The sequence below is a fragment of the Liolophura sinensis genome, chromosome 3 (genome assembly GCF_032854445.1).
Source record: "Liolophura sinensis isolate JHLJ2023 chromosome 3, CUHK_Ljap_v2, whole genome shotgun sequence".
In the NCBI taxonomy this organism is placed as follows: Eukaryota; Metazoa; Mollusca; class Polyplacophora; order Chitonida; family Chitonidae; genus Liolophura; species Liolophura sinensis.
This window is the reverse complement of record NC_088297.1, coordinates 6,057,523-6,129,611: the sequence shown is the minus strand read 5'-3', so window position 1 is coordinate 6,129,611 and position 72,089 is coordinate 6,057,523. Positions and strand designations below refer to the sequence as shown.

Sequence of the window (72,089 nt, the reverse complement as noted above, 5' to 3'; positions counted from 1 at the left end):
CTTAATGTACATGTACACATAGATGTACATGAAGGACAATACATGTCCATGTACGAAACACAGCCAACTTAATGTACCTGTACACATGGAGGTACATGAAGGAAAATACATGTCCAAGTATGAACAACAGCCAGCATAATGTTCATGTACACAAGGAGGTACACGAAGGACAATACATGTCCATGTATGAACAACAGCCAGCTTAACGTACATGTACACATGGCGGTACATGAAGGACAATACATGTCCAAGTATGAACAACAGCCAGCATAATGTTCATGTACACATGGATGTACAGGAAGGACAATACACGTTCAAGTATGAACAAGCTTTAATAGCGGCCGACACTGACATGTAGCATTCATACAGGTGCCAATAAACACAGCCCGACCCACAACCCCCGACCCAACAGGCAGGACACTTCATTGTTATCATCTACACATTTACACATAGATATAATACTACCCATGACTCACCCATTGTCCAAGTCAACTACATGCATAAATGACAGATAGAACAATACCTTTGAAATAAACACTGGTCCAAGGCCAGCAGTTAAAATAAGCACTGGGTCTGCATGACAAGTGATTTGTGTGGTGCACTAACTTCTACTACACACGGTTTACAGGTAGATGTATGGTGCACTAACTATCAGCTAGAAATATGGCTTCTACTACACACGATTTACAGGTAGATGTATGGTGCACTAACTATCAGCTGGAAATATGGCTTCTACTACACACAGTTTACAGGTAGATGTATGGTGCAGTAACTATCAACTAGAAATATGGCTTCTACTACACACGGTTTACAGGTAGATGTATGGTGAACTATCAGCTAGAAATATGGCTTCTACTACACACAGTTTACAGGTAGATGTATGGTGCACTAACTATCAGCTAGAAATATGGCTTCTACTACACACGCTTTACAGGTAGATGTATGGTGCACTAACTATCAGCTAGAAATATGGCTTCTACTACACACGGTTTACAGGTAGATGTATGGTGCACTAACTATCAACTAGAAATATGGCTTCTACTACACACGGTTTACAGGTAGATGTATGGTGAACTATCAGCTAGAAATATGGCTTCTACTACACACGGTTTACAGGTAGATGTATGGTGAACTATCAGCTAGAAATATGGCTTCTACTACACACAGTTTACAGGTAGATGTATGGTGCACTAACTATCAGCTAGAAATATGGCTTCTACTACACACAGTTTACAGGTAGATGTATGGTGCACTAACTATCAGCTAGAAATATGGCTTCTACTACACACGGTTTACAGGTAGATGTATGGTGCACTATCAGCTAGAAATATGGCTTCTACTACACACAGTTTACAGGTAGATGTATGGTGCACTAACTATCAGCTAGAAATATGGCTTCTACTACACACGCTTTACAGGTAGATGTATGGTGCACTAACTATCAGCTAGAAATATGGCTTCTACTACACACGGTTTACAGGTAGATGTATGGTGCACTATCAGCTAGAAATATGGCTTCTACTACACACGGTTTACAGGTAGATGTATGGTGCACTAACTATCAACTAGAAATATGGCTTCTACTACACACAGTTTACAGGTGGATGTATGGTGAACTAACTATCAGCTAGAAATATGGCTTCTACTACACACGCTTTACAGGTAGATGTATGGTGCACTATCAGCTAGAAATATGGCTTCTACTACACACAGTTTACAGGTAGATGTATGGTGCACTAACTATCAGCTAGAAATATGGCTTCTACTACACACAGTTTACAGGTAGATGTATGGTGAACTAACTATCAACTAGAAATATGGCTTCTACTACACACAGTTTACAGGTAGATGTATGGTGAACTATCAGCTGGAAATATGGCTTCTACTACACACGGTTTACAGGTAGATGTATGGTGAACTATCAGCTGGAAATATGGCTTCTACTACACACGGTTTACAGGTAGATGTATGGTGCACTAACTATCAGCTAGAAATATGGCTTCTACTACACACGGTTTACAGGTAGATGTATGGTGAACTAACTATCAACTAGAAATATGGCTTCTACTACACACGGTTTACAGGTAGATGTATGGTGAACTAACTATCAGCTAGAAATATGGCTTCTACTACACACGGTTTACAGGTAGATGTATGGTGAACTATCAGCTAGAAATATGGCTTCTACTACACACGGTTTACAGGTAGATGTATGGTGAACTATCAGCTAGAAATATGGCTTCTACTACACACAGTTTACAGGTAGATGTATGGTGCACTAACTATCAGCTAGAAATATGGCTTCTACTACACACAGTTTACACGTAGATGTATGGTGCACTAACTATCAGCTAGAAATATGGCTTCTACTACACACGGTTTACAGGTAGATGTATGGTGCACTATCAGCTAGAAATATGGCTTCTACTACACACAGTTTACAGGTAGATGTATGGTGCACTAACTATCAGCTAGAAATATGGCTTCTACTACACACGCTTTACAGGTAGATGTATGGTGCACTAACTATCAGCTAGAAATATGGCTTCTACTACACACAGTTTACAGGTAGATGTATGGTGCACTAACTATCAGCTAGAAATATGGCTTCTACTACACACGCTTTACAGGTAGATGTATGGTGCACTATCAACTAGAAATATGGCTTCTACTACACACGGTTTACAGGTAGATGTATGGTGCACTAACTATCAACTAGAAATATGGCTTCTACTACACACGGTTTACAGGTGGATGAATCCATGTAAGGATCAAAATGTTTGATATTTTCTGCTGTTCACAGTGATGACCTTGACAACAATTGAGGTCATCCAATATCATTTGAAATTGTGAAATGTATTAGATTCCATTTCAAAAATGTTGTAACAAAACATGGTTGTGGATAAATAACAATCAACAATCATTTATATGTCTGAAATTATTCAAAATGATGACCATTTGAGGTCATCATTTCTATTTTGAACCCTTAAAAACAAGTTAATGACCAAACCCTTTGACCCTGATACATGTATCTGCATTTATGCGAAAATAACTTGTAGCTTAATCACGCCTTTGTTTGTTTAACAGAAACACTGACAATGTGGAGGAGGACCCCTTTGTAATTCTTCAACCTTTCTCTACGTTTTGCAAGGTGTTTATTGAAGCATATTCTGAAGTAGATTGACAAAATCAAAAATACTTTTTGTAAAGTCCTGACAATGTAGTTTTGTCTCCAAAATCAAATCATATATGTGCATAAATTACCCTGAAAGTTGCTCTGAAGGTTGAGCAATTATGGTAGATCTGACAGGACAGTGGTCATGCTGGCTAGTAACACTTCACCAAGTTCCTGACGAATTCCAAATTCTCCATGTCTACACGTGTGTTTGTGATTTGAATTTGTGTCATTTGTCCGAATTTTATTTACGCTATATACACACAAACAAATTATTCCACGCACATCAAAGTGTACTGTATACAGGTGTAGTAAACAACGTGACGGGATCCAGAAAACAAAATGTAAAAATGTCCCCAAATGAAGGTGTTAAGAAGAAATCAAACGTCCTGTAAACAGCTGTAATCCATGACGTACGTGCATGTATACAGCCACCCTTCAAGACAATGGAGAACCCATTACAATCTCTCCCTTTACACAATACACTGACAGACAAACATAAATCCAGAACATACAATCTGTACACATAGATCTATAAAAATTCCATAACAATGACAGAGCCGCGAAACACGTGAAGGCAAGTTTCCAACAACACAAGGGCAGAAACCGATACGCAGATCTTAGGACGCAGTTATGACTAGTGTGCTGCGCAGCATAGTGCAAGAATGTGCGATGCTATCGGGTATAGATGTCGATTCCTGCATCCCGCCTGGCAATAATTGCGTTATCTTACAAGATCCGGGAAAGCAAAATAAACACTGGCGTTCCCTACCTGCAGAATCAAAGCCAGTGCTGGCCCACATTCAAACAAAAGGCTGGCCAGCATGTCAATAACTGACAGTGCTCACACACAGGCTTTGGCGCTCTGTGCCTTACAATGGCCTGAAATTGATCTCCTTGTGTGAGCTTGATGAATACATGCAATTAAACACTGAGACAAGGTACACCGAGACAAGGTACGCCGAAACAAGGTATACTGAGACAAGGTACATGTACACTGAAACAAGGTATACTGAGACAAGGTACATGTACACTGAAACAAGGTACACTGAGACAAGGTACATGTACACTGAAACAAGGTACACTGAGACAAGGTACATGAACACTGAAACAAGGTACACTGAGACAAGGTACATGAACACTGAGACAAGATACAACGAGACAAGGTACATGTACACTGAGACAAGGTATACTGAGACAAGGTACATGTACACTGAGATGTGTCTCATTCAGACAAGTCTTTAAACTGGGAAACTGGTTACATGTACATGCCAAAGGCCATTTAACTGCCACATGTACAAGCACTATTACAGTATTGGTGTCCAGTCAGATTTAACATGAACAGGCATACTTCCAAAGGCCATTTAACTGTCACATGTACAAGCACTATTACAGTATTGGTGTCAAGTCAGATTTAACATGAACATGCATACTTTCAAAGGCCATTTAACTGCCACATGTACAAGCACTATTACAGTATTGGTGTCAAGTCAGATTTAACATGAACAGGCATACTAAAGAATTAAGCAATTAAAACAAGCTTGTTCAATTTAGCAAGTTCAATTTATTTCTTTATTTATTTATTTGTTTTATGGCATACTTAAGAATGCATGTATTTCACTTATACAACAGCCGCCAGCTTTATGGTCAGAGGAAACTGAGAAGAACATGTTGGAAACTTAGCCAAGGATCTCGGCTGTGATCTATTAATATGGGATTCGGCGTAGAATACAACTGAGGAGGCATCCAGGTGAAAATAGTGGTATTTAAGGACAGCTTGGAGCGGAGAGACTCTGCCAACAAAATTTGGTGCAAAATGAACCAATACATGCAATAACTGGGCAAAACTCCAATAAACTATGTTAGCAAGACGTCCTCTGCTCCTCTGCCAATTTTTTCCACATTCTGTACACTCAATAACCAGTAAATCCAAGATAATTCACAGTTGTGACTAAGGCTAACCTGCCGTGATGTCACTATGTTTTGATCAGCTGGCTGTCAGTTTTGACAGACAGAAAGCCATGTGACTGCAGAAACGTGAATGTGCAATCGACTGAAGGGTATGGAGCAGAATATCTGACCCCACAGTTCGTGCGAACTGTCAAATTATGTTTGCAGTAAACAAGGGGGGTTATCTTTGGCATCCGTTCCATTCAATTTCACGGAAAGGTCAACCGCTACTGCGCATGCGTGTCTCACCCGCCCAGATTTTCTGAACATGGCAGTGCATGGCAACCTACTAAATATGAGCCTATTTCTGACTAAAAATTTACAGGAGAATGGTGATATAAACGCAAATAGCGATCGTGGCAAAATGTGTGTAAATATATCAGCTTTCAGAATTGCTGTGCTTCATGTGTACTCGAATCTAACACGCATTCATCGGAATTAAATGAGGAGGTAGCTCTTTGTAAGCGTCATACTGGAATTTGGTCAACATAGCTCTTAGGCGTAGTGTGGCCAGTGGTCCCTACTAATCAGTATATGTAAGCCACCCTCAGATCGAGGTCTCATCCGCAGGTTGCTGGCAGATCTTCCCATGTATGACCACAGAGAGAGAGAGCTGGACTTGAACTCACAGCGATCGCATTAGTGAGAAGCTCCTGGGTCACTGCGCTGTGCTGGCATGCTAACCAACTTGGCCCAGCCTCCTACCCCCCCCCCCCCCCCCATGAAGTTGAAAGAAACTGAAATATGTTATCAGACATACCCAGTACCAGTTGTTCAAAAGTGTGTTTAAAAGTTAAGCCAGGCTTAAATCTTAATACCAGTCATGACGTAATACAAGATAAATGGCACTTAAGTCCAGATTAAAGTTAACATCAGACTTAAATGATATTGCACTTTTGAACACCTGGGCCCAGTACAGCAAATATAGTTTTAATTATGAACACTTTTTATTCACAGCTGTGAGTTATTTCAGAATTACAGATGCATACACGACAACAGGCTTACAAGATTAGTAACAGAAGATACTCTGAAGCCCGTGCATGTGAGTGAAGTTTGTGAACAACCATGTCCTGATAATCTACAGGATCTATTACCCAGATTTCTCCTTGTGGACAGGGCAAGAAAGTGGGCGTCCAAATGACAAAACACGACAACGTCACATTCCATCCATGGCATTATTAAACCCTACCGTTTCACACAATAAAACTAAAGCAGAAAGATTAGAAGTAGACGACATGTGAGAAAAACATGACAATGGTGTCGTGTCTTTGCTGGTCGTAATAGATTTCCATGAATTCACTCAATATTCTGGTTGCCATGGCAACTGGTCAATGTTCATTGTTGCAAACCAAATTGGTTCTATGGCAAACCCTATGGCTTATTAAACAAAGAGAAAAAGAGGGGATGAAAACAAAAAAAGACTGATCACACAAGTTTAAAAGGCTGCAAATAAATATCAAGAAAAGTTCAAAGCTGGAAGAAGTAAAGAGAGAGGGAATAAAAACGTGAAAAACAAACAAAAAAAAGAAAAAAAGCATGATAATTATGCTTCCAAACTGTACAGTCTCAAGGACTTCCAGAAAATCAATCCATAACAGGCACTGTGGTGTGTGACTTTTTTTTTTTCTCTGAGCTTAATTCGGCGAACACATAAGTGAGCCCAACGACTGTGGGTGAGCAGACAGTTTGGCTGACACTTGACATTTCCAACTTGGCAGTCTTATCACTGCAAAAGATGCTCCATTTGTGAACAAGTTAATCATTTCTTCTCTGTAGACATCAGACTGATCGAAGCCTTGCATCAACTGTGGACCGAGGGTCAGACTGAGGCTAGTCTGTGCTAAATGTATGCTTCCCTGCAAAGGTATCAAATGCCGTCTGTTCCACCTGTCCTGTTACTCACATATTCACAATCCGTGCCCAGTAACACGCACAATGGCCACACAATATATGTAGGATTATATAATCTACAGTACTTACATTCACATGTACATGCTGTATGTAAAATTTAACTAATATATATATATATATATATATATATATATACACAGTGTATATACATAAAACAACAACTGACCCATAGCTTAATTTTCCAGACAAAGATGGGGGTGGGGTTAGACAAACATTTTTTAAGGATAGCCTGACTTGTAACATGTTCTGCAGTTCTGCATATTTTCTCAGAGTATGACAGGTCTAATGTATTGACAGGTATGTATATGTACAGTGAACTTCCTGGTTTCATTTTATAAATGAGCCACAGGTTATACTTATAGGACAGACCATTTAACCATTCCCAACTGACATTAGCCATTATGTCCATAGCCTTAGGGACAACTGGCACGAAAGGAAGGAAGGAATGACTGGGTTTTGATGTAAAATTGTCAACATTTCAGCCATATCACAGGGAAACTGCCAACAAGCCCTAATTACATGTACAAGAATCTTGGTGGACCCTGGACATGTTGGATGCAATCATCAGATCTACACATGTACGGTACACCAGAGCGCATGATCGCGTGTACCACTGCATGCATTCACAATGCCCCAATTTGGCACATGTTCAAGTCTACATTTACATGTAGTATACGTAGCAAGCATACACGTTTACATGTATGTACTTTCACTTTCTTTATCAATTATGTTTCCCAATCCTGTACATAATAAAACTCTTTACAAAGCAGCTGTGTCATGTGTGTACAGTGAACGTAACACACACACTACAAACATTATCGCATACATGTACGAACAAATGAAGTGGAAAGCTGTTCACTGAAGATGCTCTCTGGCCGTATGTGATAAGGTCTGCCAACAACCTGCAGATAGGTCACACGTTTCCCCCAGGCTCTGTCTGATTTCCTCCCACCATAATGCTAGCCTTTGTCATATAAGTGAAATATTTGTACCACACCAATCAAATAAATCAAATAAATCACTTGAGAAGCTTTATGTGAGTATGAGAATATAGTTACTGCTGCTCTAGTATACATGTATATGTACACATACAGTTCTTCATCCTACAGAGTAGACTGTGCTCAACAACAGCACAACACAATATAGGTGAATATAGTCAAGAGCATAAAAATCAACTTCAAAAATGAATCTCAATGTAACAGGGTCAAACTGTTTGTTCATTACTCTGAGGACCTCAAAATATCAACCATTTCAACCCCTGTGTACATGTATACAAGTATGTATAGTTTAAAAGGGGTTCTGTACAAGATATAAACTTACTTACATGCATGTGTGTGCACAAGTACATTTCTGCTGTTGTTGTTGTACCTTTCAGAGCAAACTGTTACCATTTCCACACAGCTTCAGCTTGTGAGAACGTACAGTGTAAGTTGTACTGGAGTTTCATTCACACTACAGAGTGCATACCGCTACCACAATACTGTTATGTACAGGGACATATCCAATGTACTCTATAGCCTCTGAATGGCAGCATACCAGTGGGGCATTGGGGTGTGACTGATAGGCTTACAGGGTACAGACAGGCAAAAAATCCATAGTGACCCACAGAAAGGAAGGGCGGGGGAGGAAAGGCTTCAGTACTAGACAAAACCACGTTAATACTGACCCTGCACCCATGCCGGATAGCCACTGGAGTAGATCTCTCCACAAGTTTATCTACTTTAAAAATAAACCAAGGAAACAAATCGCATACATGTGCATGTACATGAACTATTTTTTAGTTTATAAACTAACAATGCAAACCACTGCCCCCCATCTATACGTCTGTTTGCATTTGAGCATGTTCTCTGTCAATGGTCAGGTACAAAGCCTTGACTTCTGCTCACCTGCCACACGCTGCAAGTATGTACAGGTACAGCACATGCAGTGCCACTAACTGCACACTTAATACACAAATTTACGCATCTGCAAAAGAAGGAATTTAACCTTTTCATCATGGCCATGTGTACACAGCTAAAGTGGACTTATGCGGTGGCTGCCATTTCTAAAAACTCTGCCAATGCTTGTTTCTACACGTAGAGTGGAAACACACTATACACACACTAAAGACACTATACACACTATAATCCCCAAAACATCCATATCTTGTATGTCATAAAGTATTTACATACATGTATACAAACGCAGAACTAATGGGTGGAGATACTCATGTGTCCAGCTTATGTCTGAGAGCTATGTCTCCATAGACAGCCATTGCTATCAGATATCATATAAAGTGTATCATAACACTGTAATGCCCATGCACATGTACACACTGCAGCAGCATGGCACAAGTACAGTACAAACCTGCAACAACTCAACCTCGTACAAACTGCCCATGTACATCTGTCACCATCTTTTACATGGGCATCCAATCAATTCAAAATGCATTCTGAAGTCTGATCATACTGTACACTGAGTGTGTCCTGGACATGTACCTATCTATATAAATCTCTTAACAAGCTCTAGTAGCAGGGAACAAAATCTACCTGTACAGTCTTAGCCACCGACCTCCAACGAGTTTTCCCCCCCAAGGTGCTCCTGTCTGACACAGAGGCTCCAGCAGCACCTAGGCGACACAGTGACCTTGGGTGAACCCCAAAAATAGCCCCGTCTCTTTGATGCTGTCCTTGAAGTTGACAGTGGTCACAGACCAGTGCTGTGAGCTTAGCCAGTCAGCCTACCTGGCACATCAATGAAGACAGCATATCAACCACAACATTTATGCATGAACCTCTCACTCCACAGTGTTAGTTGTAGTGGCCGTCCAGAACACGCCAGCTATTTAGTTAAACACATGATCCACCAGGCTCTGCCAGTCTACCCTTCACATTTAACACAGACCAGGGAGCTAGCTTAAATCTGGAGCTGCGTACTCAAAGCAGAGAGTTCATTCAGGAAGACTCCAGAGAGAGAAAGAGCTCTGCAGGGGTGATCTAGTTTTACCTGAGATTTGACCCAGTTCTACATAACACAAAAGGGGAGCTCTTCGGGCCCTGTCAATGCGTGGCTTTCTTTTAATGCTCTGCTTGGGGCCAAAGATTGCTGAGGCGTTTTTAAGAATGAAATTTTCTCCACCAATGCATGCCCCTGTCAACCCATTACGTAAAGTGATATTTTTTGTATCTGCACTTAGGTATATACATATACATACACACAGGGTGCATCTAAGCATGCATGAATGAATGTCCATGCCTGGCATACCGCCTACTTAACACCTCCTCCAGCCCCCAAGGCCTAGCAAAACACTACATTCATAAAACTCTAAGGTTAATGGATTTGAACTGGGTGTGTACTGCACACTGTACAAAGACCTGATTACAACACAAAAACATCCCAGACCTTTGTTATTTGACTTTTTTGCACCTGCAGCATTAATTTTATAACATTTAACCATCAACCTCTGACATCAATTTCCATCTCAAGTCCTACATCAGAGTGTAGAATGTAGCATTCACTTAACACAGCACATGGAAGGAATTTCATTACCCACGTGGGGGTGCTACTCAAGATCGCGGACAACCGGGCAAGTCAATCGTATCAGCCAACAGCAAGCAGACGATGAGGTGAAAGATAACCTGAGAGGGTTTAACGGAAACGAACAACAACAGATAATACTCAGGGAAGTACAGATGATAATAACCAGAAACTGCAGTGTGTAAGACAACAGAACAATGTGCACAGCATATATAATTTGTGAAAATCGACACAACCTAGTTTTGAACTTATTTAGCCGTTAAGCATATTAACTCCCATGTTATTTTCATAATGTCTTCACCACCTTGTGTGGATGAGTTGGTGTGAGTAAACGTGTTGGCGTGACAAAGTACAAATGCCTAGATGTCGACAATCTCAAATTGTCCATACTAACCAGAGAAATCTAAATCATGGGCCAAGCATCAAAACATAATCACCGAGATTTATCTTTTTGATTAATAAAAAAAAGGACATTCTGTAGAGCTGCTCTGCAACCGTCAACAAATGATTTGAACTTGATTTTGCCACGCAAGAGTTAATAATAGATCTTACCTCCCGAGATCCAGATTACCTACACATTGGCAAATACTCTGTCTGGTTTCTTTTTATTTTCTGTTGTTTTTTTTTTTGGCTAAAGTCAAGAAACTGTCCGTGATGATGGGAAGAAGTTCACCTTAAACTGAAAGGCCTACATGTCCTTTAGCTTTGTTTAAAGTGAACATAAAGTCAGCCACTACATGTACATGTACACAGATAAAAGGATACAGGACACAGTTATCACAGAAAAATTTGTAAAAAAATCCTATAAAGTTTTTAAAGCCGAGAAGATGAAGTTCAGCGTTGGGGATATGGCACTGACGGACAAGTCACTCCGAGTAGCCATGCTGTAAGAGCCCTCACAAACTTGGCTCATCACTAGTGTTGAAAGAGTCATATGATAAATGGCTGTTAGGATAAAAAAACCTATTAGCTTTCGACTGTTAGTGTGGTTTCTTATTGGGGAAAGACAGATATCGATGCAATAAATGGGATTTTGCAGTTAGTTTAAGTGTTAAACTAATGCATTTTGGACCATGTATTTATAAACCGAGAACGGCTGCCCGTGTCACAAAGCGTATGAATTGGGCAGCAGACTGCAATAATTTGTCAGGGTGAGCTGGCAAAAAAAACTCCTAGACAGAGTCACTGCCTGAAGAAAAATATTGACGTTGCATTATTTTGCTTTAGCTAAGTTAGATTTATTATGAAAATATCTTCCTAAAATCTGTATCAAAAAGCGTTCCTAATCAGAGGGTCCTGCTATGTTCTGTAAATTCCCTGATGTCTGTGCAGCCAGCGAGGCCTATTGCTTACACCCATACAGGTCGAAGAGGAGGACGATAAGGACCGCTGAAAGACGGCAGTCGTGCCGACAAAGATCATCCTGACCGGGCGCCAAACTTAAACAAACATCACCCCTTTGAAAACTTAACAAAACTGCTACCCTATGGTTGCTTATCTGGCATTGTATTTTATTTTCTCATTGTGACACTGTTTAATACCCATGTTATTGGGGAGCTCCTAGGTTTTGTGACATCACTCCAAGCAGTTATAACGTGGTGTCACCAACTGAGTGGCTAGGTACTGACGATCACTTGCTATTTATTTTGTTGATAGGAGGTGCAGAGTTTATTAAAATATTTTTAGAGCAATTCTGGAAAACTACTTTATTAAGTACTTCAGATTTGGTGGCTGACTTTATGTTTACTTTAGATTAAAGACAAATCATTACAACATGAGCATGTGTATGCATGTATTCAGCATTTCCGTCAGGCTTGCAGTTGAATACCACGTTTCACGTTCAAACTTCTTGTTGTTAAAGGTTAAAACAGTTCTCCTGTATCACGTATTCATTCATCGAAATAAGATCTGTGAAAAATGTCAGGCAACCTTTGTTAACATTAATTTGCCGATCAGTTATCTCGCTGCGTTCCAGAGGCACAACAGACACCAATTTCCTTCAGAACAAGCGTCTCAATTTTCTCCATCATTTGTCTAGTGTAAATAATTTATGGTGCAACTTATTTCAGATGCCCATGGCATGTTATAGTAAACAACAGCCTAACACTTTTTGACAGGTCACATCATACAATAGGGAGTTTTTTAACCTTTAGCAATAAAAGGAGTGCTAACTGTAAACTCCCCTATTAAACTTGCCCCTACTATTATTAGTATCACTAGTATAATTTTGAAGAAAATTCAAGTTAAATTTACGATTTCGCATCACATGAACTGTATCCTGTGCTTACTGAATGGTTGGTAGATCACCTTTAATTTCAAATTTCTTTAGTTTGAAACATAAGAAAAAGATGTAAAATTCTGCCCCAAAAATGCATTTTTAGAGTTCAATAAAATATTACAGTATGTGATAAAAATGATGTTTTCCCAGTAAGATATCATCCTACCTTCCAAACTTTCCATTGCGCAATGAGCCTTTCTCATAAGAACAGAGAATCAAATACTGAATGAGCTGGACTGTGTATTGCGCAATACTCTTGGATCTGAACTCTCAAACTACTTACCGAATACTGGATTTAATTCATGTTTCTCTCCTCGTACAAAGTACTAGGTGAGCTGGACTGTGTATTGCGCAATACTCTTGGATCTGAACTCTCAAACTACTTACCGAATACTGGATTTAATTCATGTTTCTCTCCTCATACAAAGTACTAGGTGAACTGGACTGCATATTGCGCAACGTTCTTGGATTTGAACTTCCAATCTACTTACAAGGTAGTGGATTTAGTTCAAGTTACTCTAGTCAGTCAAGTACTGAATGTGCAACAGCCCTGGATTCTGCTTCCCAGCTTCATTGATTTATGAGCCTCACAGTTTACTTCAAGATTCTCTAGACATTCAAACTACTGGGTGAACTGGACAGTGTATTGCGCAATTGTTAGAATAAATTTCAAGCTTCTCCAGTCAACAAAGAACTGCCCTCTGCCTTTAGTTTTGTCCAAACAGCACTTGATAAACTTTAATACATGTACACTGCCAAGGTATACTGTACAATGTTCAGTAAGATGACAGCGTCATTTGAAGCCAAACCATCACCCTAGAGTCAACATGTCCCTGTCATACAGCTTTTATTTATTTATTTGATTGGTGTTTTACGCCGTTCTCAAGAATATTTCACTTATACGACGGCGGCCAGCATTATGGTGGAGGAAACCGGGCATAGCCCGGGGAAACCCACGACCAACCGCAGGTTGCTGACAGACCTTCCCACGTACGGCCGGAGAGGAAGTCAGCATGAGCTGGACATGAACTCACAGCGACCGCATTTGTGAGAGACTCCTGGGTAATTACGCTGCGCTAGCGCGCTAACCAACTGAGCCATGGAGGCCCCCCATACAGCTTTTAAATTCTAACCACACCTGTACAGGTATATATACTTAGTCAACAAGCAGAGCTTCACCAGGGAATACCTATGATATCAAAGCCAGTCAGCTTAGTCTGAGTGATGAATGGGCACTTGGGTGACATGAATGAATTATGGGCGTGGAAACACTGCGCTGAGAAAGGCGCTGACAGCCAATTCAACCCGGTCCACAAGTACTTGAATGTCTAAACACACGGATTAATATAAGCTGGGAATGCGATCAGCAGGTCATTGGTCTGTATAATCATGAGCTCAAAGTACATGTTGGTTAATCTACATTGTACCTGAAGGGATTACTTACAATGTTCTGGTAGTTCACTGTTCTCGCAGCCCAAGGATACTGCCTTTGCCATTTCTCACAACGTCCAGTTATACATGTGCACGTAAGCCTTTTATTCCGCTGGTGTCTAATGCTGTCCTCACGAATACTTAACTGCAGTTTCATTTGGAAACCACTTCTTAAATTAAAATAATTAATTAATTAATAAATTAGGGACAAGACAAAGTCTGGATGAGGCTAGAAATTAAACCATGAAGATACATGTACATACAGTATATGTGCCTCCTGCCCAAAAATATGCCCTCATCCAATAAAATAATGCTGCTCTATGCGACACACATATTTTTTCTATTATTTTTTTTTTTTCATCTTAATTAGAAGAATATCTCCACAGACTCTTCGGAAGAGCATTGAACTCAACCTGATGGAGGTGTGCATAAAGACATTCTCACAGTTTCTGCTTCAAATTTCATGAAAAACAAACACACGCAGTACCTGTAATACTAAATTAAACCCTGCTTACATGTACACATGCAATACGCTGCCTGGCAGAAGCTAGCTCACCACGGACTCCTCAACTGGTCATTATTTATTCATAAGCAATAAGTACAAAATATATGTATCTCCAGAAAGCCACTATTTAATCATTCATCAAAGCTCTTAACCAACCGTTTGATTTTCCTCCACAACACACATACATGTACGATTTTTTTTTTTTTTTTTTTTGATTGGTGTTTTACGCCGTACTCAAGAATATTTCACTTATACGACGGCGGCCAGCATTATGGTGGGTGGAAACCGAGCAGAGCCTGGGGGAAACCCACGACCATCCGCAGGTTGCTGACAGACCTTCTCACGTACGGCCGCCAGCATGAGCTGGACTTGAACTCATAGCGACCGCATTGGTGAGACACTCCTGGGTCATTACGCTGCGCTAGCGCTTTAACCGACTGAGCCACGGAGGCCCCCTGTACATGTATGATGTGCAGTTATACTTAATACAGTACATGTACATGTATGATGTGCAGTTATACTTAATACAGTACATGTACATGTATGATGTGCAGATATACTTAATATAGTACATGTACATGTATGATGTGCAGTTATACTTAATACAGTACATGTACATGTACGATGTGCAGATATACTTAATACAGTACATGTACATGTATGATGTGCAGTTATACTTAATACAGTACATGTATATGTCAAAAAGTTCGGACCATGACCAAGACGCAGGCTACTGTATCATGTCTATCAAAGCACCATATTTTTCTCTGCTTTTTTCTTTCTTTTGGGAGTTAGTGAGGGAAGATTTGTGTCACATTGTAACTGTGTACAAACAGGATAGGCGGTCGATCACATGAATGGACACAAACAAATCTCAAAAATCAAAACTGAATGATTAAATGATAATGATACAGACGTGAATAAATTTTACAAAACATTCTGCTGTGTTGTGGACCTGCTGAAAAGGTTTGAAAACTTCACAACAGTGAGCGACCACACTTCGAACTGAATCTGTCTGCTCGGTGCACTTTGTCAAAACAAAGGCAATTGGTCAGTCTAACTTCTTTCAGCCAATCAAATCTTTCGTTACACGCAGAACCATGTTTAAAGCCACCTTTTGTCCACCCCTGTTCTAATGTAAACTTTTGGTATTGATTTTGAAAAAGTTTTACAGTCTTTTTTTATCACACTTCAAGCCTTCACAGTCTTCAAGTTCAGTCACATGGACGATGGCAGGGCGACATTTTGCCACTTTTTCCCGCTTCTCTGCGGATGTACACTCGTCCCAAGCTACATGTAGATAGTAAGTAGTACGGTGACAAGAAAAAAAAAACTGTCCCCATGACTACCCTTTTTTCTGTTTCTGAGTGACAAAATCACGTCCGATTTTTTTTTTGTTTTTTTTTTGTAGCAGTAATTTATTTGTTTGGCAATGAATGCATGGTTCTTGCAAGACTGTTTTACTCATAATATTTTATTTTTCACTCTTACTGCGCCATTAGAATTTTTTTTTGTTTTTGTTTTACATGAAGCGAGAACATGAAACGGCGACTTTACTTTAAATCATACTAAAAAAAAAAGAATAAAAATCGACTAAATCTTCTCTATCTTAAGCAAATCTGCATTAAAACAGCATTCATTTTAGTTGGATTAATCCCCCCTCTTGTACTTTTATACATGTACGTCAGGCCACTTCATGTACATGTATATTCTATATTAAATACATAAATACCAAAGCTTTCACATACCCTTTAACTTAAACTGAGGAAGTACGCCTACATACACATGTATATATGTGCACAAACAACAAGGCGTTGAGTGGCATCTGTAGTTTTGTGAACAACACGACCCTAATAACCAAGGTAATGTGTTGGTACAAAACTTGAGCATGCACACATATAAACCGATCCCCCATGCTGAGCAGTACACCCACCATCCACTTCACCCCACTTACATTTCCTTTTCCTGTATCCATGGCAACTCGTGAGCCTGCAAATGCAAGCCTGTGTTAATAAGGTGAGTGTTCAAAACACTGCAGGTGTGCATGTGTGTTATTCAGTTGGTATTCCCAGATTAAACACAGACAGTTCACTACTTCAAGGCTTCAGCGGCCACAACAACAACAACGTGGGCGAATGAGGTCACAACTTTTACCGTGTTTACTTCGCTAACAGGTCAACGATCAAGACCTAACCCATCCCTCCTGTTTTTGTTTTCTAGCCATACAACAAACCTAATAATACCCTCAAATGTGTCAAACATAACAAGCTGACCACATGAACAGTCATGTGTAAAACAGCGAAGAACCTGATCAAACAAGTGTAGAGAATTATATATATATATATACACATACACCCTCAAAACATACATGTACTCCTCTGTTTGTGGGTTGTCCACAAAACACATAATCGTTACAGAAGTCAAATCCTATTGCACCTCTTCTATACTGTTTATACCTGTACATGTTGACTGTTATAAAAGAAGGGCTAATCTGCCATAACTGTAACATCATGCAATACATGTAAATCAACATGCCTGTCATCTCAGATGCAGGTCCTTCATTATGTACATGTTGGAAAAAAAAGAAAAAAAAAAAAAAATGGCTGTGAAAAAGTTGATGGACCGACAAAAAATTTACTGAACAAGCACACTGCATGGGAATACAGTTAGCATTGTTGTATATGCTCTTCTAATTTGACTTGACAACATTTTTGCAATTTTTTCAAGATAAATATATCTGCATGTAAAAGTACGTATATGTTAGGAATCGAACGTGTCAGGTGCATTGCCTTGGACTTCATCAAGTGGATCAAAGTAACTGTGTTGCGACAGAAACTGCTCACCGCTGTTAATTAACGGCATCATTAAGAGTTAATTCTTGCCTGTGAACAGCCACTCAAATCTTTACCTACACGGTTATGTCTCTGCCCAGCCAGATAACATTGTCAACTCGACCTCCAGGCATGTGCTTGACAGCGATAACAGCCGATTAGCTCAATTCCTCCATATTCACGACAAATGAAATAATTAAACAGGACAGCAAAAGTTCATTAGTCTGCGGAGTCAAGTTGGTGTCAGACTAGTGAGGAGATAATTACAGCAACTCTCAGATCAATGGTTTGTGGAGGCCCTTTACATAAGGCGAAAGACTTGTGTAATCTGCTACATAGGGTGAAGGATGTGTAATCTGCTACATAGGGTGAAGGATGTGTAATCTGCTACATAGGGTGAAGGATGTGTAATCCTGTACATGAGGTGAAGGACTTGTGTAATCCTGTACATAAAAGGAAGGACTTGTGTAATCCTGTACATAAGCTGAAGGGTTCCTGTACTAATCCAAGGCGCGAAATGATGGGTTTGACCTGTCACATGCGACAGCTACAGATTTTTGTTTCCTGTCTCTCAGGAATTTTATCTGTGCCCGCCTCATTAAAAGACGTCTCAATATAGCGGATATAACACGACCCAAATCTTGTCCAATAAAAATCTGTGGTGTACTTTTATGTGAGAAGTGTTAGATTTCGAATGACAAAAACTAAAACTGCAAACGAACAAGGATTTTCACCAAGAAATATATAATACCGCTATGTAAATAGACTCCGCAACATCACTGGCTTCATTTTCTACTGTTAGACTGGGACCTATGGGTTATTTGATATTTTACGTTTAAGATGATGAATATTACATCAGAGTAAGTAAAAAAACAACGATTTTTCTATGAATAATGGAAGAAGGTGTAATTGGTTACATTTCCTTTTGAGCAAGTCTGATTCCAAATGCAAGTGTTATGTTGTTGTTGCAGTATTAATTCTGTGGGACTGTGGCTTAGTCAGTAATACAGAACAGATTTTGCTCACTCTGACAGGCAGGCCTCACAAAAGGATTGCTACCTGTACACTTTTTCAGTAAATGCTGATAGCTTTAATCAGATTATTGAGGTAAAATTTGTTTGTGACAGGTAAGAAATCCAGTTTAAAACAACACATATCATGCCATTAGGAGCTATAAGTCAGGTACTGAAATAATCAGAGAATTAACATGCATTTTTAATGATAGAAAATGCCGTTTAAACATTAATATCAGAACTGTATTTTGCAGCAATGTGCTCATTACCGGAAGAGACTCATCAGGAGAGATAACTAATGTAGCTTTAACATGCATGTCAGTTATTGCCCATGATACAGACATTGTTTTGTGGCTTCTGAACCAATAAAATAAAAATTAATGATGATTAATAATTAATAATTAATAAAAATCAAGGTAGTAAATGACGGAAAGAAGAAAGAAGCCACTCTCAAATGCTTCGGTTAGTTCATCTGAACTCTGACATGTCAACATGTCAGTTTACAATAAATAGCCTAAAACACCAATCAAATAAATAAATAAATACATACATGTACATACTAGCGACATATTCCACCTGTAGTTTCACACGTCACTTTGTGGTCAGTAAATAACAAATCAACACAGCTCTATCTGACACTAGCTGAACAATACCTTCTAGCCCACAAAATCTTCCTACGTTTTCAAACAGCATCTAAAGTAAAATATATATCTTACTGGTCCAGTTTTGTTGAGGATTTAGGGTATATGCATATACTGTAATTCTTCGACCTTTTGCTCTTTCATATGCGAAAAAGTTACAAAATTAGGGCATATACAAGTGTGTTAAACAGTGACACATTAACACCCATCACATAATATAATTACGCATATATTCTAAACATGGTTTCTGGCTTAAAGCGTCACTGATGACAGAAAATTATACCTCGGTCATTAACCACTGAACTTATCCTGAAAATCACATAAGCAGCTTTGCACAAGGTGCTTGTTTTTTCACTAAAGCTGCGAAGTACACAGTATGTGAAAATTAAATCCTCAATTAGGTGTGGAGGAAACATGGAAAACCCCTCAAAATATACACGTGGATGTACATGTACTACAAAGCGAGAAATGACCTGAACTGTGGCTTGTGAACATATACATGTAGATACATGTAGATGTGAACTCCTGGCCTCATGGGTGAAAGGCTACAGTGGCAAGCCTCTAAATCCCCAAATGCATGTACTGTACATAACGTTTAGGCCTAACCTCTGAAATATTGTTTAAAATGCTTGCCTGTCATGACCTGTCAGGGAAAGATCAAAATAGCTGAGACTGATTACTGCACTTTGTGTACACATAGCTAGCACATCACAACTCTGCATGTATTACGAGGCCATCCTTAAAGGATTCTCTGTGGAGCATAACATGACACTACAAAAAAAAAAGCAGGATTGTTTGGTAGCTTATTCTTTTTTTTCTCATTACTTCTTCTGTTTAGCAAACCTGGTAATGAAAAACATAGGCATTCTACAAAAACTTAATGTGGAGAGAGAAATACTGTGACAAAAAAAAAACAAGACATTACTATCGAAGTCCCAAAAATATTTCAGAGTAGGTCAATCTTGTGGTAAGTCAGCCAGGTTGCGCCCAACGAACCCACTTTTAATGTGGCCTTACATGTACATGGATGGCGATTTTCATGCGCATGTACGCCAGTGCACGTTTCCATGTTGACATTCCATCTCCAGGCCAAAGAGCACTGGATTCCTTGTTTCTCATCCAAATATTTTAGAATGTTGCTGAGGGCCATGAAACAATTTTCATTTTTCATGATCATTATCTGGGCTAACAAATAAATCTCCAAGGAATGAGTTCCCTTTTTTACATAGTGAATGGGCTGGGATCTTAAAAATTAACTTTCAGTGATCAGATTGTCAAAAGGAATGTATAAAATGAGTTTCATCCTCGTAGGTGATTGTGACAGATAAAATCAATTTTGGGGTACTTTCCACCCCATCCCTTGAGCACTGTGCACAGCTGTCGCACCTAACAATCGCCATTTTGGCATTTTCACACATTCTGTAAGTTCAATGTGTCAAACCATTCATACGCGACATGACCAATAAACCTCTGCTAGCTCCAGGGCTACATGCAGTGTTGCGGTGTGGTGGGTTAAGATAAAATGGCATGCTGATGGTGACGGGAAAACTAAGAATCTAGTGTGACAGGCCTTATTAACAGCTCCAATTTGTCAGGCTGCCGGTCACAAATGCTTCACATTATACCCTTTACACCAGAATGTGCAGGTGTATGCCTAAGTACATCACATACCCCCAGGGCTGGCTGACACAGACTGTGTGTCTATTACATAACCCTCCGGCTAAAACCAGAGTTTACACAAGTAAACACATATATACATAATGTAAGGGTAAAACCTGATCAGAAAAACCATCTTGTACCTTAGAAACAGCTCAAGAGAATGTAGACTGTTCTGTTTCCTCCCCACACTCCCTCTGCAGACATCAACGCAGGAGTAAACATTTTTTTTTTCAATTCAACAATAACATTTAAAGGGAAACACTAATATCATGATCTGTAAAACTCTAGCTAGCACATGCCAGTGCATTTGTATGAAGAGTATTATATGTAAGAACTTTCCCACACTAATTTTGACAAACCTCTATAATATGATAGAGCTTTAAAGCATGGAGTCTGGAAGTTGGCCTGCAGTTAACATATTTTGCAATATCACTATTATTTTACTGACAAGTACGTATATAACATATTTACAAAATGAACTTCTGTGACCATAACACAAACCAATTTAAATGTTTAAAATTTTGTGCAAAATTGTTTTACACAAAATAACCAGTTGAACAAAATAAGAAATAAATGCCAGGATTCCAGAATGTGGTGTTTTTTTAGAATGGCCGAATGCTGATAAGAATAACTGATTTTAACGTCACAACCAATCCAATGTCAAAACAGAGTTGTGGTCCCTACCCCCTGTACACGTATGTAGACAGTGAAGGCCGAGATCTTATGAGGATCAACAGGAAATAAACATGTACATTCACTTCCTTGTTTAAAATGAGTCTCAGGAAGTTTATCACACCTAAGCTGCCCATGTAAAAGTTTTCCAGCCCTACAACAAATATCCGGTCGTCACGGTAGGTCATTTGTGATGCACAACTACAAAAGTAACAACAGGTGTACTGGACTGAGTGGACACCAAGGGTGTACTGGCAGACTCCAAGTGGCAGTTCTGTGCATTTATATGTACCTTCAATATAGCAGATTTAACGGGCAAGTTGTAAACCTTGACACCATAAAGTGTGAATGTCGTTTTCATTTACTTACCTTTACCTTTAAAATTAACGCATAATGAAAGACGTCAACGAGCCATTCTTTTCAATAAAGGTCAAACTTCAAATTGAATTGAAGAGAAAAATTTTGAACAGTTTCATTATTATTTAATACTTCTTTCACTCTGAACACAGTAACTACATACAACCGGAGATGACGGCAGCATGAAATGGACATGAACTCACCGATATCGTATTAGTGAAAGGATCTTGGGGCCTTGTGCTACATTAGCACGTTAACCACTAGGTCACGGAGATCCCTCCAGAAATTCACAGTAAATTCAGGTGTCCTTACTCTACATTCAGGTGTCAAGTGAGAAGATAACAGAAAACTGTTACCTGGATATACCTGTACAGGCCTTGTGTGTACGTTTGCTATAACCTGTCACATCGCAACATATATTCACACATACCCAGAGTTACAACTTCTACTGTGCTCCACTTCTGAACGGCTCTCCAACGGCCAAAGTTCAGTTATATCACATACGTATAGTTGCCGTTCAATGGAGTCATCAGTTCAGTAATTAACCTGACCCAGAACTAGAGCACTGTGAATCCTTTTCGGCCTCTAAAGCACTTGTTTCAGTGCTAATTATGCACACAGATATTACGCAAATGGTGCCAAAAATGATTTGTTTATGTCACAAAAGGTGAAAGCTTCACAAAAGAGTGCAGACCATTGTTCTACCTCCCACCCCTCAAGCCCTTCCCAGGATTCTCCCATAATGTTTCAATCCATGGGTTCCAGTGGACAGTTCAAACTCCTATTCATGCTCTGTGTTACAACGGATTAAAATGCAGAGCTTGGTGGAAGAAACTGAACATGGTGGAGAAACAAGCAAAAAATGACACAGCATATTTCAAAAATGTTCAATAATGCAACCCTACAACCATGAACAACGTGAACCTACCCCCCCCAACAACATCACCACCATCCTTCCATAGAGCTGGTAGTCTCAGATAAGGTAAAACATCTTATGGACTGACAGACTGGATCACAAACCTTGTCTGCCATCATCCCTAAACACAGTAGCGTATGAGAGCTGAGTGAGAGATTTCGTGTATCATATCTGGCGTCCATAGGCAGAAAGCTACACCAGATCACAAGCTTGTCATGTATTGTCACAGCTTTCTGGATTATTCCCAAACTGTCATCACTGATGAAACAGTGTAGAGATCTTGACAACCTCATCACTATACAGATGAGTGTACCTTTTTTCCCCGTGAATTAGGAATGACTTTTTTCGATTCCCAGCTGCGAAAACAAATTATTGTTGGTTGGAAAAAATGCACAGATCTTAGTCTAAGATGTCAGATACGGAAAACAGCCAAGTTCGCCTGTGTACATTTATTCAGCATCAGACAAAATACTCCGCTTTTCATTGGATAACAATGGTCACATGATAGACGTGGTGTATATTCCAGTATGTGTCTGCTGACTAGGTTACTTCCTTTTGTTCAGTTGGAAAAACAATAATTATTTATTTATTTGATTGGTGTTTTGCGCTGTACTCAAGAGTATTTCACTTATACCACGGCAGCCAGCATTATGGTGGGTGGAAACCGGGCAGAGCCCAGGGGAAAGCCACGACCATCCACATGTTGCTGACAGACCTTCCCACGTACGGCTGGAGAGGAAGCCAGCATGAGGTGGGCTTGAACTCACAGCGACCGCATTGGTGAGGAAAAACAATGATTAACGCTTCGAATCGCCAGTACATCAGTCTTCTGTGCTGAATTGATGGATCTTGCTGATGTCTCGCCCAATAGGAGGGTTACTGACACCCTATATTTCTGAGCGAGTGAGTAAGTGCTTGGGGTTTAACGTCGTACTTAACAATTTCTCAGTCATATGACGATGAAGGAATCCTTAGGGTGTATGTAATGCGCCTCTTTATTGCAGGATGGATTTCCGCCGCCATGCCCGAGCCATTATACTGATACAGGTCAACCAGCTGTTGCACCATCCCATTCATGCTGGACACCAAGCAAGGAAGTTACAACTCCCTCTTTTGAAGTCTTAGGTGTGACTCGACCCAGGATTGATCCTGGATCTACCACTCCCGAAGCGGACGCTCTACCAACTGTGCTATCCGGTACCATATATTTCTGTACCCTATCACTGAGTAACCATGTAATTACTAATATTAGGCTACCAGTTGCCAGTACTAATGCACCTAATGTCAGACCAGTTCAGGGAGGTGCCACATCTCAAATCATAGACATGTATAGCCAGAGGTTCATTGAAGTCGTCTGGACGAGCCGATATTCGGTCTGTCGTTATATTTATTCAATATGAGGTTGTTTTTTGAAAGAAACATGCCAAATTGTCCACAAACTCAATTTGAACATATCCAAAGTTCCAAGTTATCTCCCTTTTATGGAAATCTTCATGACTGTGTTGATTTTGAACTTGGTAAGCGGGGGTGGGGGGGGTGGGGGGGGGGGGTTACAAAATCGAACATGAGACATAGTAAGCTTCTTTGGTCTCTGCCAAATCGGTCCTAATGAATAATTTGATCTACTTTGGCTTCAGATCTTTCTGTTTTTGACATTAACGTTGAGCGAGTGATTGCATGTGTGTGCATGCCGTCTGACTAGGTTCTTCCCCCTGACATCAGGTGGTGCTAATATCTTCAGCTCCTTTCAAGGTAAACACACAGTTTGCCTCCAGGTTTCATTTTCGGGAGTCTGGAAGTTTGATAAACGAAATTAAACCCTTCTTTGTCAGATATGAACCTTTAGTAGCAACAATGTGTTTTAGGCCTAGGATACAATTTATACTTTGTTTCTTTTCTTTAATGTTTTTGTTTATGGGAGGGGAAAACTGTGACTACCATCTAATTGGATCAGGCATTGTAACATCTTGCTATTTCTAGCTTGGGCCATGCATACCATAAATGTACACTGCTGGTCAAATGTACAGTTGCATGTTAAAGTGTAACATGAGTGGAGAAAAGTCAAGTCCAGTTTGTGGTGCAAACACTGGCAAGTGTACCAAATGTCAGACATGGACATTAGTCAAGTACAGTTACATGAATAAAGCATGACACTGTACATGTTCAGTTGCTGGTGCAATTGCACCTAAAGTCAGAAGTAAACTGGTCTATACCAGCATTACATACCTACATGTAGTTTCTAATACAATATGGACTACACCAACGCTCAGTTCATGAGACAACAACAAAGATTTTTGGTAAAAAAAAAACAACAGTATTTGGTAATCAAATCACCTTTTCCATGTTCACCAAGAATAGGTCAGATTATCGTGTTTCAGTAAATATCAGACTCGTACAGGTTCTGTTTAAGGAGTCAAAAAGATTCCTAATTTTGAGTTATAAATTATAAATTTTATGAGCTATTACAATTTACATCCAGCTGACAGTGCAACTGCACCTGGCACCATGGCCATAAAATTATTATGATGTATTAATTTACCCTGTTACTTGTTCACCTATTTCTTGTTAAGATGCAACTAGCGTCAGGAGTTGACCACATCCAGATTTTGTTCAGCTAACCATCATCGATATTTGACCACCTAATTTACTTCTAGTGTGACATATTAGACTTGTTCAAACTTAATGTGAGAATAATTTCACCAGTACAGAATGAAAATTAAGATGTATGGATGCACAGCACAGGTATTACGTTTACCATTAACGATTAACCGTAGCAATGTAACACCTCCATAATCCACTGAATAACACAGATTTGTACTCAAGTGTGACATGCTCATAATCCTCTGAGAATAATTTCACCAGTACAGAATGAAAATTAAGATGTATGGATGCACAGCACAGGTATTACGTTTACCATTAACTATTAACCGTAGCAATGTAACACCTCCATAATCCACTGAATAACACAGATTTGTACTCAAGTGTGACATGCTCATAATCCTCTGAGAATAATTTCACCAGTACAGAATGAAAATTAAGATGTATGGATGCACAGCACAGGTATTACGTTTACCATTAACTATTAACCGTAGCAATGAAACACCTCCATAATCCACTGAATAACAGAGATTTGTACTCAAGTGTGACATACTCATAATCCTCTGTCTATTAACAATATTCTTCACGGCAGACTGAAAGAGTGCACATACACCGATGCGTATGTTTGAGCAATGTTATTCCAATCCAAGCTGGAAGGTCAAAAAGCACAGTGGCAGTCAACAACGAGGGTCACTGATAATTCCACTTCCATGAATAATCTATATGAATCAGGTATTGGGTTAACCTATTAAAGCTGTAGGTTACTACAGAGCAGTGATGCGTGTCATGCTGTGTGTTTTCATGGGTGCACAAATGTAGACAGATATGTAGATAGCACTGTATGTAAGATTCAATTACGATTTACCATGAAAGACTGGTCCTGAAAAATTCCAGGCTGAAATGCATCCGTTGACTGTTCAGAAACCCATGAGTTGAAGCCGAGTTTACTTATGAAACTGTTGTTCAGCCATTAGTTCAATGCACCTAATTTCATCACCCTCAATATTACACACTCGACTGCCAGACGCCCCATAAAATGAATGTCTGTGTTGTTTGTCTGAAGTACTGCTCCTAAAAATGTGAAACCGTTTAACAGATAGGCTAACATCGTAGCAGGCGCTGTTTTTCTATGACAGCTTGTTTGCTTTGACATATATGTGCACGCGAAAGCAAACATGCTGTCAAGCTAGCCAAGTGCTAGCAATACAACAGTACTAGTATGTGCATATAAATGATGGGATGAATCAGGAACCCAAACATTTGCTGGCAATATATATATATATATATATATGCTCTTACTATAACAAAAAACAAAAAAAAAACAAGCAAGTTTCTATGATATTACAGTTGACGAAATTTCAAAGCAGCACAATTTAGAGCAGAATTCTGAGCAGTTTAGTGATTTTTACTTCAAATACCGAAGACAATTTGAAGGAGTTCTATTTAGGAGAGAAATTTGATTTACATCAACTGTAATCATTTTCGTACATCGCGAAATCGCAAATTTTGAAAAAATGTTTAGAGGGCTCGGAGTACAAAGTAAGACGGCCACGTCAACTGAAATATGATACTAACAAAACAAGGATGTGAAACACACACACAAAAAAGCAAAAATTAATCACTGATTGACAAAACTTAACAAAACACGATGCTGTCTGTTTGCTTGCTAAAATTTCATGCCACTCGGTAAAACTAAGTTCTAAGTTGCATCCTTTCCGATGCTTTGTTGGGCTATGTTATTCACTACAGTTTGGAGACGTTCAACTCATCTGCACACATGCTGAATGGATGAATTTTGCTTCAAGATCTTCGCTAAAGCCCACGCATTTTGAAATCGGGTTTCTTGTCTTCGTGTTGTTTGTTGTAAAACATGCTCACTTCAAGCCATGTCATTTGTACAGTTCTAGACGTACACAAAATGTTCATAAAGACTCACAGAATTCACTGGATTTGACGCGTTAAATTGCATACTAAATCTCCCGACCTTAAAACAAGACACTCACCTGGCTATCCCTGCACATTGATTGGAAAAATTGTTCAAAGTTGGCTATTCGTACGAATTTTTCCTTCGGCGTATGGAACACAAGAATCGTTCGAGAGAAGCCAATGACAATATGGCCGCCTGACTTGTGACGTCACAAAATAGGAATGTAGGATTCCGCAAGCACGTGGTTGGTGATCTCGTTGGCCGAAAATAGAATTGGACTCACAAATGACGCATCCTTGTTTGTACTCCAAATAAACAGGTATTTCAAATAAACAAAATAGAGATGAGCATTGTGTCCAATGTTTTGCACTTAAAAGATTAAAAAAATATATGTAATTAAAAAAAAAAACACCGTCAGGAACTGCCAATAGCATAATCCATATTCAGTGACATTCAACACCATAAAACAGCGATTTTTACTTACCGTATACAGTGTCGCAAACATATATAATAATACATAAATAATATACAATAATATATTGTATATATGGTATATATATAACTTTTTATTTTTTCGTGTAACGCTTTGCAACATGCCTGGGATTGTAGCTGTTTTACAGGAAAATAAATGCATTAATTCAGAATCTAGTACAATTTATTTATTTGATTGGGCGTTTTACGCCGTTCTCGACAATATTTCATTTACACGACGGCGGCCAGCATTATGGTGAGACGAAATCGGGTAATTAGTGCAATTAGATCAGTATTATCAACATTCTCGTGGCCAGCTTGAAATAAGAAGTATTTTCTTCTGTTCCTCTCTCCGCTATATAGTGGACAAAGATTTTTTTTTCTTTGGACTTTATATATACAAGACCAGATCAAAAGATCAAATAAAACAGCAATAGGCCTATTTTTAATGATTAGCAATGAAACTAATATTCATGTCTCCCTTTTGTGTTCTTCAAATGCACGCAACTGTAGAGTAGGACTACAACTGTAGAGTAGGACTACAACTGTAGAGTAGGACTACAACTATGAACTATTAACCCGTTCACAAATAACGACACTGTCCCCAAACATGTGCATGTTTGTGACATATGTCAAAGCCATCCGATAACTTCAGGCATACATACATGAGGCACGTGTATGAGTGGAGCTCATGTATGTACACGTATAAATGTACGTGTATTAATTAGCCCGGGAAAGGGCATATGTGCGATGTGGGCACGGCAGCTACATGACATGTGCAGTGGAGGGGCGGCCTAAATGTCTGTGGTGGGGGGCGTAGCCTACATATGCAATCATGTAGGCCTAAACTTGCATAGCTGTTTAAAAGCTAGGATCGGCGCATTGTAATATACTGTGAAAATATCCGTGCGCCTTTATCTAGGCACTACTTTCTTGTGTGTACTTGGGAAGGTCCATCAACAACCTGCGGATGGTCGTGGGTTCCCCTCGGGCTCTGCCCAGTTTCCTCCCACCATGATGCTGGCCGCCGCCGTATAAGTGAAATATACTTGAGTATGGTGTAAAACACCAATCAAATAAATAAATAAATACTTTCTTAAGCGGCCAAACTTAAATATTATCCATCATTTCTGAATTGTGGGGCCTTTAAGTTATAGTTTTGCAGTGATGGCATAGTTGCTCTCAGCCAATCATCACCACTTTCTTTTGTCACGTGACTAGAGTAATGGGGGTAAAAACAAATTAAGCAATTTTAACTCAGGTGAGATATATAGGCACTGCATGAAGAAGATTTTAGTATAAAAAATTGCAAAATATAGATTTTCGGTAAGAAATTCTTTCCGGACAAGTAATCAGGATGTATCTAGCCTTCAGATATAATAGTTTCAATGCCCTATAGAACATTAAACTTTAGAAATCGTCAAAAATCATGATTTCGCCCATTTAGCTCCATGGTATTTATCGCCTCCTGCTCTTTGTGAGGAACCTGGGTGCACCAAACTATTGTAAATGAGTTCAGATAAAAAAAAATACTATATTACCATACATGTATATATACATGTGAGGCCCCATATACATGTGCAATCTCACCACAGTGAAGTAACCATCTTTTGTAACATTTTTTTTGTTAACTATCATTGTGGCACAATTTTCTGTTAGTATTTTTCATAACCTGTAATGAATAACATAAGGAATGTGTGTTCGAGTGTTTGGGACAACATGACTTCAGACGCAAAGGATTGTGGGATCGCGCACTCAGTTACCATCCTTGAGACGATCGCCACGATTTGCTTATGGCCTAACGAAATTCCCTTTTTATTCTTCTTCAGAATAAAGCCATGTAAACGTTATACAATGTGTCATCTGGGTCTTTTACATTTGGTGCCGTGACCAGGATAGATGTGCTGCATGATGTCTACAGTACAGCGATGAGCATCTAGACACCTGTATACGTGTACTAACTACACCATGTCTACACCAGGCCATCAACACCTACTGATGGGGATAGGATGTTTGCTGCCGATCATACCCGTACCCGATTTGCACGAACTGTGTTAGGAGTTTAAGCTCGTGACTCAAAACAATGTGGCCGATAAATCCAAAATGAACCTTGTTGTTTTGCTGATGAACTTTTTGGACACTGATTTTTTTTTTTTTTTTTTTTTTTTTTGATTGGTGTTTTACGCCGTACTCAAGAATATTTCACTTATACGACGGCGGCCAGCATTATGGTGGGTGGAAACCGGGCAGAGCCCGGTGGAAACCCACGACCATCCGCAGGTTGCTGGCAGACCTTCCCACTTACGGCCGGAGAGGAAGCCAGCATGAGCTGGTCTTGAACTCACAGCGACCGCATTGGTGAGAGGCTTCTGGGTCACTACGCTGCGCTAGCGCGCTAACCGACTGAGCCACGGAGGCCCCCTTGGACACTGAACCTGACACTCTGCAACCAAGGCAGAGACGTCAACCTGACACTCTGCAACCAAGGCAGAGACGTCCCCCTCTTAGACTTACGTACACATCTTTGGGTCAACCAGAGCTTACACGGTTTTGAACACTGTAGAAGTTTTGCTTTGTGGTACACTAGTACGGTTATGTAAGAAGTGATGATGTATTGTAGGCATGGAAAAACGTGTGATAATGTGTAAACAGTGGTTGACAGTAGGAGTACCGGATACATCTAGACTTTGATTTTGCAACTTATTTCTCATAGGCGCCATGTGAAATACTGTTCAAAGTAGTTTCCTGTAAAGTTTTCTGAACTTAAGAGTGTTGTCACTTAGAAGCGTGTCTACATCCCATGTCCTAGTGGATATAATGAATATCCAAGTTACTCTTGTAAAATGTCAGAGACATTATTTTTTTTCCGGGGAGAATGTGAGGCCCCATATACATGTGCAATCTCACCACAGTGAAGTAACCATCTTTTGTAACATTTTTTTTTTGTTAACTATCATTGTGGCACAATTTTCTGTTAGTATTTTTCATAACCTGTAATGAATAACATAAGGAATGCGTGTTCGAGTGTTTGGGACAGCGTGAATTCAGACGCAAAGGATTGTGGGATCGCGCACTCATTTACCATTCTTGAGACGATCGCCACGTTTTGATTATGTCCTAACGAAATTCCTTTTTTATTCTTCTTCAGAATAAAGCCATGTGAACGTTGTCATCTGGGTCTTTTACATACACTGCCTATACATGTATGTGTCGTAGGGATGTCATTATTCTCCTTATGCAGAGGACCATAGCCGTAAGCCCACTTAACCGGCAGGGTAGGACGGTCTAGTTTAGAGAGACTAGGATATAATGTCCCGATACTACAAATAGAAGACTACCTGAAAACTGAGCAGGTGAGGTGTAATGATAAGTGACTTAAGTTGCGGGTGAGCTATATAGCCTATAATTTCTACATCATAATAGCTTTACACCTTTTCCCTCCCAGTCAACAAAAAAATCCCATTTATTTTTTTTTATATAAAAGTCATGACTGTAATCTGCACGCGGACGTACATAAAGATACAGACACAGGCGAGGATTGTAAAATGTAAAGCCATCTATCAACCCACCTGTGTTTGACAATTCATTCTGAAGAAAGCATTGTGACCCGTTATGCGTGCACCATGTACGTGACAAAGAACTGTACATGTAAATCTACAAAGTTTGTCATTCTTTTGTATCAACAGCTTACGTTTTCTTCTTATATATACGGGTACCAGTAGTTTCTGGTAAATTTTATTGCTAAAATATGTTTTTGTCACAATGTTAATGTCACAAAATTGATTCCCACGTTTGAAGATTAGAATGATTAAAACGATTTATATTCCATAGTCCCAACAATGGACCTCTCTCCTCTTCGAGTGACGCGAGTGATACATTATTGCAACTGTATATTCCAATCCATGAGAATGACTCTATATACTAAGGGAGACAACTGAGAATTCATTGCCTTACTTCAGAAATTACCTCCCTTATACTAACATTTGTTTAGACATTTTGCCAACGTCACTTCAATTCTAGTACCAAAGAGTTCTATTTCCTCCAACCTTTCGGCGTTAGAGTCACTATTGCCGCCTATAAGGATAATCACAAGTGCGACAGCAAACAAATGATGACAGTTTGTACGCTAGGTGGCGCATCTTGTTTTACTTGCAGTTTCACGTAAACCACTTCCGGCCCTTGGGAAAAACGAAACTGTCGACAATGTGCTGTGGTTTATTTATTTCTCAAGGCTGTAAGCAATGTCGGATGTGATAGAAAACACGGTTTCTTCGTTATCTAGGCTTTTGAATGAGAACTTGATAAGTAGCATCAGCGGTGCACCGCAGGGGAGTGTCAAAGTCCGCGGCGCGTCCAAGGGGTTTGAGAACTTCATTCGAGCACTGTGCAGTGCGAGAAATACACATGTAATTTGGAAGTTTTACACACATTTGACATAGCCCAAAGCTAAGCTGAGCTGGACGTTCCTACCGCAACGCCCAGCTTCGGTCATATAGACTCCCACGTCGACAACTTCACTAAAATACAAAACGGCTCGAACCCTACCGTACTTTTGCTATACGTAGATTCCCTAAAACGCTCGAAAAGTTTAACGGCAGGATTACTGTTGAAAGATGGTTTACCAATGCTGGCTTTGACATATTACTTTTCGGGCTTTTTAGGGAATTGGTGGATAACAGAAAAAAGTTAGGGGGCGAGCCGTTTTGTGTTTTTGTGAAATTGTCCAGGTGGAAGTCAATGTGACCGAAGCTGGGTGTTCCGGTAGGAACGTCCAGCTTAGCTTTGAGCTAATTTTACAGTGTCCCTGATTGTTTTTGTATAAATGTGTTTTGTTTTATACTTGTTTTTGAATACAGTTAGTCATTGGATTGTCAATTGATGTAGCAGTGTAAATTATGAAAATCAAAGCAATTCTTCAGTAGAACTGCGTAATTTAAGGGGGAAATAATTTTTCTTAATGTGGTGGTAGAGTGATGTCCGCTCTCTGAAGAATTGCTTTAACAATGATCAACTGAGAAGCAGATTGAAAAAAAAAGTAGTGTTTAGTAGTCTGTCATCTACTGTATACTTCATACACTCTAGTGCTCTGTTTGTCTTTATGAAGTCATACACTACTGGGACATAGTGGCCCTAATCAGGGTTAATTTGAGATCGAGTGCATCAGTGGTGTGTTTTGTTTCAGAAATGAGCTTATGTCTGCATATATATATATATATATATGATAGTGATAAAATGAAAGGTTTTGAGAACCCTAGATCTAATTTACGGCTGTCTGAATTTCCTCCAGGCTGGACTAACTTGGTGCTTCTTGTCTGTTTTAGGAAGAGGATACTGTTATTCAAAGAGAACTCAAGGTGCTACAGCAACGCTTCTCACAGCCAGATGTTTCCACTGTGAGTACACTTTGAATTTGATTTGTCTCATTGACCATAACAGCTATTGTAAATTTCATCTGTCAGATTGCCCATTTTCCATATTCTGTAAGTTTTATTAATTTTAAAAAGATATATTGAGGATTGTTTCTATAGCTGGACTTGCCATAGCAACCAGATTTCTGTTTCCTGTTTTGTAGCTGCCTGTGTACACACACATTTCTAAGTCAATTTAAGTGGCATGTATTGTCATGCCTTTTTTGCTTTGATATTAAATGCTCATTTCTCTGTGAAAACTGAACAATATATAGAAGGATCACAAGAAAAGGTTAATTTTATTTATTTATATTATTATTTTTTTTTTTTTTTTTTCAGTCTCAGGTTAAAGACTATATGGTGCGGGTGATTTACTGTGGGATGCTGGGATACGATGTTAACTTTGCCTGCATCCATGCTGTTAAGCTGGCTCAGCATGGGAAGCTACAGGAGAAACGCATAGGTAATCTCCAGCTGTCGCTAGGACTTTGCATGTCCTGGAGTTTGAGTGCAGGAGAATTTTGGACGTCACTTGTAATTGTAAACAGTTTTAGCAACATGCACGTGTTTGATGGCCCCATGAATTTGGAATTTCACTTTCGAGGTAATGCACAGATTCTTATGGCCCGATCTCACTCCCAAAGGGTAGAGAATGCTAATAATGGCCAAGACAAACAAGAATGTAATCGGAAAACATAAAATATGAGAAAAGATCCTGTCTTAAAAACCTTAGTTCTGCTGTTGGACTATGATTAAGACCAGTGCAAGGTATGTAATGGCAAGTATCCACACCAAGGTGTTCTTAACACGGCTGGGTGGACATGCATAAGTTCAAAACTCACCCAAACATGTGTTTTCTCTACTCTTGAGATAGTTGTTGTATAAACTTTGTTGGTGGAAATTGAATTCCTTCTCTGAAGGTAATACTTAAGTATGGTAGGTTAAACTGTAAGAAATATAACATATTTGTATGAAAAAAAAATCACTCATTTTCAATTTACTTTTTAAATCTTTTTGTGAAAATGCCCTCTATAAATCAGTCGATTCCTTACTTTCAAGCACTCTTAAAATGAGTCTGATGAACTTTTAAATCTATACAAGTATTGTACATTTACTGAAATCCCATTACTTATTAGTATACGGGGTATTTTTTGATTTTTTATGGTTTACCCATATATGAAATGTGACCAGAAGTAATTCTCCAACATTTAAACATTGTGTAATTCTTTTTTCAAAACACCAGGGTTTCTCTCCCCTTGACTTTTTTCACAACACCAGGGTTTCTCTCCCCTTGACTTTTTTCACAACACCAGGGTTTCTCTCCCCTTGACTTTTTTCACAACACCAGGGTTTCTCTCCCCTTGACTTTTGAGCTTCATAATGTTCATGAAGTTTTAAAGAGAAAGAGAGAGACAAGACAGGAATATTTAAAGTTTTTGTAACCTGACTCTTAGCAAGAAAACAGAGTAGGGTCTTAAAAAGGGGCAGGGTGCACATTTCAGGGGTAGGGTGCATCAGCCTTCCAAAAAGGCACAACTAATGACAAATGGAAAAGTTTATGTTGCAGAAATATTGTTGGTTATTTTCACAACAAAAGCTTAATGCCATAGGATGAGAGGCCTTACACATCTGTTTTGCAGTTTGCCTATAATTTCTTCTGTATCTGTCCTTTTTGGATCAGGCTATCTGGCTGCCTCTTTACTTCTCCATGAGAACCATGAACTAGTCTTGCTTCTTATCAACACTATTCAGAAGGTAGGTTATTTGTTTGACTAATTATATTACACCATTAGCCTACTCAAGAATATTTCACTTGTGTGATTATCAGGGGAAAAGTTTGTTGGGGAAGTACACCTGGAGGAACCCAGGGCATTTCGCCAAGTACCAACACATTAATGTGTCACTTGTGTGGTTATCAGGGGAAAAGTTTGTTAGTGAAGGAAACCTGGAGGAAGCCAGGGCATTTCACCAAGTACCAACACATTAATGTGTCACTTGTGTGGTTATCAGGGGAAAAGTTTGTTAGTGAAGGAAACCTGGAGGAAGCCAGGGCATTTCACCAAGTACTAACACATTAATGTGTCACTTGTGTGGTTATCAGGGGAAAAGTTTGTTAGTGAAGGAAACCTGGAGGAAGCCAGGGCATTTCACCAAGTACCAACACATTAATGTGTCACTTGTGTGGTTATCAGGGGAAAAGTTTGTTAGTGAAGGAAACCTGGAGGAAGCCAGGGCATTTCGCCAAGTACCAACACATTAATGTGTCACTTGTGTGGTTATCAGGGGAAAAGTTTGTTGGTGAAGGAAACCTGAAGGAAGCCAGGGCATTTCACCAAGTAGCTACAGAGGTCAAAATGTTTGATATTTTCAGTTCTTAGAGTATTGACGTGTAATTATGGTTTTAATGGGTGAAAAGTATTAATATTTCATTTATGTGATTGTAAAACAATTTAGAAGAGGATAAAACACATCCAACACTTACTTGTTTGTCTGAAATTTTGAATTCATGTATTTCCATTTCAATAAGTCATCTTCTTAATGACTAAATGTGGTCATGATTTTTATTTTGAGTTCTTTAAAAGGAGTGAATTACCAGTCATTCTCACCCCTGACCTGCCTAACCTCCTGCCTTACAGGCTAATAGAAATGTAAAGAGTATAAGCTAAATCCTCATCGTCCCATTGTCAGTATCATGTGTCATATCTCCTGTCATAAAGCCGCCACAAAGAACTTTTAATGAAAACAGCATTGCCTAAACAAGAATAACTTGACAGAGAATAATTTTGTACTTCGTTTATATTGATGCACAATTTGTAATGCTCTGAACTCTTAAGTAAACTGTCGCTATGTTCAGTACACATGTATACATGTATTCTTATTTATTTATTTGATTTGTGTTTTAAGCTGTACTCAAACATATATTCAGTACACACATATATTCATGTATTAAGTACACACATATATTCATGTATTCAGTACACACATATGCTCATGTATTCAGTACACACATATATTCATGTATTCAGTACACACATATATTCATGTATTCAGTACACATATTTACTCATGTATTCAGTACACATGTAAGCATGTATTCAGTACACACATATATTCATGTATTCTGTACACACATATAATCATGTATTCAGTACACACGTATGCATGTATCCAACAGACACATATGCATGTATTCAGTACACACGTATGCATGTATTCAGTACACACATATATTCATGTATTCAGTACACACATATACTCATGTATTCAGTACACATATTTACTCATGTATTCTGTACACACATATACTCATGTATTCAGTACACACGTATGCATGTATCCAACAGACACATATGCATGTATTCAGTACACACGTATGCATGTATTCAGTACACACATATATTCATGTATTCAGTACACACGTATATTCATGTATTCAGTACACACATATATTCATGTATTCAGTACACACATATATTCATGTATTCAGTACACATGTATGCATGTATTCAGTACACACATATATTCATGTATTCAGTACACACATATATTCATGTATTCAGTACACACATATATTCATGTATTCAGTACACATGTATGCATGTATTCTGTACACACATATACTCATGTATTCAGTACACACGTATGCATGTATCCAACAGACACATATATGCATGTATTCAGTACACACGTATGCATGTATCCAACAGACGCACATACATGTATGTTATTTCTGTTACAGGTCTGCCAACAGCCGGCGGATGGCCCTGGGTTTCCTCTGGGCTCTGCCCGGTTTCCTCCCACCATAATGCTGGCCGCCGTCGTAAAAGTGAAATATTCTTGAGTACAGCGTAAAACACCAATCAGATAAATAAATAAATATTTTTGTTACAGGATTTGTCAAGCAGCAATTTGTTGGAGAACTGTATGGGATTGTTGGCAGTGTGCCAACTAGTCAACACAGAAATGGCTCCCATGTTACTTCCTTCTGTCCTGGAGAAACTGAAACATCCCAGGTAGGCTTAGTGAAAGTGAAACAACCCAGGTAGCTGAAAACTGAAATATCTCATGTGGCTTAGTGAAACTGAAACATGCTTTGTAGGCTTCATGAAGCTGAAATAACCCAGGTAGGCGTTGTGAAACTGAAACATTTCAGAGAGGCTTAGTGAAACTGAAACATTTCAGAGCGGCTTAGTGAAACTGAAACATCCCAGAGCGGCTTAGTGAAACTGATGCATCCCAAGTGGGCTCACGGAAGCATCAGAGGTAGGCTTGGTGAAACATCCCAGGTAGGCTTAGTGAAACTGAAACATACCTGGTTGGTAAACTGAAACATCCCACTTGGGCTTAGTAAAACTGAAACACCCCAAGTAGGCTCACTGAAACATCCCAGGTATATGTGTATATGAGCGTAATTCCCCGATTCTCTGCCCGCTTCTCTCCCGCCATTGTACTGGCTACCCTGATAAGAGTGACATATTATTGAGTTCAGCGTAATACAACTATCAAATTAATAAATAAGTAAGTAAATGTATCATCTTCAAGTTTGTATGCTGTGTGTTCATCATATTCATGGGGGGGCCTCCGTGGCTCAGTTGGTTAACGCGCTAGCGCAGCGTAATGACCCAGCAGCCTCTCACCAATGCGGTCGCTGTGAGTTCAAGTCCAGCTCATGCTGGCTTTCTCTCCGGCCGTATGTGGGAACGTCTATCAGCTACCTGCGGATGGTCGGGGGTTTCCCCCGGGTTCTACCCGGTTTCAACCCATCATAATGCTGGCCGCCGTCGTATTAGTGAAATATTCTTGTGTACGGCGTAAAACACCAATCCAAAAAAAAAAAAATCATGTTCATGGGGGATAAATGTAGAAACGGGGGGTAAATGGGGGATAAATGTAGAAATGGGGGATAAATGTAGAACTGGGGGTAAATGTAGGATAAATGGGGCATAAATGTAGAAATGGGAGATAAATGTAGAAATGGGGGATAAAGGTAGAAATGGGTAAATGTAGAAATGGGAGATAAATGTAGAAATGGCGGATAAATGTAGAAATGGGTAAATGTAGAAATGGGGGATAAATGTAGAACTGGGGGTAAATGTAGGATAAATGGGGGACAAATGTAGAAATGGGTAAATGTAGAAATGGGGGATAAATGTAGAAATGGGGGATGTGGTGGACATTCCTTGAATTAATACAAGAGTAGGAATTCTCTGCTCCTAATGCTCACTTAACATCTTTGTCATGACCTTTTGATCCCAGGTCAAACCCAGGTCTCGTCATACCAAAGACTTTAAAATAATACTTGTTTTGTTGCCTTGCTTGGCACTGAGCACTGAGAGGTTAGAGAAACATGACTGGCCTGCACAGTGTCAGTATAATATTACAGGGTGGGATGTCATGTCTGGTGTCTTTGGCATGATACTCCAGTGGCGCCAGCCCTTCGGTGGCATGGACTCACCCCGGCGTCATATGACGTAAAAAAATTTTAAGCACGACGTTAAACCCCAAGCATTCATTCATTTGGTGTCATGCAGTCATGCTGTGGGTTGTATTATGAACGGGCACAATGTCTCGTCTGGTGTCTTAAGCTTGGCATTCTCCTGAGGCAGCACAATATGTATAGTCTATATAATATATTGATATATTGTCTGTACAGTATGTATAGAAATATGTCGAAATTCAGGCATGCTGCTAGGAAACGTATTAATGATATTTATTTATTTATTTGATTGGAGTTTTATGCCACGTACTAAAAGAATGTCTTACTTATATGAAGGGAGCCAACATTATGGTGGGAGGAAACTGGGCACCATCATGATACGTATATAATAGAATAATGTCCCATTTTCTAACTAACGAGATTTATATTGATTAATATTGATTTCTAACTAAATCAGTTAATCAATATTACAGGCCTGTGGTGAGGAAGAAGGCAGTGATGTGTCTACAGAAGTTCCAACTCAAGTCCCCTGGGTCAGTCCAGCACCTGGGAGACAGGTTCAGGGAGGCGCTCTGTGATAAGGACCCCGGGGTGATGGCTGCTGCCCTTCATATCTACCTGCAGTTGTTACTGGTGAGAAAGCTTTTTAAGCTGTAACAAATGGTGTCACCTGTAGTATTGACGCATAAGGTGATGTGAGGTCTGTAGCCCTTTGTTAAGCCACCTCAGTGTCACCTGTAGTATTGACGCATGAGGAGATGTGATGTCTACAGTCCTTTGTTAAGCCACCTCAGTGTCACCTGTAGTATTGACGCATAAGGTGATGTGAGGTCTGTAGCCCTTTGTTAAGCCACCTCAGTGTCACCTGTAGTATTGACGCATGAGGTGATGTGAGGTCTGTGGCTCTTTGTTAAGCCACCTCAGTGTCACGTGTAGTATTGACGCATGAGGAGATGTAAGATCTGCAGTCCTTTGTTAAGCCACTTGAGTGTCACCTGTAGCATTGAGGCATGAGGAGATGTGAGGTCTGCAGCCCTTTGTTAAGCCACCTCAGTGTCACCTGTAGTATTGACGCATGAGGAGATGTGATGTCTACAGTCCTTTGTTAAGCCACTTGAGTGTCACCTGTAGCATTGACGCATGAGGTGATGTGAGGTCTGCAGCCCTTTGTTATGCCACCTCAGTGTCACCTGTAGTATTGACGCATGAGGTGATGTGAGGTCTGCAGCCCTTTGTTATGCCACTTCGTTGTCACCTGTAGCATTGAGGCATGAGGAGATGTGAGGTCTGCAGCCCTTTGTTAAGCCACCTCAGTGTCACCTGTAGTATTGACGCATGAGGAGATGTGAGGTCTGCGGCCCTTTGTTAAGCCACTTGAGTGTCACCTGTAGTATTGACACATGAGGTGATGTGAGGTCTGCAGCACTTTGTTAAGCCACTTGAGTGTCACGTGTAGTATTGACGCATGAGGAGATGTGAGATCTGCAGCCCTTTGTTAAGCCACTTGAGTGTCACCTGTAGCATTGACACATGAGGAGATGTGAGGTCTGCAGCCCTTTGTTAAGCCACCTCAGTGTCACCTGTAGTATTGACGCATGAGGAGATGTGAGGTCTGCAGCCCTTTGCTAAGCCACTTCACTGTCACCTGTTGTATTGACACATGAGGTGATGTGAGGTCTGCAGCCCTTTGTTAAGGCACCTCAGTGCCACCTGTAGTATTGATGCATGAGGAGATGTGAGGTCTGCAGTCCTTTGTTAAGCCACTTGAGTGTCACCTGTTGTATTGACACATGAGGTGATGTGAGGTATGCAGCCCATTGTTAAGCCACTTCAGTGTCACCTGTGGTATTGACGCCGGAGGTGATGTGAGGTCTGCAGCACTTTGTTAAGCCACTTGAGTGTCACCTGTAGTATTGACGCATAAGGTGATGTGAGGTCTGCAGCCCTTTGTTATGCCACCTCAGTGTCACCTGTAGTATTGATACATGAGGAGATGTGAGGTCTGCAGCCCTTTGTTAAGCCACTTCAGTGTCACCTGTGGTATTGACGCCGGAGGTGATGTGAGGTCTGCAGCACTTTGTTAAGCCACTTGAGTGTCACCTGTAGTATTGATGCATGAGGAGATGTGAGGTCTACAGCCCTTTGTTAAGCCACTTGAGTGTCACCTGTTGTATTGACACATGAGGTGATGTGAGGTAAGCAGCCCATTGTTAAGCCACTTCAGTGTCACCTGTGGTATTGACGCCGGAGGTGATGTGAGGTCTGCAGCACTTTGTTAAGCCACTTGAGTGTCACCTGTAGCATTGAGGCATGAGGAGATGTGAGGTCTGCAGCCCTTTGTTAAGCCACTTGAGTGTCACCTGTAGCATTGAGGCATGAAGAGATGTGAGGTCTGCAGCCCTTTGTTAAGCCACTTGAGTGTCACCTGTAGCATTGACACATGAGGTGATGTGAGGTCTGCAGCCCTTTGTTAAGCCACCTCAGTGTCACCTGTTGTATTGACACATGAGGTGATGTGAGGTCTGCAGCCCATTGTTAAGCCACTTGAGTGTCACGTGTAGTATTGACACATGAGGTAATGTGAGGTCTGCAGCCCTTTGTTAAGCCACTTCAATGTCACCTGTAGTATTGACCCCGGAGGTGATGTGAGGTCTGCAGCACTTAGTTAAGCCACCTCAGTGTCACCTGTAGCATTGACACATGAGGTGATGTGAGGTCTGCAGCCCTTTGTTAAGCCACTTGAGTGTCACCTGTTGTATTGACACATGAGGTGATGTGAGGTCTGCAGCCCATTGTTAAGCCACTTGAGTGTCACGTGTAGTATTGACACATGAGGTAATGTGAGGTCTGCAGCCCTTTGTTAAGCCACTTCAATGTCACCTGTAGTATTGACCCCGGAGGTGATGTGAGGTCTGCAGCACTTTGTTAAGCCACCTCAGTGTCACCTGTAGCATTGACACATGAGGTGATGTGAGGTCTGCAGCCCATTGTTAAGCCACTTCAGTGTCACCATCACTAGTAAATATAGGTTTAACCAGGTGACTGTCTCAGTCACGCCCTATTCTGATAAAATTAACATGGAAGAGACAGGATAAAATTGGAAATGAGACGGCCTGATTTTAAATTCTAGCTAAGTCTATGCCAGTAAATGATATGATGTGATGCGAGGGCATTGTCTTTGACTACATAGTAATGGCTGAGTGGTTACAGTGTCCGCCTCATGGACAGGAAAACTGTTCAGTTCTGAACGGGATCAGGTCGTGGACTTCAATTATAGTACTCTTTGTATGCCTCTATTGGCAGTTAGGGTGAAGGTATGAGAAGCGTTGAATGGCCAAGTGGCAGTACACTGTGGTGGGGCTTTGTTTAGTCCAGGAGAACCTGTATTCATAGAGTGCTGTAAACTTTAAAATTGTTTATTTTTTAAGAATCCTGATATTCATATTCACTCATGGCATGCATGTACTGAAAGTACTGTGTTTTAGGACTGTCCGAACTCCTATCCATGACTTGTTGTAAACTTCAACCAAATTTTCACTGTTTATTTGTTTATTTATTTCATTGGTGTTTTACGCTGAACTCTAGAATATTTCTCATATATGATTACGGCCAGCATTACAGTGGGAGGAAACCAGTTTTCATTGCTAATTCTTTGCATACATATACCCTAACCTACTACATTGGTTGGATTGGGCAGTTTCAGGGCTTCACAGAAAGTGTAATTTTATCAGAGTACACAGACTAATGCGTTCAGAATATGCTTGAGTACACGCCTTGCAAACGTGCGAAAATATTGAAGAATAACAATGCATGTACTTGAACATGGTTTCGGGAGAATACAAACTCCATTTCATGACTTGTTTTAAATTTTTGCCTTGTGTATTTCAGGAGAACCCCTCCCCACACCGTGGCCTCACCCAGGGGTTTGTGAACACCCTTAGCCAGGTGATCAGCAGGAAGTTGCCCTCAGACTTAGACTACCACTCCATCCCTGCCCCATGGGTACAGATTAAGCTGCTGAAAATACTGGCCGCTCTGGGGCAAGGGCAGGAAAGGTGAGGGACAGTAAAGCAAGGCTGTGGAATACTGTATTTTCTCTGAAGCTTGTTATATAAAATTTCTCTTTTCAAAAGTACATAAGGGCCTTAAACTTATACTTTTGATGCTAGCATTAAATTTTTCGGAAAAGAAATAATGAAAGTTAAAACAAAGCTGGTCGTGGGTTTCCCCCCGTGCTCTGCTCGGTTTCCTCCCGCCATATTGCTGGCCACCATCGTGTAAGTGAAATATTCTTGAGTACAGCGTAAATCACCAATCAAATAAATAAATAAATTAACACAATTTCCCCTATGCTGAATCTGGATAAATCTGTTGGAATCAAAATGTGTGACTTAAAAAGTACAGTACAGTCTATTATCATCATCTGTATTTACTACTTTTGACATAGATATTCCACCCACCACTGGTTGTCGTCGTATAGGTTAAATATTTGTCCTTGAATAAATCACTCATTTTGCCTCTCCGGCCGTACGTGGGAAGGTCTGTCAGCAGCTATCGAATGGTTGTGGGTTTCTCCTAGGCTCTGCCCAGTTTCCACCCACCATAATGCTCCTGACCGTCACATAAGTGAAATATTGCTCCTTGAATAAATCACTCATTTTGCCTCTCTGGCTGTACGTGGGAAGGTCTGTCAGCAGCTATCGAATGGTTGTGGGTTTCTCCTAGGCTCTGCCCGGTTTCCACCCACCATAATACTCGTGACCGTCATATATGTGAAATATTGCTCCATGAATAAATCACTCATTTTGCCTCTCCGGCTGTACGTGGGAAGTTCTGTCAGCAGCTATCGAATGGTTGTGGGTTTCTCCTAGGCTCTGCCCGGTTTCCACCCACCATAATACTCGTGACCGTCATATAAGTGAAATATTGCTCCTTGAATAAATCACTCATTTTGCCTCTCTGGCTGTACGTGGGAAGGTCTGTCAGCAGCTATCGAATGGTTGTGGGTTTCTCCTAGGCTCTGCCCGGTTTCCACCCACCACTGGTTGTCGTCGTATAGGTTAAATATTCGTCCTTGAATAAATCACTCATTTTGCCTCTCCGGCTGTACGTGGGAAGTTCTCTCAGCAGCTATCGAATGGTTGTGGGTTTCTCCTAGGCTCTGCCCGGTTTCCACCCACCATAATGCTCGTGACCGTCACATAAGTGAAATATTGCTCCTTGAATAAATCACTCATTTTGCCTCTCCGGCTGTACGTGGGAAGGTCTGTCAGCAGCTATCGAATGGTTGTGGGTTTCTCCTAGGCTCTGCCCAGTTTCCACCCACCATAATGCTCGTGACCGTCACATAAGTGAAATATTGCTCCTTGAATAAATCACTCATGCCTCTCCGGCCGTACGTGGGAAGGTCTGTCAGCAGCTATCGAATGGTTGTGGGTTTCTCCTAGGCTCTGCTCGGTTTCCACCCACCATAATGCTCGTGACCGTCATATAAGTGAAATATTGCTCCATGAATAAATCACTCATTTTGCCTCTCCGGCCGTACGTGGGAAGGTCTGTCAGCAGCTATCGAATGGTTGTGGGTTTCTCCTAGGCTCTGCCCAGTTTCCACCCACCATAATGCTTGTGACCGTCACATAAGTGAAATATTGCTCCTTGAATAAATCAATCATTTATCCTGATAAGGACAGTTCTGTTGATTTTAGAAAGAGGTTTTTGGGGGTTTTTTTTTAGGAAGGTTGAAGGATATTCTCCTTGGAAAATGTATGAAATTACAGCATCTTAGGTAATATTGTATGACCTTTACCTGTATTTACCTCTAAAAATGCACTTTTTGGGCAGATGTAAGTACTCTCCTTCACCAGTATGGTGTGAAGATTTTCAAGTCACGTGACAAAGTTTGTCAGTAACTTGCCAGAGGTCGGTGGTTTATCTCGTGCACTTCAGTTTCCTCCGCCCTTAAAACTGACTGATATCTTTTTGGCAAAATATTATGTTATTAAACAACAAACAGATAAAGAAATGAACGAATAGAATTGTCCTGTCTATCAAATTAACCCTTGATACAACCATATGCGTGTCTTTGTACCTGTATACTTGTGCAGGTCAAGTGCTCTGATGTACGGTGTGTTAACAGAGACTTTGGAAAGAGCCACTGTGAGGGACAATGCAGCTTTTGGTAAGCCAGATGTCGTTGTTGTGGTCTAGACTTGTTTGTTTAAGCTTGGCGTAATATCCATTAGAATGCATAAGACACACCTGTACATACATGTATGTGTGTGATATCCATCAGAATACATGACACACCTGTACATATGTGTGTGATATCCATCAGAATACATGACACACCTGTACATATGTGTGTGATATCCATCAGAATACATGACACACCTGTACATATGTGTGTGATATCCATCAGCACCAAAAGTAACATATTGTGACATTTATTTGCATCTAATTGTGCACTCTTGTGGACGAAATTTTATGTCCTCTAGGGTGATTTATGATAATGTGACTTGATGTGCCACAGCATTCTGTTATAGTGACAGGTAATCTAACTTGTAACTTTATGACTGCTCGCCATGATATGGCTGAAATATTGCCCATGTGGCGTTCATTCAAACATTCATTCATTCTTTATAACTGCGTGTAGCTGTGTTAAGATGCCGCGAAAAGTAAATCGGTGTACAGCAGAAACTTTTACCTTTGCTGGCTGAGCTGTATGAATTCAGACAATTAGAAGCTTCTTGTCCTTGATGGATGAGGTTGCTGTTTTAAAGAAAAAATCTGTTGCTGGGTAGGCTGGTTGTCTGAAGTAATCAAGTGTCAGGTAATTACCAAGGTGATTTGGTTTGGATAGGCTGGTTGTCTGAAGTAATCAAGTGTCAGGTAATTAGCAAGGTGAGTTGGTTTGGATAGGCTGGTTGTCTGAAGTAATCAAGTGTCAGGTAATTAGCAAGGTGAGTTGGTTTGGGTAGGCTGGTTGTCTGAAGTAATCAAGTGTCAGATAATTAGCAAGATGAGTTGGTTTGGATAGGCTGGTGGTCTGAAGTAATCAGGTGTCAGATAATTAGCAAGATGAGTTGGTTTGGATAGGCTGGTGGTCTGAAGTAATCAGGTGTCAGGTAATTAGCAAGGTGAGTTGGTTTGGGTAGGCTGGTCGTCTGAAGTAATCAAGTGTCAGATAATTAGCAAGATGAGTTGGTTTGGATAGGCTGGTGGTCTGAAGTAATCAGGTGTCAGGTAATTAGCAAGGTGAGTTGGTTTGGGTAGGCTGGTTGTCTGAAGTAATCAAGTGTCAGGTAATTACCAAGGTGATTTGGTTTGGATAGGCTGGTTGTCTGAAGTAATCAAGTGTCAGGTAATTAGCAAGGTGAGTTGGTTTGGATAGGCTGGTTGTCTGAAGTAATCAAGTGTCAGGTAATTAGCAAGGTGAGTTGGTTTGGATAGGCTGGTTGTCTGAAGTAATCAAGTGTCAGGTAATTACCAAGGTGATTTTGTTTGGGTAGGCTGGTCGTCTGAAGTAATCAAGTGTCAGGTAATTAGCAAGGTGAGTTGGTTTGGATAGGCTGGTTGTCTGAAGTAATCAAGTGTCAGGTAATTACCAAGGTGATTTGGTTTGGATAGGCTGGTTGTCTGAAGTAATCAAGTGTCAGGTAATTAGCAAGGTGAGTTGGTTTGGATAGGCTGGTTGTCTGAAGTAATCAAGTGTCAGGTAATTAGCAAGGTGAGTTGGTTTGGGTAGGCTGGTTGTCTGAAGTAATCAAGTGTCAGATAATTAGCAAGATGAGTTGGTTTGGATAGGCTGGTGGTCTGAAGTAATCAGGTGTCAGATAATTAGCAAGATGAGTTGGTTTGGATAGGCTGGTGGTCTGAAGTAATCAAGTGTCAGGTAATTAGCAAGGTGAGTTGGTTTGGATAGGCTGGTTGTCTGAAGTAATCAAGTGTCAGGTAATTAGCAAGGTGATTTGGTTTGGGTAGGCTGGTTGTCAGAAGTAATCAAGTGTCAGGTAATTAGCAAGGTGAGTTGGTTTGGGTAGGCTGGTTGCTTGAAGTAGTCAAGTGTCAGGTAATTAGCAAGATGAGTTGGTTTGGGTAGGCTGGTTGTCTGAAGTAATCAAGTGTCAGGTAATTAACAAGGTGAGTTGGTTTGGATAGGCTGGTTGCTTGAAGTAGTCAAGTGTCAGGTAATAAGCAAGATGAGTTGGTTTGGGTAGGCTGGTCGTCTGAAGTAATCAAGTGTCAGGTAATTAGCAAGGTGAGTTGGTTTGGATAGGCTGGTTGCTTGAAGTAGTCAAGTGTCAGGTAATAAGCAAGATGAGTTGGTTTGGGTAGGCTGGTCGTCTGAAGTAATCAAGTGTCAGGTAATTAGCAAGGTGAGTTGGTTTGGGTAGGCTGGTGGTCTGAAGTAATCAGGTGTCATTTAATTACCAAGGTGAGTTGGTTTGGGTAGGCTGGTTGTCTGAAGTAATCAAGTGTCAGGTAATTAACAAGGTGAGTTGGTTTGGATAGGCTGGTTGTCAGAAGTAATCAAGTGTCAGGTAATTAACAAGGTGAGTTGGTTTGGATAGGCTGGTTGCTTGAAGTAGTCAAGTGTCAGGTAATAAGCAAGATGAGTTGGTTTGGGTAGGCTGGTCGTCTGAAGTAATCAAGTGTCAGGTAATTAGCAAGGTGAGTTGGTTTGGGTAGGCTGGTTGTCAGAAGTAATCAAGTGTCAGGTAATTACCAAGGTGATTTGGTTTGGGTAGGCTGGTCGTCTGAAGTAATCAAGTGTCAGGTAATTAGCAAGGTGAGTTGGTTTGGGTAGGCTGGTTGTCAGAAGTAATCAAGTGTCAGGTAATTACCAAGGTGATTTTGTTTGGGTAGGCTGGTCGTCTGAAGTAATCAAGTGTCAGGTAATTACCAAGGTGATTTGGTTTGGGTAGGCTGGTCGTCTGAAGTAATCAAGTGTCAGGTAATTAGCAAGGTGAGTTGGTTTGGGTAGGCTGGTTGTCAGAAGTAATCAAGTGTCAGGTAATTACCAAGGTGATTTTGTTTGGGTAGGCTGGTCGTCTGAAGTAATCAAGTGTCAGGTAATTACCAAGGTGATTTGGTTTGGGTAGGCTGGTCGTCTGAAGTAATCAAGTGTCAGGTAATTAGCAAGGTGAGTTGGTTTGGGTAGGCTGGTTGTCAGAAGTAATCAAGTGTCAGGTAATTACCCAGGTGATTTTGTTTGGGTAGGCTGGTCGTCTGAAGTAATCAAATGTCAGGTAATTTGCAAGGTGAGTTGGTTTGGGCAGGCTGGTTGTCTGAAGTAATCAAGTGTCAGGTAATTAACAAGGTGAGTTGGTTTGGCTAGGCTGGTTGTCTGAAGTAATCAAGTGTCAGGTACTTAACAAGGTGAGTTGGTTTTCTCAGGCACCTGTTTCAAGTGTTTTTACAGCTGTCGCAATATGAAACTACTGTATTTCAACTGAAATTTATCACTTTTAAAGTGAAATATTTTGTTTGATTCTGATTGATTCATCCAACTTAATATAGGGTCACTTTTTTTGAGAAAGAGTTTTTGTGAAGTTCTATAAATTTATTATCAGAAAAACTTAAGTGTTGGCATCAAAGGTTTTAAAGCCTTTATGTGCTTCTGCAAAGCACAGGTATTGAAGTTAATGTAGTTTTCTTCATCTGGAATCTTAACAAAGATCTTAACAAAACAAAGCATGTACTCACAGTGTGTGTAATTCCACATTTAGATATTTTTGATTAGAACAAAACAGTTACTGTAATCAATTTATTGCAAGGGAGTGGGCTGTGCCCTAGTGGGTGGAAGGGCCTGCCTTTCAGTTGCATATTTGGGGGTTCAAACTCGGTCTTAGACAGGGAATTCGTATCTGCTTTCCCTGCTCTCACTGTTTCAGGTGTCTTGGTAACTGTAAGAGGTTTACGACGCTCGTGTGACTGTTTGCGCAGTCAAACATTCATTAAGTGATGTGCATATCTGTAAGTCACACGTGGAAAAGTTGGTCAGAACCTTGCCAGAGGTTTGTGGTTTATGTCGAGAGCCTTGGCTTAACCTGGCATAAAACTGACCCCTGTTCAAATTGCTGATTATGGATTTAAAATACGTGGTATAAGTTTTTGGAAATTACCTGTAGATTGGTAGCCTGTATAGCACGATCTTTGTGTTATTTTTAAATTTTGTTCGCTTCCACATTTCAGCCATCTTATTTGAGTGTGTGGTTACCATAACAACTATCTGGCCCAACACAGATTTACTGTACAAGGCTGCCAGTTACGTCGGGAAGTTTCTACGATCAAAGGGGAATAACTTGAGATATGCAGGTATGTATGTATACTTTGCAAACTTGTTGGTTAGGTTGTGAAACTGTTTCAAGGCTTTGATAAAGTAGCTTGAAAAGCAGCTTCTGGATAATGATTAAAAAACTGTACATGTACTTGTAAGAAAGAAGTTTTGATATAGAACTCTCCTGTCACTAAACATAAAAAGGTAATCCTATGATACCGTGTGAATTGTCAGAAGTGTTAGCCAAGTTTTGTTGATGTTAATTTTCTCTTACCTGTTTTTGCCGTGTTCAGGAGGCACAAATGACAGCCATTTCCACCAGGAGCTTCTTAGCTTCACAAATTCTCAGATCCTCAAGTTCCTCTATTGTTTCTCTTCTCTACGTAACGTTTTTGTGAAATTGTTGTCAGAAATTCATGTGAATGTAATCAAAGATAATTGCCTACATTTCTGGCAGGCCATCTGGTATAGATTTATCTATTTATTTGATTGCCTTGGGGAAACCCATGACAATCTGCAGGCTGTTGACAGGCCTTCCCACGTACAGCCGGGACCTAGTGTAGAAGAACTTTTTGCCTATTTGCAGTAAAAGTGTTCGAACTCAAAACTATCCTGTTGCCTAGGTAACCGTTAGGTCTGAATACAGTGTTATCAACCATTTAATACAAATTCTATAATGACAGCTTCGGTGGCCTAATGGTTAGAGTGTCCACCTCAAAGTCAGGAGACCCAGGATCAATCCCAGGTCAGGTCATACCAAAGACTCTAAAAAATGGTACTGGTTGTTGCCTTGCTTGTCGCTCAGCACTGAGAGGTTAGAACAAGGAAACATGACTGGTTGGCTCAGTGTCAGTATAATGTGACTGGGTGGGGTGTCATGTTGAGTGTCTGGTCGGGTGTCTGATGAAGTATATGTTGTGTTTTAGTGTTCAGGTGTTTTGAGGAAAATACACTTGTCTATATTTAATGATGTTTTATGTGTAAAATTTTAGTTTTTACTGTGGGAGGTTTGTCAGGTACATGCACCTGGTGAGGTTTCCTGCAGACACAAATTGAACCGCTGTCAAAAATGTTGACAAAACGTCAGTTAAATAAATACAACTCTAGTTTAAGTGTAGATGTTGTTGTTGTTGGTTCCGCAGGATTAAAAGCCCTGGGGTACCTGGTGAGAGCGGGTCCCGAGTTTGTCATGGACTATCAGATGATCGTGGTTGAGTGTTTAGACGACACTGACCAGGCTATACAGAGAAAGGTCAGGCTTCAAAAGCTATAAACCCTAATTAGCTCATCGATTCTTTGCTGCAAGGCATTGTTTGTAAAAGATGTGTTTATGCCTCAGTGCCGTGTGTATATAAGGTGAAGTGTCATTTGTGTTCTCCGTACACAATTTGACAACCAGTAGTTAACCAGTAGTAATTAAACAGTGACATAATTATGCGTTAGGGCTATTGAAATTGAAATATCAAACCCATTTCACATTCAGAAGAAAAAATCAAAAATACCAATTTGACAGTGGAAAGAATTGAGAGAATAATTTTGAATTTTTATAAGTTGGAAAGAAAACAAGCTGATTATTGTCAGAATATGAAGAATATTAAATCTTCCATCGTATGGCCAGGAGCCTCTCACCAATGCGGTCGCTGTGAGTTCAAGTCACGCTCATGCTGGCTTCCTCTTCGGCCGTAAGTGGGAAGGTCTGCCAGCAACCTGCGGATGGTTGTGGGTTTCCCCCGGGCTGTGCCCAGTTTCCACCCACCTTAATGCTGGCCGCCGTCGTATAAGTGAAATATTCTTGAGTACAACGTAAAACACCAATCAAAAAAAAAAAAAAAAAAATCCATCGTATGGCTTAGCCTGATGCTTCTTGTGTTGGTGAAAGTATGGACACTGCGACGTAGAAAGTTCATCAGTTACTTGCTCAAGTCTGGTGGTTTACTCCTGCTCAGAAAACCAGATACCACCATGTAAGAAAAATATTCTTGATAACAGCAGTGTATGTTAAACTTCAGTCAAATAAATGAATAAATAGATGAATTTTTGTACAATATTACATTTCAAAACGTAATATATCCGGTAAGGAACCTACTGTACATGAATGGAACCTTCAGAATCAGGAAAAATAACTCCGTCAGGGACAACATTTTAGATGTACAAGTCAAATACAGTATTTACTGTTTCTGAATTTCAGACATACGACCTCCTGTATCAGATGACCAACAGCAGTAACGTAGAGGTGATCTGTAAGCGATTGATGGATTATCTTGTCAAGTCCAGGGATGACTTCGCGCGGTCAGAACTCGTGGCCAAAATCACAGAGCTTCTGGTCAAATATCCTTGAAATAGCAGGCTCAATATAGAGTAGTATTGCTTGGAAATTTACGAACTTGGGCTGTCTTAGGCCATCCTTAAAAAATTCTTTGTTGAGCGTAACTCATTACTGTCAGAAAATATAGGATGGGTTAGTAAGGGGATAGCCTATAATGTTTGATCAGCGAATGTGGAAAAAATCTCTTGTGTAGACATACTGCCAGGTAGGTAATCATCAGGAAACCCTGGTGATGGACTGGCATATGTGACAGGCAGCAGCCAATCTGGAGGAAGCTAGGCTTGAACAAACAATCTCATTGGTCAGAAGGTATAGTATTCAAAGATATATGTCTTGAACATGTCTCAAAAACAGCATTGATAACACAGGTCTGGATAGTACAGAATGAGTGATTGAATGAGTGATTGTGGTGTAATCACACGTCAACCATGTTGCAGACATATCGTGACGAAATTTACGCATGTACCTAATTATTAATAAAAATTGAATATGTACATATAATTTTTAAAAGAAATGGCTGGGTTAAGTTTTCATACATTTTGACATTGGTATGATTTTTTCTTGACCTTGCCGACCTTTGCCCCCAGCCATCAGTGGTTCATCAGCAGCATGAACAGACTGATAGAGGTCAGAGGTGACCAGACTCCCACACAGGTCTCCAAGTCTCTATTCAACATCATACAGACAGGTAAGTCCAATATGACACTCTGATCACTATCATTGATAGCCCCACCAATATTAAATGCAGCGCTTTTTTTTAGCTGTTAACTCAAATTGTGCCTTAAACAAAACTATCCAGGTATTTAAATGATTTATATCTTGGAATTAAAAAAAAAAATAAAAACATTGAAAATGTTGAAGTCACTTTTAAAAAAAATGATTTATGTAGACACAGAATTTTCTAAAATATGTCACTTGAAAAATGACTTACATTAGGTGAAATATGGTGCTTCGTTAACTGACCACTTACTGTATGTGTCTATTTACCAGGATGTAGTGATCCTGACCCCTCCAGTGAGATGCTGAGGGAATGGGTAGTACAGACCTACCTAACCTTTATACACAGACCAACATTGCCACGGCTCTTGCTCTCTGTTGCTGTCTGGGTACGTATTTAATCTGCTGCCGGAAATGTTGGTTTGTGTAGTGGAAAAACACCTCGGTAATAATGATTCTCTGAACAAAATCAAGAATCAGCATTTGTGAGGCGTTTGTTCTGTTTAAATGTCAGTCTCGTTTGTAGTGAATCTGAACAAGACCATTTTTAAAGAAAAAAGCCACAGGATTATTGTGCATCTTGCATATAACAAGGCATTGTGATATGCCTTTAAGTTCATGTCATGTTACATGAAGAAATTGTTGTCCACCTATACATCGAGGGGCTTTACTCTTGGTAGGACATGTGTTTTAATGTCCAATGTTTATAAGCTTACAGCATTGTGTTTGGGGAGATGAAGGAATATCATTGTATTGATGGCAGGGAACTGTGTCAGTTAAAGTTACTACCAGGTTTACAGCTACTGCTAAAAGTTGCAATAATCCATCCAGTAGCTAGCCATTAGCCAGCCATTAGCCAGCCAGTAGTGTGTTAGCGGTTTGCCTGCAGTTGTAATCAGTTACAAAGAATGACTGAAGTTTCTGGTTCACATCTATAGATGGATATCGTGACAGTATGTAGGGTACTCGCTGTCTCAGTTAAATAGATACAGAATTGATTCTGATTGGTTGGTGTGAAATATGGGCAAGTCCAGGCTATGTCTTCCCGAAATTGAATTTTAGGCATGGTGTATTTATTCAAGCATGACCAAGGCTACATGGTTTAACCCAGGAAACTGTATCTCCACTGTCAGCCAATCAGTGTCGATCCTGTATTCCTTTGAAGAGCTCACTGCTACTCTCAGGCCCATGACAAATAATGTTGTGTGTGTGTGTGTGTGTGTGTGTTTTTTTTTAAGAGAATGGCAGTGATTTACTCTAGGTAGGTATTCTTTTTCGTCCAGTTTTGATGTAAATTAGAAATTTTTCATCTTTGGTCTTTTTTGCCCAGGTGATTGGTGAATATTCTCACAGTGTAGCAGACTTTGATGCCGCGTCAGCGTGTGATGGTTTTATAAAACACTACCAGTTGCCATCAACAGAGGAGGGATCAAGGCACTATATTATCTCCAGTCTGCGCAAACTCTTCCTGAATGACCAGATCTCCACATCAGAGCTTCAGAGTTTTGTTAACATATTAGAGAGCTCCACAAAGGGACATAATCTCCAGCAGGTGAGTGTGACCAAGAGGTTGTACAGCACTAAAAAGTTGTCATGACTGCATGTATATGTGTATATGGAGGAATGTCTTAATAAATATTTTGCCAAAACAGTACTCCCTGATCTCCATTGACCAAAATCACATAAGCTGCCAGAAAGCCGCCATTTTCCACCGCGGCATAAATATTCAATAATTAAATATCGTGCCTACCATTTTCTCACTAGGATCGCATTGGTGGCTCAGTGGTCGGGAGACCTGGGATCAAACTTGGGTCGAGTCACACCAAAGACTGTTAAAATAGTACTTGTTGCTGCCTTGCTTGGCGCTCAGCTCTGAGAGGTTCCAATAAGGAAACATTCACTGGTTGGCTCAGTGTCAGCATAATGTGAAATTGTTTCTGAAATTTGCTTTCAGAAACTCATGTGAATGTAATCAAAGACAATTGCTTTAGATTTTTGGCAGGCCACCTGGTACAGAAAAACTTTTTACTTTTGAGCAATAAGAGTTCAAACTCAGAAAAAGCCTGTTGCCTTGGTAACCTTTAGGTTTGATTACAGTGTTATCAATCATTTAGTACAATGCCTATAATGACCACTTCGGTGGCCTAATGTTTAGAGTGTCTGCCTCAAAGATGGGTGACCCGGGATCAAATCCCGGTAGGGTCAAACCCAGTGTCAGTATAATGTGACCAGATGGGGTGTCTGGTGTTTTCGGCAAGATACTTCAGTGGCGACAGTATTTTAATGGCAAGGACTCTCCCTGCCACAAGAAGACACAGTTTGACTCCCTGTCATCATATGACTGAAAAACTGCTTATAGCCCAAGCATACATGCACCCCATTTTCGCATTATAACTCAGCTGGGATCTTGGGACGCGTTCTACAAAGCATTTTAGTCAGCTTTGAAGTGCACTCTACATATGTCACACCTTGTGACTGCACACCTTGTGACTGCACACCTTGTGATTGCACACCTTGTGACTGCACACCTTGTGACTGCACACATTGTGATTGCACACCTTGTGATTCCACACATTGTGATTGCACACCTTGTGATTCCACACATTGTGATTGCACACCTTGTGACTGCATACCTTGTGATTGCACACCTTGTGACTGCACACCTTGTGACTGCACACCTTGTGACTGCACACCTTGTGACTCCACACATTGTGATTGCACACCTTGTGACTGCACACCTTGTGACTGCACCCCTTGTGATTGCACACCTTGTGACTGCACACCTTGTGACTGCACACCTTGTGATTCCACCCCTTGTGATTCCACACCTTGTGACTGCACACCTTGTGACTGCATACCTTGTGATTCCACACCTTGTGATTCCACACCTTGTGATTGCACACCTTGTGACTGCACACCTTGTGACTCCACACATTGTGATTGCACACCTTGTGACTGCACACCTTGTGACTGCACACCTTGTGATTGCACACCTTGTGATTGCACACCTTGTGATTCCACACCTTGTGACTGCACACCTTGTGATTCCACACATTGTGATTGCACACCTTGTGACTGCACACCTTGTGATTGCACACCTTGTGACTGCATACCAGGCTTTTTTTTTTACTATTTCGAAAGTAAAGGAATAGCACTAATTAAATGGTATAATTTGTCACATGAGATGTGACAGTTAATGAGTTCAGACAAGCTCCCAACAATCGGGTTAAACAAGACATAAGTCGATTGTCCTGCTCAACAGAGTCAACCTATGGGTAACAAAAGACAAAACCTAGCGGTCGTCAGCAGCTGTGAGCAACTGAACGTTAGCATGCATATATCAGTGGAACTGGATACAACTGGTTACTTGAAGTGGCGGAAAAGTACAACGTGTGCAACTCTGAGGAACTGCTGAATCAGCAGTGATCACAGAACAGTGTCATTCCAGTCGCTGGCATTTCTTCCAGTCGCCAAAAACCTAGTTGCGCCCAGTCTCAACATCGATGTATTCTCCATTTTTCTGTTTGTGTATGGCTATGGAGGTTAATTCCTCCTGGCTCTTTACCATTTTTCTCCACCAAATAAAGAAAACTTGGCGATGATGATGCATGTGAAATAGTGTCAAGCAATGTCTCGCTTTAAGATCATGTAAATGTTGAAGTAGGCATTTGCAACATAATCAACAATGAGTTATATGTCAATGTAGTGACATACCCTAAACGACCAAAAATTTTATCTGTGAATAGCTTTCTCGTTTTTCCTGATTCTGAGAGTTCTGTTGATTGTACAACGGTGTTTTGATGTTTGTTTGGAAGGTAAGATGATATCTTTTGATATCTCAAAAAATGAAAGTTTCAGCACCAGAAATAATGTTTATGACATTTATTTGCCTGTAAAAATGCACTGTTTGGTCATAACTTCAGGGTAGTTTAAATTGTATGCCACTTGATGTGTTAGAAACAAAACCTGGGCAATGGATGTTCAAATAGTTCTATTTTTATATCTGTTTAAATGTTGTGTTTTTATTTTCAGCGGATTCTAGAATTAAAGATGCTTGCAAATGTTGAAACTAAATTTAAAGACCGTCTGAGGACGAGGAGTGAAACCAGTGGGCAGATGGTGCGTATCTGTTGGTAATGCATATATTGTAGTACAGTGCCCTGGCTTGGCTGGGAGGAACATTGCTGGCATTGTTTTCCAGTAACATGAAAAGCAATGTTAAAGTAAATGTTGGGGTGGTATCTTGCTATCAAGTTCTTATTCCATTTTTGGATTTTTAGTGTCACCTGTAAAGCACAAAATTGGTGTCTCCTTACATAAAGTACATGTATAAAAACAACTGTCTTTGTTACACAGATGGACTTCACGCTGTCTTTCCTGGACGATTATGTCACTGAGGCTCTAGAAAGGGGATCTCTGGTGTACAAACCTCGACAGATTCGATTCTCTGAGATGAAAAAAACATCAGGTTTGTAAAGATCAAGTTATAGGTGAACTGGTTTAATGTCTGAAGGAGAGGGAAGAGTGGGGAAGGGGATTTATTTCTTTATTTGTCTTTATTGGTTATTACCCTTAATGTTCTTGTTGTTCTCTATATGTGTTTGTCTGTCACTTCATCTATCTAAATTTTGAGAGTCGAAAAACATTTTTTCAGATGGCATTTTACCGACCTCTGACCTGCTTCCTCTAGTCAGTATTTATATACTATCGTCCAAAAGAAACTTTACCAAGGCTTTGAGAGACGACCGAACAAAAACAACCACATGTTGCATATGCAAGAGATATGTGTTCAAGAGAGTTATGTTTTAGGATGGTGTGAACTAGATGAGACTCCATGATAGGAGAAACATTTTCATGAACAGGCACACAAAGATGCATGTGTGAAAACGAAATGAAACAAATCGCATTTGCTAAGTTTCTTTTGGACGTCAGTATATATAGCTTTGTCCAAAACTATTGAACAGAATTCATTGGCACTTCATGTATGTCCTGGACCAAGTTTGGTTAGGGCAAATCTCCCTCGACATACTTCATCAGTTAGTCTATTATATTTTGGGTTTTTCTTCTACCGTACAACTTTAATGTAAGTGTGTTAAATGAGAGATGCACTGGACTTTCTCATCCGACGATGAATCACTGATGTCATCTCAAATAAGAAGCCTTGGATGACTTTTCATCCGCTGCACTCATGTCGCATTTATCGTTTATTTATCGTTGACTTCAGTTCTTCAGATTGGGCAATAATATTGTCAAGAAGCGTCTGTGTTAGTTAAAGAACTGTGCTTCTTGAGCTGACATGGGTTTTAGTTCATCAACAACGATTGCATTTGCTCACTGACAGCTTTCATGTATCTGTAGAGCAATGGTGAGAGTAGTTCTCCTTTGCACAATTTTGCTCTTACAGAGCTATCTTCCACGTTCATCTCACAACACTGAATGACTTGTACGCATACTTTTAGAAACAAAATGCAGATCTTTATTGTTTTAGCTTTTATGGATATTGGGCATTTTGAGAGGTGTAAATTGTGCTGAAATGCCTGTAATCTGAAGCAGTGGTTCCCTCATGCCTAATTACAGTCAAAGATGTAAAATCTCACCCATGACTTCTTAAAACCGCTGAATGTGTCTGAGAATTCGTTTGATCTATTGAGGTGTGTAAATTGAGAATATAGGATGATATCTTACTGGAAAGGCATAAGTTTCGGCATGAAATGTGATATTAAATTATGACATTCATTGACCTCAAAGGATGCAATTTTTGGGGGTCCGGCCCGGATAGCACAGTTGGTAGAGCGTCTGCTTCGGGAACAGTAGATCCAGGGTCAATGGCTCAGGCAGGGCAGCTTACTTGCCTTCGGTAAGTCGTCTCATTGAAGCAGCACTAAATAAAAGAGCAGTGGAAATCCATCCTGCAACAAGGAGGCACATTACACATACATGCACCCTAAGGATTCCTTCGTCGTCATATGACTGAAAAATTGTTGAGTACGACATTAAACCCCAAGCACTCACTCACTCACTTTTTGGGGGAGAAATTTGGGGTTATTTGCTATTGATTGGGGCCAGGTGATGCTTTCTGTAAATAAATAAGCTGCATGTTTGTTTGACAGATGTGAAGTCAATATTGGATGAGATCAATTACGACAGGTACAGCAGCTCTGTGGGCAGTCTAGGGACAGGTAACTCCGGGGAGGCAGGAAATGGACAGCCACTAGAGGGCAGCACTGACTCTGTGCACTCGGGAAGTGGGAAGATTGAAAACAGGTTTGTGTGTGAGCTAGAACACCAATGTACCATGAAAGTTGGGACCTCCGTGGCTCAGTCGGTTAGCGCGCTAGCGCAGCGTAGTGACCCAGAAGCCTCTCACCAATGAGGTCGCTGTGAGTTCAAGACCAGCTCATGCTGGCTTCCTCTCCGGCCGTACGTGGGAAGGTCTGTCGGCAACCTGCGGATGGTCGTGGGTTTCCCCCGGGCTGTGCCCGGTTTCCACCCACCATATGCTGGCCGCCGTCGTATAAGTGAAATATTCTTGAGTACGGCGTAAAACACCAATCAAATAAATAAATAAAATAAATACCATGAACGTTTGTGGCTAAACTGCAGTGGGTTTTTTTTGGCAGTGACAAGCAGATGGAAAATATGGGAAAAGGGACAATACATGTATAAGGAGATGAGCAACATTGGATTGTGTAGGAACAATAACAGGCTTATGATAACCAGAAAACATACAACAGCAAAACAGTGTGCATTATGTAAGATGACCCGAAAGTTGGAGATGACGTGATCGCCATAGCGTGGCTGAAAACAAAATGGCCATCACATGTCGAAGCATAAAAGAAAATGGCCCTCAGTAGAGCGGAAAATTATACAAATCCAACGAATACACCATCACTGACACTGATTCCGTGATTCCATTATAGGCTTTTTCCTATGCTGTAACATTGTGAGGACTTTTTTGTTGCCCACTCTGTCTGTTACTAAGGAGATCGTGCGGTCTCTCTAACTTCAGGTCTGTCTTACAGAATGGCATATGTAAATGTTAAAGGTCAACAAAATCCTGTTTTGGACTTACGAGGTCATGAAGTAGGTGTTTTATTTAGTGTTTATGTTGTTAAGACAAAATGTTCACAGCCATGTTTACGGGAGTAAGGCATGTACAATGGAGACTCCAGCATAATGGCAATTAGATGCACATTTGTTCAGCCTCAAATCATGATTAGCATGGTTAAAGTTATTTATTTATTTAACTGGAGTTTTATGCCGTACTCAAGAATATTTCACTTATACAATGGTGGGAGGAAAACGGGCAGAGCCTGAGGGAAACCCACGACCATCTGCAGGTTGGTGGCAGACCTTCCTACATACGGCCAGAGAGGAAGCCAACATGAGCTGGATTTGAACTCGCAGTGACCACATGGTATGGCTAATGTGTCTTCCAGGATACATATACCTGACCAAAGCACTTGTTAATAGAGTAAGACTCCAAAACAAATTTAGTGAAGTGCTTGCCTTTTCGTATCTGGGGAACTACAGGTCCTGGTTCAATCCAGGCCTTGGACAGAGATTTTGTTCATTTCCCAGCTCTCACTATTTGCGGAGCCTTTGTGACAGTAAAGGGGTAACGGTTGATGATGCCTGTGTGTACGTATGTGCAGTCTAACGTTTGTTAAAGGTTCCCACCAATATGGTGGGCATATCTGTACCTGTGGGCATATCTGTACCTGTGGGCATTTCTGTACCTGTGGGCATTTCTGTACCTGTGGGCATATCTGTACCTGTGGGCATATCTGTACCTGTGGGCATATCTGGACCTGTGGGCATATCTGTACCTGTTGGCATATCTGTACCTGTGGGCATATCTGTACCTGTGGGCATATCTGTACCTGTGGGCTTATCTGTACCTGTGGGCATATCTGTACCTGTGGGCTTATCTGTACCTGTGGGCATATCTGTATCTTTGGGCATATCTGTACCTGTGGGCATATCTGGACCTGTGGGCATATCTGTACCTGTGGGCTTATCTGTACCTGTGGGCATATCTGTACCTGTGGGCTTATCTGTACCTGTGGGCATATCTGTACCTGTGGGCATATCTGTACCTGTGGGCATATCTGTACCTGTGGGCATATCTGGACCTGTGGGCATTTCTGTACCTGTGGGCATATCTGTACCTGTGGGCATTTCTGTACCTGTGGGCATATCTGTACCTGTGGGCTTATCTGTACCTGTGGGCATATCTGTATCTTTGGGCATATCTGTACCTGTGGGCATATCTGTACCTGTGGGCATATTCGGACCTGTGGGCATATCTGTGCCTGTGGGCATATCTGTACCTTTGGGCATATCTATGCCTGATAAGTGGCAAAGTTCATCAGTTAGTAATCGCTCGGTTTCCTCCACCCATAAACCTGGCCAGCCTCACAACCATTGTATTGATGGAGGGGAAAATTCCTGGTATTGGTGCGTTATGATATTGGTGCATTATGGCATTGGTGCATTATGGCATTGGTGCATTATGGTATTACACAGCAATGAAATACTAAACAAAAAGCAGTTGCAAGTGGGAAAGTTCATCAGTAACTTGCCAAAGGTCAGTGGTTTACCCAGATTCCTCCGCCCATAAAACTGGCCAGTTGAAATTCACCACCTCTGAATACATGCAAGTGAAAAATTCGTGAATATAGTATTGAACCACGGTGAAATAGAGAAAAAACAAACAGGCAAAGCCGATATAAAAGTGAACCACGGTGAAATAGAAAAAAAAACAAACAGGCAAAGCCGATATAAAAGTGAACCACGGTGAAATAGAAAAAAAAACAAACAGGCAAAGCCGATATAAAAGTGAATATAGTGTTGTTATCCAGGACCACTGGTCTCAACCTAAGCGGTGTGAAGAAGGTGTGGGGGAGGGGAGGAGTCACCCAGTCTGATACCCCACCGTTGGGGAGAATCACAGATGTCAGGCCAGGAGATCGGGACACACTAGAACAATACCAACAACCCCCTGGGAAGGTAAGGCCTCCACAGTTGTTTGTTCAGAGCTCTTTGAGTGGACAGTTGCACCCCTATTGTGTGAAATTCTGCGATTCAACTCTGCTGTGTGTATACCTCGTTGCGACCGTATCTGTCCGTCTGTCCGTCTGTCCATCTGTCTGCTCGTCCACCTAGACTGGATGTAAATTGTGAAATAGGAAAACTGTCCATTCCCAAAGCCTTACAGTTTTAAGTGGTTAAATAATAAATATGGACACAATCATAAACTTTCCCATCCTAATCCTGTATTTGGTAAAAAGTATTAATGTCTACAGTGCAGTTAGATCCAGACTTCGCATGCTATACTAGCTGACCATCATACGCATAGAATGAACAGAGGCTGGACAATGGTCACTAGGAGGCTAGCTTGACAATGGTCACTAGGAGGTTAGCTGAACAATGGTCACTAGGAAGCTAGCTGGACAATGGTCAGAATGAGGCTAGCTGGACATTGGTCACTAAGAGATTAACTGGACAATGGTCACTATGACGCTAGCTGGACAGTGGTCACTAGGAGGTTAGCTGGACAATGGTTATTAGGAGTCTAGCTGGACAATGGTCACTAGGAGGCTAGCTGGACAGTAGTGACTAGGAGGCTAGCTGGACAGTGGTCACTAGGAGGCTAGCTGGACAATGGCCACTAGGAGGCGAGCTGGACAATGGTCACAAGGAGGCTAGCTGGACAATAGTCTCTCGGAGGCGTGTAATTTACTAATATATATGCGTTTACATGAACAGTCGGAACAAAACCCTAACTGAGGTAAACTAACAAGGGACCATATTTCATCGGTTACATGTGACCATTTACCAGCTATCACACGGTCGTCGCTGCTCTGGTTTTACTCTTTATGCTGTATGTCTATCACACTGTCGTCGCTGCTCTGGTTTTACTCTCTATGCTGTACGTCTATCACACTGGCGTCACTGCTCTGGTTTTACTCTCTTTGCTGTACGTCTATCACACTGTCGTCGCTGCTCTGGTTTTACTCTCTATGCTGTATGTCTATCACACTGTCGTTGCTGCTCTGGTTTTACTCTCTATGCTGTACGTCTATCACACTGTCGTCACTGCTACGGTTTTACTCTCTATGCTGTATGTCTATCACACTGTCGTCGCTGCTCTGGTTTTACTCACTATGCTGTATGTCTATCACACTGTCGTCGCTGCTCTGGTGTTACTCTCTATGCTGTATGTCTATCACACTGTCGTCGCTGCTCTGGTTTTACTCTCTGTGCTGTACGTCTATCACACTGTCGTCGCTGCTCTGGTTTTACTCACTATGCTGTACGTCTATGACACTGTTGTCACTGCTCTGGTTTTACTCTCTGTGCTGTATGTCTATCACACTGTTGTCACTGCTCTGGTTTTACTCTCTATGCTGTACGTCTATCACACTGTCGTCACTGCTCTAGTTTTACTCTCTATGTTGTTTCTCTATCACACTGTCGTCGCTGCTCTGGTTTTAGTGTCTATGCTCTACGTCTATCACACTGTCGTCACTGCACTGGTTTTACTCTCTATGTTGTTTCTCTATCACACTGTCGTCACTGCACTGGTTTTACTCTCTATGCTGTACGTCTATCACACTGTCGTCACTGCACTGGTTTTATCCCTATGCTGTACGTCTATAGTTATACATGAACGTGCCATCCTCTGCTGATGATGGTTGACAGTATGAAGAGTATGAACAGATTTCATGTTTTCCTGAGGTACTAGGGTGCACTAGGTTTGACCATTCTTATAAACATATTTACTGGCTGGCAGTCATATTCATCTTTAAAGCCACGGGTTTAAGTTTTTAGGATTTGCGGCCCAAAGATAACTTCCATCTCTCTTTCTTGATTTTCTTGTCAAATGGTTGGCAATGAAGTCTTGCGGAGATATATTTTAATTCTGAAAAACATTTTGAATTCCCCAGCATCAAATGGATGAGGAGAGACGGAGAAAAGAGGACTTGGCAGCAGCGTTGTTCAGTGGTGTCAGCGGTACTACTTCATTTTCCGCTATGGTAAGTTGATGAGGACAGGGTTGGGTGCTGGGTGCAGTGAGTGAATCAGGATATCTTGATGTCTGTATAGGCAGTGCTTTCAGTAACATCATGCTAGTCATGTTGGGTTGATGTACGTGTTTATAACATAAAAATGATTTTCAGGTGAGGTAATGTTTATTTGATGGATTGATAACTAATGACAGAGGTGAAGGAAACCTAAGTGCTCGGGGAAGTCAAATTACCTTTGCCAAGTTATACAGGTGATTTTTATGATATTGTATGATGGGAAAAAGTGGTCTCTTGTGAACTTTATGCCAGGCCACACAAAGGAAAATCGTGTACCACTGTGCAAGAGTGGTATTGAACCCATGTCTTGTGTCACATAGCAATTTGACATGGTAAATAAGTGTTAAGAACTGGATGTTTCTACACGTATGTGGTGTTTCAATGAAACCCACCATTATATAAAAGTGAATGGTCCATATTAATAGTTAGCACACCAATGCTGAAAGATTGGATGTTAAAAATGTTGCCAACTGACAGAGTGATGAACTACTTAGTCACATTTAAGGTAAATAAGAACAAAAATAACATTCGTTATCGCCAACTGGTACACAAGGGAGGTAATGCTGTTATAAATGTATTATATGTAAGCTGGATTATCTCCCATTTCAAACCACTGGCTCTACAAAAAATTTGTAGTTCGATCAGATCTGTGCTTTTGCCATAATCTAACTGGCTTCCTGTAGATTTTCTTTGACTGAACACTCCAGGATCTAGTCCAAATCTAGTCCAACGTTGCACCAAGGTATTAGTCCATAGAGGGCTTTTCATAATCATGTTCAGGGTCTTCTGTGGCTCAGTTGGTTAGCACGCTAGCGCAGCGTTAAGACCCAGGAGCCTCTCACCAATGCGGTCACTGTGAGTTCAACTCCAGCTCGTGCTGGCTTCCTCTGTGGCCGTATGTGGGAAGGTCTGCCAGCAACCTGCAGATGGTTGTGGCTTCCCCCCGGGCTCAGCCCGGTTTCCTCCCACCATAATGCTGGCTGCCGTCGTATAGGTGAAATATTCTTGAGTACGGCGTAAAATGCCAATCAAATAAATAAATAACTAAATAATCATGTTCATAACTTTGACGTGAAACTTGTTCAACATGAACACGACCTCAGACCTGTAGGCAAGCTCGGCAAAAAGGGTTGCTAAAATAAAGCCCTCTTATGTCATAGATAATTTTGCAGCCATTAGATCTTGTATAATGTTGTCCTCGATTGTGGCCTGAAGTTGCCACTCTGAATCTGGGCCCAGTTTCACAAAGATGTCCTACATGTACAATAATCGCACATACAGAACTATGGTATCTGAATAGTGACATAGACAAATATTGTATGACAAATGTACATTAAAAAATGTCATACGCCACTTTGTGCTTCGTGGATGGCCACTGAAGTTGCTGTACACTATCTGTGGTTGATCAGTGTGGATGGGTCATTCAATCTGTAGCTAGCCAATGAGGTTGCTGCATGCAAACTGTAGTAGACCAATGAAGTCGCTGCGCACAATCTGCAGGTGACCAGTGAAGTTAGTGCACTGAATCTGCAGATGACCAATGAGGAAGCTGCACCCAATCTGTGAGAGACCAATGAGATAGATGTACCCAGTTTGCAGGTGACCAGTGAAAATACTACATGCAATCTGCAGCTGACCAATCATCTTCCTGTATATATATGGCTAACCAGTGAGGTGCCTGCATCCAATCTATGGCTAAACACTTGGGTTGCAGTGCTCAGCCTGTGATAGACCAATGAGGTTGCTCCATCCAGTCTGTGGTTAACAAATGAGGTTGCTACATTCTAATCCATAGCTAACCATTGAGCTTGGTGGACCAGTGAGGTTGAGACAAAGATGGTTGTTTACTCTTGGCACTCCAGTTTCCTGCACCTATCAAATAAATAACTACCTGTACCAATATAAATAACTAATAGGTTTCTTTCTCTCATTCATGCTGATATTAGCATAAAAAAATATTTCTGTATGTCAGAATTTTTTTTTCAGTCATTGGTAATTTGTTCTTACATGTCTCTTGGTGTTAGGTAAGTGCCCAGGGATGTGAGGACCCTAAAGGATGTGCTGGACACGTCACTCCAAGCGAACCAGCGTCCATTGGTTTAGGCCTGGCTGAAAGACAACCGAAACTAGCAGACATTTTGGTTAAACAAAAACCAACTGATGGTCATGACTGGCGGAAATTTAAGAAACAAGAGGAAAACTCTAGTGGAATGCCAAACCAGTTTGACCATTTAAACCCTGACTTGGAAGTTAAAGCATTGTCAGAAACATCCACAAATTTATCATCGGAAAATTTCATGAACAGCCTCTTGGTCTCAAGTTCAGAAACAGTTACCACTCTCCATAGTGGAGGATCAGAATCCCAGCCATCACAGGAAGAGCACAGCACAGACGACAACCAGGTCCCAGGAATGTACTCTGTGGAAAGTCCCACACCTGTGGAGAGCCAGAGTTCACTGTATGACCTTTTGAGGTCAGAGTTGACAGAGGAGGAGTTACAACAACAACAAGTAGAAGAGCCACATGATCAATCTTGAAGCTTCTAGTCAAATTTTTCAAAACGTGTTTTAACTGATCTGCATTATTTATTTGAAGTAATGTTATTTATATTTAAAGGCTGTTGTTTTGAATATGTTGTTTTAGATATGTTGTTGTCTGTATTCAAACATGTCTGTATAATTAAATATTTGAAACAACAGAAAAACCGTGTTGAGTTTCACTTGAGTTGATTCTTTGAGTGAGTCTGTGAGCAGTCGAAAAGTCTACAATGTTAAGACATACATGTATAGAGAAAATTTTTGTGTGATTTAGTGGAAAGAAAAGTCACTGAGCTTTTGTTGTTGTTGTTGCAATTCTTGGTTCACATTTTGGAAGAAGATAGACCTAAAAAAACGTGATAAGATTTTATTTTTTTTTTAATATTTCACTTATACGACGGCGGCCAGAACTATGGTGGGTGGAAACAGGGCAGAGCCCGGGGGAAACCCTCGACCATCTGCAGGTTGCTCCCAGACCTTCCCACGTACGGCCCGAGAGGAAGCCAGCATGAGCTGGACTTGAACTCACAGCGACCGCATTGGTGAGAGGCTCCTGGGTCATCACGCTGCGCTATCGCGCTAACCAACTGAGCCACGGAGGCCCCAAGGAATAAGAAAAATGGATAGTAGGCCTATACTAGTTAGGCTAAAAACATGGAAAAATAAAGCATGTTGGCAGTAAACAAGGAATAAAAGACACCCAGCCATTTTCTATCTCAAAACAAGACATACTTCTGTTAAATAAAACATAGTTTATGTACATCGGCAATCATTCCCTGGTGGGGGGGTTTGTTGCTAAGATGCTTGCCTTTCGGTGTGCAGAACACCGAGTGTGGGATCAATCCCGGGCTAGGGCAGGGATATTGATGATTTACCTTGTCTAACTGTAACAGTAGGTGGTCCACAACTTTTGTGTGGCCATCTGAGTAGTATTAACTTGCGTTGAAGACCACTTGTCTTCCACGAATTTGATGTGGACATTTGCATGTCGCACTTGGGGGAAAGTCAGTCAGTAACTTGCCAAAGGTTGGTGGTTTACTCCGAGAACTCTGGTGGTCCGCCGCCCATAAAAGTGGCCACAAGTGAAAAATTCTGAAGTACTGCATTAACCACCAATCCGGTGTATGTATATATGCTAAAGGTTTTACGGCAACCCGTAAATAATTAAAACACCTGCCCAGAGTTCAGAGAACAATTGTATGGCTTTATTCAACCAAAGATAAACAACTGACAAAATTCATTTCAGCATATTTTGGAGGTGAAAAACTGTTTAAATTAGTAGGCTTTAGTGTACACGCATTTATGGTCCTTGTTAATTGTATTTCTATGACTTAATTTAAGCAACCAGTATCGGAGATTTAGACATTTTAATTACTTTTCATTCGCTTAGTAAAATGCATTTTAGTTGGTCAGAATGTTAGGTCAGAGGTGCCGTCATCGAAAGGGGCAAAATAGTAGAAGACTTGAGCAAAAAGAGTAAGCTTAAGGCAGAGGAGCGACGACGCCTTTCAATTTACATCAGTTAGGGTTTTATTCTAACTGTGCACGTAAATGCTTAGTTGCAAGTAATACACCCACAAGCACCAACGGAGAAGCAGAATAAGTGTAAAAAAAATGGTGATGTTAACTGCAATTTGTTAGACGTCACTGCTGTAGAATTACTTAAAGTTCAAGAAGACGACGATGATTGTATGACTTCGTAAAGATGGTAGTCATCAAGAACATAGCCAACTTCCGGTATGTTTCGAAAGGAGTACTTGTGTCTTTGCGACTAAGAAAGATCCTGTTTCAATGAGCATGATCGATTAACATTTTCCGCCTACACAAGCCGTTCCAAGCTGTGTAAAAACACATCATTCTCTGCATTTACCGTACACTTCAACCACCCATTGATTTACGAGCACAGCTATTCAGAAACAGTGACATCGCAAAAAAGAAACAAAGAGTACACCGTTTGACCAGACTTGTTTTACGCCAGCAATGTTCAACATTTCTGCCGGCATTCCAGTGACAGTTTCAGACCAGTGGATGGCATTCACTGTCGCGCTGACATATTGGTTTGCTCACTAGTTTGTATAGGAATATCAACTGGGCTTTTTCCATCTAACAATAAAATAGTGTTTATTGGACGACTACATAAAAAGTGGGTTTCCCCACGGGCTCTGCCCAGTTTCCACCCACCATAATGCTGGCCGCCGTCGTATAAGTGAAATATTCTTGAGTACGGCGTAAGACACCAATCAAACAAACTACATAAAAAGTTATAACAACTTAGTCTTGCGTTGTACAGTAAGGCTAAGGGTGACCAGAATCTGGTGTCCCGCACTCAGTCTCAAACTGAATGTCATTCCAAGTATTTATTTATTTATTTGGTTGGTGTTTTAAAAGTACTCAAGAATATTTCACTTATACAACGGCGGCATGCATTTTGGCGGGAGGAAACCGGGCTGAGCCCAGGGGAAACCCGCGAGGTTGCTGGAAGACCTTCCCACTTTCGGCCAGAGGAAGCCAGCATAAGCTGGACTTGAACTCACATCACTCCAAGTATGAAAACCAATTCCCTTATACGAAAATAAGTTTAGAGCAGCTAGTACAAAATAACACTAGTTACAGTTAATACAGAAACAGTCAAAGTTCTCAGTAAAAATGTTCGACGTGGGTAAGGTGTGCGACTGCTAAAAATAAACCACGATACACACAAGTAGTGTGAGTTCAATCCCGGTTTTGGACAACGTATATTTGTAGATTCACTCGCCCTCAAGTTGGTACGGACCATGCTGACAATTAGCGCTTGACGGAGCTGGTATAGGGCAGTTAGTACAGTCTTCCACCACTAACTTACCAAAGGTTGCTGCCTTACTCCGGACATTCCGGTTTCCTCCACCCACTATATACTTCCTTAGTTCTTTGGTTGTTTGTGTTAAACGTTTTGGGATTTGGTCTTGCAATTGTTGACCCGGAATGTCAATTTTTGGTTAAGCACTGGAATACGAATGTCTGTTCCGACGCATAGATTCATGTCATTTATGTTATCTGCACTATGTCTGTTTAAGACCTGATTTGATGGTTACAGGCTCTGACCTGTCAATGACAACTCGACACACGAGAAGCGGGTTCAAACCCGGCCTTGGGCAGGGAATTCCCAGACTGATTGTGACGGCCACGCCTCCTTCACGAGTATCCACCTTTACACGGGTTAATTGTAAGAAAGTTCGTCAGTATCTTAACAAAGGCCAGTGGTTTCGTAAAAACCTTTAAAATGGAGTTAAACAACAATAAAATAGATAAAATAAATGGAGCTCGCAGAAAATTGTCCCTTCGCCAACAAAAAAACACATGACTTCAAAGGAATTTAAAGATATGTTAGTTTCAGCTGTTTTGATTGGCTTTCAGAATACGCGCACAAGCTTGATAGATTTAATTGATTTGATTTGATTGATTGGTATTCTACGCCGTTTTCTGAATATTTCACTTATACGACGGCGGCTAGCATTATGGTGGAAGGAAACCGGGCAGAGACCGGGGAAAACCTAAGACCATCCGCAGGTTGCCGGAGGACCTTCCCACGTACGGCGGGAGAGGAAGCCAGCACGCATAGTTTTCAGTTGCCTGTATGATGAACCTTACTTCACATTTTAGCTTTCTTTTACTTTAGGCCTCTAAAGAGCTTGATATTTTTTTTGTGACCGTGATTTCCCGTTTTATAATAATTAATCTTTTAGAATTTTTTGAAATTCCTGCAATTAGTGGTGTAAAGAAGCAGCTAGTGTCTCCCCCCTCCCCCGAAGGGAGAGGGGCTAGATGGGGACAGTTGATGCTGACTGGTCACGGCCAACCGCGCATGGTTGGTTGGCGGTGTGAGGCAATGGGGGGACAACGGCAGAGCCTGACAGACAATGGCGGCGCTGACAGACAATAGCGCCCAATGGCGGCGCTGTCAGACAATGGTGGACAATGGCAGCGGTGCATGACAGACAATGGCGGACAGTGGCGGAGCTGACAGACGCTGACAGACAATGGCGATGTTGTTTTTTTTTTTGGCTGGCGTAGATTTGGAGATGTGAAAACCTTGTGGAAGTGGTAATCCTTGTGCGATGAGTGTGTATAATAACATGTTTTATTTAAGAGCGAATTGTGGTTTTGCTATTGATGATTGAAAATTTAAAGATGCTTACAAACACACTAGTTGCTGTGGTCATACACTGTCTTCACTCAAGGATTCGAAGTAGTCTGAAGTAAAATTATCTCAGACAGAGGCCATATTTCACTGGTTACATGTGACTGTTTGTCACACTCTCGTCGCTCATCTGGTTTTACACTCCATATGCTGTAATCTTGTGTGTTTTATACCTACATAAACATGAGGTCTGCTCATGGAACAAGCTAATTAATGTGCAAATTATTACATGAACGGACGGACGGGCGGACGTTTGAACGGACGGGCGGGCGGGCCGGCGTTTGGACGGACGGACAGACGGACGGGCCGGCGGGCGGGCGGGCCAGTGTTTGGACGGACGGGCAGACGGACCCATGACAAAATTATGTAGGAGACGTGGAGTAAGAAAGTACCAGAAACACTAATGGCTTTTCTCTGTAAATTAATGACAAAAATAGGAAGCTAAAGACAGCTTTGCATCGTTTCAATTTGCTTTATTTTTTGGTCCGATTTGCTGTGGTGATTACGTCTATATACCAGAAATTGCCATCTTGTATTCTCTTGTAGAGAATTGAGGTTAAAAGATTCGGATCATGCCTGGCACTCATTTATCTAACAGGCTGAATGATTGATGGACTTTTGGCTCGAATCACTGTACTTGAGAGACCGAAGAGGTAACGTAAAGCAAAAGAAAACAAAAACTAAACTTAACGTCATCCGAGAGAGAAAATAAGTAAAAACTATGTCTGAAACTGGTTTATTTTACAGATTTGAATTTTCACTGAATTAAACACAGCCAAATGCGTTTTTTGGTAATGCAAATAAGGTTCTATAAATAGCTACACTCGTGTACAAAAGCGATGTGCGCCAACAGAGAATACAGGGTCCTTAGTGGGGGCCTCCGTGGCTCAGTCGGTTAGCGCGCTAGCGCAGCGTAGTGACCTAGAAGCCTCTCACCAATGTGGTCGCTGTGAGTTCAAGTCCAGCTCATGCTGGCTTCCTCCCCGACCGTACGTGGCAAGGCCTGTCCGCAACCTGCGGATGGTCGTGGGTTTCCCCCGGGCTGTGCCCGTTTTCCACCCACCATAACAGTCGTCCATAAATCCCACCATATTTATTTATTTGTTTATTTATTTATTGATTGCACGCTTCGATGGCCTAAGCGTCCGCCTCGAAGTCGAGAGACCCGGGATCAAACTCGGGTCGGGTCATTCGGAAGACTTTCAAATTGATATTTGATGCTGCCTCGCGTGACGTTCAACTGAGAGCAAGAAAACAGGATTAGTTGGGCCGGTGTCAGTATAATGTAACTGGATGGGGTGTCATGTCTGTTGTCTTCGACATGATATTTCAGTGACGACTTACTTTTGCGGCTTGGACTTGACCGTCGTTCGCTGCTCTGAATTTACACAGCATACTGCAGTCTGTTAAATGTTTTCTGTTAGAATTGTATGGAATCGTGTCTTGTGTTTAACCCCCTTCAGCCCGGAGTTAGGGGATTTGTAAGTATTGTGTTAAACAAAGTCGCCACATTTGATTTATTTATTTGATTGGTGTTTTACGCCGTACTCAAGAATATTTCACTTATGCAACGGCGGCCAGCATCATGGTGGGAGGAAACTCGGCAGAGCCCGGGGAAACCCACGACTATGCGCAAGTTGCGCAGGCCTTCCCACGCACGACCGGAGAAGAAGCCAGCATGAGCTGACAGCGCGCTAATCAACTGAGCCACGGAGGCCCATTCGATATATGAACAGTTGCAGCCAAAGCGCAACGGAGACAGATAGTTTTGATTAACGATTCACGATTCACGATTTGGATACTCAATAAATTTACACGCCTATAACATTTTTGCATCAACCCGGCATCATTGTGAACTGCTTCTGTGTATATAATGATCTTAAATTCATATATAGGGCATCCGTGATTAGAGTGCCAGCGCGGCGCAATGACCTAGGAGCCTCTCACCAGTGAGATCGCTGTGAGTTCTTGTTGGTTTCCTCTCTGGCCGTACGTTGGAAGGTCTGCAAGCAACCTGAGGAGGGTCTTCGGTTTCCCCTGGCCTCTGCCCGGTTTCCTTCCACCATAAAGCTGCCCGCCGACGTAAAAGTGAAATATTCTTTATTACGGAGTAAACTTCAATGAAATAAATAAATAAATAAATAAATAAATAAATGCATAAATAAATAAATAAATCAGCTGTATCACTGAGAAATAAGTTACCTCACGGAATTCCCAGATAATAATTTCCAGATGTCACTATACCTATATTGGTCCTGGGCCATGGC

The 72,089-nt window shown here is 40.8% G+C and overlaps 3 protein-coding genes across 3 annotated transcripts in view; 2 read left to right on the top strand and 1 right to left on the bottom strand.

The window, feature by feature from the left end:
* The window catches only part of LOC135463647 (protein tyrosine phosphatase type IVA 2-like), a 37,619-nt gene extending 10,052 nt beyond the window's left edge, over positions 1-27,567 (bottom strand). Inside the window, exon 1 of the mRNA XM_064741009.1 lies at positions 27,457-27,567. The gene's annotated coding sequence lies outside the window, so the exon portion shown is untranslated. The remainder of the gene's footprint in view (positions 1-27,456) is intronic.
* Positions 27,568-32,045: 4,478 nt separating this feature from the next.
* On the top strand, positions 32,046-51,313 carry LOC135464034 (AP-4 complex subunit epsilon-1-like). Its single transcript, XM_064741509.1, has 11 exons — positions 32,046-32,257; positions 33,173-33,244; positions 33,599-33,722; positions 34,941-35,014; positions 37,151-37,272; positions 39,170-39,329; positions 42,585-42,751; positions 44,801-44,874; positions 48,891-49,013; positions 50,118-50,227; positions 51,164-51,313. Exons 1-11 carry the CDS (start codon positions 32,093-32,095, stop codon positions 51,311-51,313), a joined length of 1,341 nt encoding a protein of 446 aa, XP_064597579.1. The 5' UTR covers positions 32,046-32,092.
* A 569-nt stretch (positions 51,314-51,882) lies between these two features.
* LOC135464163 (uncharacterized) lies at positions 51,883-65,659 on the top strand. The gene is made up of 9 exons (XM_064741663.1): positions 51,883-51,989; positions 52,292-52,407; positions 53,349-53,570; positions 56,051-56,137; positions 56,375-56,486; positions 58,129-58,282; positions 60,883-61,030; positions 62,971-63,066; positions 65,145-65,659. The coding sequence occupies exons 1-9, from the start codon at positions 51,911-51,913 to the stop codon at positions 65,643-65,645; spliced, it is 1,515 nt and encodes a 504-aa protein (XP_064597733.1). The 5' UTR covers positions 51,883-51,910; the 3' UTR covers positions 65,646-65,659.
* The last annotated feature ends 6,430 nt before the right edge of the window (positions 65,660-72,089 follow it).

Coding starts and splice junctions, on each gene's coding strand:
- LOC135464034 (XM_064741509.1), top strand. CDS start 32,093: ATGTCGGATGTGATAGAAAACACGGTTTCTTCGTTATCTAGGCTTTTG. Junction 32,258..33,172: donor GCAGTGCGAGAAATACACAT/GTAATTTGGAAG, acceptor TGTCTGTTTTAG/GAAGAGGATACTGTTATTCA. Junction 35,015..37,150: donor TTATCAACACTATTCAGAAG/GTAGGTTATTTG, acceptor TTTTTGTTACAG/GATTTGTCAAGCAGCAATTT.
- LOC135464163 (XM_064741663.1), top strand. CDS start 51,911: ATGAACAGACTGATAGAGGTCAGAGGTGACCAGACTCCCACACAGGTC. Junction 58,283..60,882: donor AGTGGGAAGATTGAAAACAG/GTTTGTGTGTGA, acceptor GTTGTTATCCAG/GACCACTGGTCTCAACCTAA. Junction 61,031..62,970: donor ACCAACAACCCCCTGGGAAG/GTAAGGCCTCCA, acceptor TGAATTCCCCAG/CATCAAATGGATGAGGAGAG.